Raw genomic sequence first — 60,948 nt, forward strand, 5'->3', positions numbered from 1 at the left:
CGATGACGACAGGGTCCTGGGATTTCTTCTTTCGGTTGTGAGATAAAACATGTTCAACCTCTTGTAGAGAATGATAAACATATGGTAAGTTTTCACCATGAATACAGAGTTTGTTTGGGACATCAAAGGTTCCTGTTGCAATTACAACATTTGGGGTGCAATAACAGAACTCTTCTCTATCTTGGTCACCGTCTCCATGGAAATGATAACCTCTGACCTCCCAGAGGAAGGAGTGGTTTTTGTTTCTACATTTGCATGGCTCCACCTCTCCACTCTCTGAATCCACACCTTTATTGCTATGGTACTTCTTCTGTACCGATGTAACTACATGTTGGTCCCTGAAATATGGCCCCAGTCCTCGTTTTTCCACAAAATCACTGTAGTACTTTCTAACGTCTGCAATTGTTGCTCTACCATTATGAGCATGGTTTTCATCTCTGCAAAATTGGTGAACAATTATTATCATTTAAGCATTTTTTATTGAGTAAAACATTTATAAAGATAACATATATTCAGAGAGCCCGTTTATCTTTTCTGCAGGGAAAAGAAATACTGAAGTTCTAGGAAGTGAAAAGCAAACAAGTGCTTGACCTTGTTTCCTGATAACCTATATTTCTGACTTGGATAACATGTTCACCCACTAAAAATTGGTTTTTGGAAAGAGCAAGCATTTCTATGAGACTGTGTAGTTAGTTTAAAACATTTTTTTATATCAAGGAAGTAAAAATGTTTAGATTTTTTTACTACATGTTTTGGTACTAATTTGGAAAATTGATGGAAAATTGTTCAGCACAGGTTAAGATTATTACATTTGTAATTAGGAATATCTCCAATAATAAAACCCTATGCTTGCCATCAATAACCATAAAACTAAAATGCATTAAGTTTTAAACAAATTTAAAATGGTTACATCTTCCAGACATCAAACCATTGATAACATTTGTCTACCTCAGTCAGTCTGTTCAACATATGTGCAGTTAATCTTTGAAATAAGGGTTCAAAGTTAAAAATCACTTGGCTTGATATATAGAATACCTTGATAAGTTAAAAAAGCCCTTTTATACTGTTACAGAAGCTTTCAGAAATCATTAATATTTCAACCTATGTTGGACCTGCACGGTCATATTTTGATTAAGAAAATTAATAAAATTTTAAAATAATGTTAAAATGATTAAATACAGATAGTGCCTCCACATTATGTATTTTGTCAACTCTTCCAAGTTACTTCAGAAATAAATGTAGATTGCTGAAAATAATATCCATAGAATTACCTGTGGTGCGAATGTTGCCATTCTCTGAAATTCAGAGTGGGGAGCTCCATCCAATTTGCAAAACTCAATGTTTGCATGGCTCCATCCATATTCTAAATGAAAAAGAATTCTCATTTATCAAACATATTGACTTCAAAATAAAATAAAGGCAAATGAAACCAGTGATGATTCTACATTATTTTTCATACAAATAATACAGTTGAACTTTTTTATCTTGAACACTGATATCTCAAATACCAGGGAATAGAAGTGAATTGGCAGTTCCAACAACTTTTTCCTTAAGTTTTTTACCCTTGTTATCTTGAATCCCAGTCCCAACAACTTTTTTTCTATATGTTTTTTACCCTGGTTGTCATGAACCCTTGGATATCTTGACGTTTAATCATGGTCCCATCCAGTTCTAGATAACAAGGTTTGACTGTATATAAACACATATTGACTCTACCTGCCATGCTCCACCAGCTTTGCCTTTCCCCAAAACCAAATGATCTACAGCATGTTCTTTTTCAAACTTCCATTCCAACAGGGATGGGTTGTCTACCCCTAGGTCAGCATCTGGCCTGCGGAGGGCGTCAAACAGAAGAGCCACTGGGTTGGGAGAACGGCCTTCAAGTCCCTCCGACAAGAAGGACAAATCCTGCATATCGTGACATCAGCAAATTAGTACATGAAAATTTAACGATGCTGGAAGAGAGAATATTGAACAAAGGACATTAATAAGAGATTAACACACATAGTTGAGCAATAAAAGAATTGTCTAAATGATATAGAGTATATATTTTACAAAGATATAAAAAATTGATTTTAAGGAGTAGAATACAAGATACAGGTTTCTACAAAAGTTAAAGCCTTTTGTATTTATGACACGTATCATACAATGTATTGACTTATTGACCTGTACATATTGATGGCGCACACACAAACATCCTAGCTCTGAGCCATCAACAATTTATTGACACAAGAATTTCACAATTTACATTTACGGTACATTCTACTGGGAAATAAAAACTAGTAACTTTTCAAGTCTAGATAATTAAGGTCATATCATTTAGCTCAGTTTCCCATCCAATCAACATTTTCAATGCTATTGTATAAAAAAAATTATCAGTGAAAATTATCTTGAACATGCTTGCAGGCTGTGCTTGTGAGAGCTAGTTTGTTGGTAAATACCTATTAGTAAGACATGTTCTGTACTTGAATGCACCCTTTAACACCTTCTCATTCCTTCTCAGTTTGTTACAAGGATATGTCAACAACTTCCCATGCTCCCATCTCTAATATTTTTTTTTAGCCACAAAGCATGTGTTTTCAATGACTTTTTTTATTCAATACCTGCTCTACAATGGATTTCTTTGGGTTCATCTTTTGGAGTTTTTCATTAAGGTACACGTTGGAGTGAGTACCTCCTGCAAAATATGGCCGATACCCTGACAGGAAGACCGACAGACTGATCGCTGAGGGGCCATTTCCTGTTGATTATAAACATGATTAATCAGACACTTTAACATTATGCAATTTATATGATATTTATAAGTAGAATTTGAGTACTTGTCCATGGTGTTAAAAATATTTGATGTTTCGTCTGTGTTGAAAATTTTAAATTTAATGTCTTTTACACAGGTCACATGGGGTTAAAAAAAATGGCTGTTGTATCACATAAAACTAATAAGAATCTATATACTGAATTAAGTCTTACCAACAATGATGACCTCTTTGTAAGTGGAGCAGGCATTAGATGGCATTATGTCTTTGGAATGAGGCCTACACGATGTATATCTTAGCAGCCAACACACTCCATTCTAACACACAGTCCGAGTCCAAATGGAACTAAACAGAAAATTGCAAAAAAAATTTAAAAACCAAACCAAAACATTCAAGTAAATAAGTGGAGCTTAAACCAGGCTTTGTGCAAGTTGCATAAAAGACAATAGTTATAACCCCCCCTCCAAAAATTTTTTAAAGGTACACATGCATTATATAATGAAATAGCTACACAGGTGCAAGAATAAAATATCTGAAAAAAATATCTTATTTCAAAATTTATTTATAATTGCAAAAAATAGAGGTCTCTTAACTACAATATTAAATATTTGTAAAAATTAGATATGCTTCTTAATGCTATTCATTAATCATTGATTTCTTTTTTTCAAAATACCGTAATTTTCTTCAGACAAAATTTCCATTACTATTTGGAAAACATATATTCTGATGAAGTCTCAGACCTGTAACTCACTTGACACTGATGCTGTATCCTTGCACATTCATAAATGATTATAACATGTGCTTCATTGAGCTGATTATACTTGAATGCATATGAATTAAATGACCGGTACTACATGTACAACTTATATATCCCGTTAAGTTATGACATAATCCACCTATCATGGACACAATGCATGGACAACCTTTTAAATATTACAATAAATACCACATTCATCAAGGTACTATTGACATGTTCCAAATTTTGACAGACCACTGGGCAAAATTAGATCACACACACACACATATAAACTGTTTTAAATACCTCGGCCCTAGAACTATGGATATTTTAAATACAGTTATCGTGAGTGCTTGTTCCAAATCTTAACTTCTAATTAATACCATTCTCTGTTTACTTGCAGTTTCAAAATTTCTCCATTTAATTGTGCAAGATTTCAACGTTCTTTATATCGATTGTTAAACGTTTCATAAATCAGGTTACTGGTACATATAAAAATCATTTCTATGCAAACAACACAACAAACAATAGACTAATTAGCTCGATTCATGGGAAAAAAAGAAAAGAGCATTAAGGGCTGTTTTATTTGTAAAAGTACTTAATAACTGTTGTTGAATAGTTAATCATTTCAAATTCAGAGGTTGTATCCATGGATTTTACCAGCTAAACTGGACCAGCTATTTTTAAAACTGAATTCTTTGAAGCTATCTATGGTTGTATTTAGAGAGACAGCCCCCCCCCCCCCTTTTATCCTCTGAATTAAAAGGGCCTTTTGAAAAACATCTTTGGCCTCTTGCACAATATTTTCCTCCAAGGGTTAACAAGATTAGTATGAACCCCCCTCCCAACACCCTTATGAAAGATATCCCCCCTTGCAGAATTTTGGATTGTGTTCATTGAGTAGATGTATATTGATATGTGTACACCCAGCTCCATTGAAAAACCTTAGCCAAAAGCTATCTGCAATCCATTACCTTATTGATTTTAGCAGTATATATATGATGATTCTCGTCCCTGATGAAAATAGTCAACAATCAATTATACATTACACAAGTACTCACACAATTGTTAAAAATTACAAGTGCTACTTTTCTAGCAATGAAAATTTTAAGCAAGTGCATAAATTACATGAAACCCATTTCTGTTTTTAAATCATGAAATGTAGATTCCAGAACAAGTACTAGTAAGCAGAAAATTGGAGAGTTTTAAGACCCCCCCCCCCCTTCCAACAAATCACTTGCCATGCAAAACCAAAAAACAAAACAACAAACAACACACACTTTTATCAATCAGCTTTAGGTTTACCTGTGATCTAACCACTATGAGAAGTTCAATTTGGTATTAAAATGACAGTTCTACAAGTATGTCAGTCATAAAAGTACTGTGACGGAAGGGAGAAAATGCAATGGATCAGAGCAGGATTCGAACTTGGGCACCTCCTTAACTCTAGAAAAGTGCTGTACCAACTGAGGTGTCTGGCTACCAGTCAAGAAACCTCCCTGATTACCTCATTCTTCCCTCCTTCAAATGTTTTGCCCCTGAGGATACCAACCCTGGGCCAAGGCTTAGATCCATTTTTCCACCTGTACCTCAAGGGGCATGACAAAGAACCAATTGTAAAACTAAAAGGAATTAAGGGAGAGAATGTACAGCTCAGGACAAGGATTTGAAAATAAGCCTCCTGTGCTTTAGAAAGTTGCTCTACCAACTGAGCTTTTTGGTCAGTGACTGATCCATATTTCCTTCAACATCTTCATCCCCAGCAGTTTTATTACCTGATCTCCCAGGGCAGAGCAAAGAATCAAATAAACAGAAATAGAAAATGTCTCAGACCAGAGTTCAAATCCAGGCCTCCTGAAATCTAGGCAGGTGTTTTATCAGTTGAACTACACATATTCGGCCAACCAAGAACAAACCCATCTGACTTCCACAATGCTAAACAATACAAATATAATGTATTGCTTTCCTTAAACATGGTACACACTGCATACATGTATTCATCTTCGCTAGCCAAGTGTCCAATTCCTTTACCCATATGAGGGTAAACCTATTGTACACTTGGCTATCGAAAATCAAGATGCATGTATTTTGAACAGAATGCAATTATAAGTATTCGACATAAATTTTCAGTGAACTTTTTTCAGAACACTATACTATTTTTAATTTAAAAACTTGAAAAGATATAATTATTTAGCATTAAAAAAAGGAATTGTATCAATTGCCTTTCATACTGAAAAAAAATAAAGATCTATAGAAGTTATGTAAAAAATTTTGTAATTAGAACATATAGATATTTTTCAAAATACTCTAAGAGAAAGAAAAAAAAAAGCTGTCCCAACAAAATCTGACTTCAAACAAAAATACAAATGCCCCCCTCCCCCCCCCCCCCCCCCTAAAGTTAACTTTGCAGTTTTGTTACTTACAGTTGGAGCAAATCAGTGTTGACCTGAAGGTTTTTTGGAAAGAGTGGGGAAAAAATCTTGAATTTCTTCTCCTTTTAAAGGCATGTACGTTGATATTATATAAAGGTGTTTGTCAATCAATAAGTGGGCCCACCCCCAACACAGGTTGTAACAACAGAGCCTTGACTTGGGGACCTTCGGCCACATGGTCATTCATTCTCGTCATGACTGAGGAATTTCTCAAAACATGACCCATAGTTGCACCTCATCACTTTCTCTCTTTTAAAAAATATGAATTTCTGATCAATGTATGTAATAATATAATTTATATCTCTAGAGCTAACAAGCTTATCAATGTCCCGGCTGGTGGCATAAATGCGGGGCATTTTTAACAGTCGTTTAAAGATCAAATTAATCATGGTTTATTAAATTCTTGGAGTAAAAGTTTTATTCATAGTTTTAAATTCATATTCAGTGTGGGAATATTTTATCAACACCTCATTTGATCTAATTTATTTAAAATTGAAGGGATTTTTTTTTTGTACACATGAAATAAGAAAGTGACTGTGTTTCACTGCTAAGCTATATGTGTAGGTGAATATGACGGCTAATTGTCTTTTGATAATAGAAATACTGAAAAACTAGATATTGTCTAGGTAGGCATTAAATGGAATGTATATTGCTAGAGTCAAAGTTGAAGTTTTTTTAATGAATGCAACCCATGATCTTTCATCTTTGAGAGCATAAAAAATGTAATATGGCAATTGAAATTCAAATATACTGCACTGGTAATGATTAAAAATAATTTTCAGTAAATATACCTTTTAAATTTTTAATATGTTATCTTAAGATAGAAACAAACTTTAACTTCTAATCAGTTTTTACATCTTTTATGATAATTAATTAATAACTTAAATTATTTTCAGCAAGCATAAAAAACACATCAACTTCTTGAAATGCAAACTTAAATTGTGTTGAAAGTAATAAATTTTAAATTCTTTAACTAAATTACATAATCTTTTGTGCAATTCATGCACATATTTATCTCCCACTTTTTGACCTGTCAAAGTTACAATTTTACCCCGCAGATAAGAAAAATACTGCTGAATAATAGAGATATACCCTATAGGAATGGAAAATAGAGCAGTTTGCTGAATCATAGTGACAAACATTTTCTACAAAAGATGGAACTCACTGCACCTCAAGACCAAAAAAGACAGTCATCTATACCTATTTTGAGAAGCATCCGAGGAATGCTAGCTTTAGATGTTTGCCGCATTTTATGTTTAATTGAAGAGTTTTACACTGGATGAATGAAAGCCACCTCCAAAGATGATATTTCTAAAACCTTCATAAAAGAAGAAAAAAGTAAGAAATCCCTCAAGGACCATAATCCTACCTGCATCACAGGGTGCTATTTTACGACTTAACAGGATTTGACACTATTCATGATGACATGTAAAATATTATGATAACTTCTGCTATTGGGTGCTGAGGTGGTCAGTGGTTATCACCAGGGTCACTCAATTCATCTCTTCAGCTTTACTTTTTTTTCAGAAAAAAGTTTGAATTTCACTTTTACACTGAAATTTTTGTTACAGTATTAATGTCACTTAGTGTACTTAAACCCCCCCCCCCCCCCAACGAACAAAATCAGTTTAAATTTCAACAGGTGGTGTTTCGTCGTCAGAGGTACATTTTATTTATCATGTTTGTAGTTAACACTCTTTGTTTACTGCATATTCACAAAATAATTTTAAAGAAACTTTTAAAATTCACAAAAGCAATAGAAATGATATAATTTTACATTCATTGAAATAATTGTCCAGTAAGTACCTACATGTATTCTGTTTTAAAAATATCACTCCCTAAATATTTAGCCTAATAGCCAATATGTGATATATAATGTTATGTCCCAATTTGTAGTCAATTATCTTACCTTCATAAAGTCAATTTGCAGTTTGCATAATTTTTTCTACCTCACAATAAACCTGCTGTACGTTATGCAACGTAAATGAAAAATGAAGTGCGGGGTAAACAAGTCAATTTAAGTGCGTGTGGTGCATAATGGGATGGTGCATTTACATCAAACGTCTTTTTTTTTTAATGTAATGAAGCCTCACTAATATTAGGTCTAAGTATACACCTAATAAAATCTATAGCAGAGTTATCTTTTCGTGAAAGATTAAGACATGACAATATTTAATCTCATTATGTCATACTTTATAATTCATGCACAACCGTGAAGTTCCAACAATGATTTTAATGATATTATAATTCTTCAGTTTGATTTTTTACCTGATTAAGTTAATGAGTTTGATTTTTATTACTATTTAAAGCTTCGCCGGTATACGGGCAGCATCACTCTTCTTGCTCCAAAATACATTTAGGCTACCGTCTTAATGTCATGTGCACAATCTTACCTTTCCGTGATTTAGTTCCTAGTATGAACACGTGTGTGTCGTCCACGCGCGATGGGCACCGAGTGAACACTAAGGTCCCTTTAACACGGCGTGAACTCCTTTGTCCCACATCATGAACTCCTGTAATTAATGTTTGGAGTCATCTGCCCTTTAGGATCTCTTGGGCGCGGATCTACTTATGTCATTTTGATTTTCACTACAACGGCATTTGCAATATTGGGGCGGATCAAGCATCTTTTGCTCTTCATATGATGTGGGGTTGTCCTTGATACACTCAAATAAAGAAATGGATCCATCCATATCAGAAAGCTACCCGTAGACAGGACAAAATGGAAAAAAAAGATATATAAATCATTTTATGCATTGGTTGTAAACATGTTAACACTTTTATTAAAGACTTTTCATTTATAAAACCAATATTGTATACAGAAAATATTAACCGCAAGATGAAGTAAATAAGTACTTCAGAATATATGTAACAGGTGCCATCTTGGTATTTATTGCCATTTTAAAATAATTAAGTGATATTACATATTCAAATGGGTGATATAGTGATATCACTCATTCAAATTGAGTAGGTGCTATCATCTATGCATAGGTGATATCACTCATTTGAGTAGGTGATATTTCGATATTACTTTTTTGACAAAATAAATAGGTGATATCATATAAGAAGATTATTTTCGTAATTTCATTGGCTGAAAAAAGTCACAATTCGTTCTTTTGTGATATAGACGTGGAATATGATATCTCGCAAGCTTGGTCGCTATCACTTTCTGTGTCTTCGGTCAATATCACTTGACATGGGTCCTTATAACCACAAATCGACATACTAAAGTCTATAACAGTATAATATCACATATTATAAGTGATATCACCTATTTGAAATCAGAGACATATCTATTATATGTCTCTGTTGAAATGAATAAGTGATCATGGCCGTAGGAACCGGGGGGAGGGGGGGGGGCAATAATTTTGCCGATATATAGATTACTTTAGAAAACGTTGATACTATATGCTTGTGCCCCCTCAAAAAAAAAGTCTGATGCCCCCCCCTTTTTTTTTTTTTTTTTAAAAAAAAAAGAAAGATTATTTTTATTTATTTATTTATTTTGCTTGTAAAGGAATTTTTGGTAGTTGATAGTGCTCCCTCAACTGAAAATGTATGGCTGTGCCCCAAACTGAAATTGCTTCCTACGGGCCTGATGATATATCACTTACTTGAAAAGCCCCCCCCCCCCTCCGCAGTCCCTGGTGCCAAGATACTGTGGATAGTTACTAATATTCTTCATTTTTTAACACAGATCTAGCACATTTTTTTAATAGCTTAAAATAAGTTTGAAGTTTACCGTGCACACTTTGACTAACAATTTTAAAGTAAAAATTTTCAAAAAAATGTTTTCAAATTGTGACTGAATGATTTTTTTTCCTTCTAAATTTAAACAATTTTAATTGTTGATGTATCTTGTTTTGTTATGAGAATCAAATATATTTTAATCCAGGATAAAGAGAAATTCAGAATTTCTATAATAAAATTAAGCACACCAGTGGCGGATGCAGGAATTTCATAATGGGGGGGGGGGGAGGGAGGGGGTAGAAGGCAGGGACGGAGTCTGGGGCTGCATTGAAGCCCCCAGTGGGTCTAGGGCAAAGCCCTGGTGGGGGGTCCGAGCTGACGAATTCGTAGAAATAAGAGATGCGTTTCCTCGATTTTAGGATAATGGACATATTAGTAGACATACAAAAAAATTCAAATGGGGGGGGGGGGGGGTGCCCGGCGCGCCGGCCCTAGATCCGTCTTTGCACACAACCAAGAAAACAGTCTATGCACCTTTATTTGCAGTAAAAAATATAGCCCTCATGGTCTGGCATTTACAAGTATGATAGTTTTAATTTCAATTTTAATTTGAATTTGAATTTTCTTGGGCAATGAAACTTTGAAAGTAACAAAAATGACCTTAGGGCAAACTTTAAAATAATGTTGATTTGCCCTCTCCCGACTCAGCATGAAAAAACTTGGTCAGTAGGTAGGTGGGAAAATTTTTTTTCCCCACAAAATTTCAACATCAATGATGAATTTTCAAAATTTAAGAAAAAACAATCGTTTCCTTGATGTTAAAAAAAAATTTTTGAGTCAGGCCATTTTTACCCAGTTTGTCAGGAGAGGGCAACCAAACAATTTTTTAAAGATGGCCTAGTCTTTAAACCTGTAACTTGTTATATGAAGCTGTCAAAAATATCTTTCACACAACTGAAGCACTGAAACTGTTGAACACTAACTCAATAAAATTCATGTTCTCAGCTATAGTAGAGAACAACTCTTCATTTTCTTGATCAAAGGGAAAGGGTGGGGTTGGGTGGGATGGGGTGGGAGAGGACAAAGAAAGAAAAAAAATCTCCAACCCCTTTAACTGTATAACTGTTACAGTTAATTAAATTATTTTTTGAACTGCTGCCAATAATTCATTTTTCTTGCAAGTGTCCAAGAGTTGTCCTTCCTGAGGAGAAAAAAAGCTTCACCGACACAGTCCTGTCAATGGGAATTTTTGAAAAGACTAAAGAAAAATAGAAGTAAGGAAGAACCATTCATATATATGAAATTATCCTAGCTTTATTTGAAATGGATGGACATTTACATTCTCTTGGAATATTTATTCATTAACCTTTTGTAACCATGGATACACACATGGTTATACAATATCCAATTACAATGATAGTATAAATCAAACTTCTTGCCAACTTGTATTGGATTAATAAAATTAGATGGGTTCACTCTGCTTCAATTTAATTTTGAAAAGGTCATACGCAGTAAAAAAAACAACAACACAGTCCTGAATTACTACTGGTTATGCTTTTAAGAATAAAGCCTGATTCAAAAGCAAAAATTACATTTTGAATTCATATTCTAATATGAATACATATTTGCTAATTTACAGATATGGACATTAAAAATTATGGCATATGCAAATTTCTTTGTAGATTTAATATGCAAAGCACTTTTCTGTAAAAATATGACAAAAGTAAACAACCGATGAAAATTATTTTGCACAATTCTCTTAGTGCATACAAATATTATAATGCACTGCTCCTTGATACTGATCATTTACCTGTAAAGCATAAGAAAGCATCATGCATAATGATGTTTTAATAATCTCTTGAAATACACAAAACAACATAATTCTTTACATCACAAAAAAAATTAGCTGAAGAGCTATCACTGCTACAAGATTCATTGTAAACATGTGACAATTATCTCGCTTAAGAATCACAGATCCACAGATTTAAATATAAAAAAAAACAAAAAAAAAAACAAAACAAAAAACAAGAAGTCTGTGAGCCAGTGCTCTCTAATAATACTCCCACTCCGATGTGAATACACAAGTTCAGTTATGGACAGACACAGTGATAATTAAAAAAATTGACATCTGATTTGTACAAAAATGAATCCCAACATATAGCATGCCTAAACATAGAGTGTTTTAAAATTTCAAGCATCTGCGATTAGTTGCTGAGAAAACTACCACTCAGATTTGTTATGTATGGTATGGACAGATGCATAAACAGGAAATTGACATCGGATTCATACAAAAATGATTCTCACCATATGGCATGCCTAAACAAAGGTTGTGCTAAAATTTCAAGCATCTGTGATGAGTAGTTGCTGAGAAAACTGCGACCAATATTTGTTATGTATGCTACGAACAGACGCACGGATGAACAGGAAGTTGACATCGGAATTGTAAAAAAATGAATCCCACCATATTGCATGCCTAAACAAAGAGTATGCTAAAATTTCAAGCATCTGGAATGAGTAGTTGCTGAGAAAACTGCGACCAAAATTTGTTACGGACAGACAGACACACAAACGGATGGACAGACAGATACACAAGGGTAAAACAATATACCCCCTTCTCCTTCGGAGCGGGGGTATAAAAAGAATCACAGATCCATGTGACACTCTGCCACAGGTAGTCATGATGGTGGGGGGTGAACAAAATCCTCCTCATTTTCCTCTTCTTTGATCCCTCCACTCATTGCATCATCATATGAGGGGGGTCCATCAGGGGGGTTTGGAAGGTTTTCCAAGTCACTGTGCTGTGATTTAAATTCAAATTCAGTTTTCATAGTGGTGAGGCCTCTGGTTGGGGGAAGAGGAGTCTCCCCCATGCGACTGGGACCCTTCTCATCCTCGTAAGGATAATAAGGGGGTATTATGGGAGTGGCAATTTGCTCACGATCCATGGGGGACTTGACTGTGGGAGGGAGACTGACTCCACTGGTGGTTGCTGGTCTATCAGGCTCTGCTTTCTCTGACGGGGTGGTTCCTTTCCCGGCCCCTTCATTCCACACCAGACTTTCACCAACTTGTAGAACAGTTCCTAGTTTCTGAGCTGCATCCTGCATCTTAAATGAGAAATTGACAAAAATCAAACAAAATTACATAATTTACAAAAACTCTCATTCAACTTTCAATGACTTCATTGTTTGAGTTCTTAATCTCCCCTTCAACGTTTTTCTAACCTCCTGATCCCCTGCATTTGGATTGGTTGTCTTCATGATTCTGTATCTACTCTCAAATTCCTTGTAATTTTTCAGAGCTGCACTTTTGTCACCAGTGTTGTGCAAAAATATTGCAAAGTTGAGACTCATTGCAGGGTCTTTCCTGAAATGTAAGAATTTTGTTGGATAATTTTTTTTAAAGGTATTGCTATTCACAAGTTCATGAAAAAAATAATGTTATTGAATTCAACTCACCATACAGTCAAACCTCCATATCTCAAACTCAAAGGGACCGAGATAAAACTTTGAGATATCCCAGGATTCAAGATATCCAGGGAAAAATACTTAAAGAATAAGGGGTTAGAACTTCCAAATCACCTTGACATATCCATGGTATTCAAGACATCAGTGTTCGATATAAGTGTTTGAAGTTCAACTGTATATATATAATATAATTTTTTTTAAAAAATGCCTTGATCGAAGTGACTTACTGTTCCAGAGTTACAGCCTGTTCATATGCCTTCCTTGCGTTGTCAGGGTCCTCCAAATGAGTCAGGGCAACTGTCCAAATTAATTTAAAAAAATATATAATCTGAACAATACTTCATCAAATTTGCATATGGATAATTACTCTATACACATGTATTTGTAGATTGGTTCAATAAAATAATTTTTATCCCTTTTTAGATAATAAAGCTTGAATCATGTATTAAAAGAATAATTTTGCAATTTCTAAGCAAATTAGGTATTAAAGAAGGCAATTTCAAAGTGCAATGAATTCTTGAATTATTTAAAACATCCAAATACTCAAAAATTCATGTCAGATCAAATAAATAAATTACATGCATTATTAACAAAAATCTGTTGGATTTTTTTTTCATAGATTCATAACTTTATGCATATAATGTTTACCTCCCAGGAGCATAAATAACTGAGCCATTTTGGGACGCAAGTTAATGGCTGCACTCAGGAAGTGGAAAGCAGACGCATACTGCTGCATAGTGAGATGGACCAATCCCAAATTATAAAGAATCTTCCAGTCAAACGGGGCCAGATAGTTAGCACGCTTCAGGCAGCTAATTGCCTGTAATATAAGATATTCATATACATAGTAAAAATTCCAATTTAGCCATATATCAGGGCTGTGTTCAAGATCATAGCAGCTACTTAGCTTTAGGTAGAGCTACCATCGTCAATGATATGCTAGCGACTACGTAGGGATGACAAGTGATAATTCATACAGTGCATTCAATAGACATAGCGGCTAGCCTAGCTGCTAGGTTAGATATCAACCTAGCAGCTACAGTCTTAAATGCAGCTCTGCTTTCTGTTCATTCAAAAAAAAAAAAAACAAACAAACAAAAACAAAAAAACTAGCTTCTGTCATGATAAGAAATACACTATGATGAGTAATTTAAGAAGTTAAACAGTGAAACATTATTTTCCCCATTTTGAACCTTCAAAGTATTCCAATTTTGATTCTTAAAATATTATTTCCTTATACTAAATTTATAGAAGTAACTGATTTGCAATGTTTCATAGCTGAATTTATACTGATTTCAACAGAATCACATAATTATGCTAAAAACTCAACTTGCACAAAAATGAAAACTGGCCCGGTGTTGTAAATATCACAATTTTTCAACTTCAAAAAATCTCTGAATGTAAGTTGAAAAGATTCGTCCTTAATTTTCATAGTACCAATGTAAAGGAAATCTGGTTGCTTAAAAAGCTTACAGCAACATATTTCTTCTTGCCAAAGAAAGCCATCCCAATGTTATTCCACAATGGAGGACTCTCAGGGGTTGCTACTGCTGCAATCCTATATTTGTTCAGTGCAACATCAAAATCACCATGTGTCTGCATCATGCTCCCAGCTGCCATTATGGCCTTGACATGTGAAGGGTCATAGGTCATGGCATTACCAAGATTTTCAAATGCTTTTTGGTACTGACCAACCTGATATGAATAAATGGAAGTAATGGATTTAAAATACTGTGTCTATAAATTATATCATTTTGAAATACTCCTTTAATGAAAGCTAATTGTGTATTTTTCTTTTCCTATGAAAGTATAATCTTTAAAACACAGCATATGTTAGATGAAGTCTGTTAAGTTTTAAAACAAATGGTACCTGCATGTATAGAAGTCCCAATGTTGTCAGCATGTCTGGATTTTCTGGAGAGTACCTACAAGGCAAAAAATCAGACCATCATTTTTTCAGACACTTTTTTAAAATACATACACATGCTATTTCAGATATCTAGACACAACAATCTTAAATATAGATAACAAACAATCTGTGTTTATTAAGCCTAGAAGGAAGACAGAAAAATTTCTGCATTTTATACATTGATATATCTGTTAGGCTAATTATCCAGTATATTGTCAATCTCTTTAAATCGATCATTGTGCAAAGTTTTCCATATTTATTTAGCCTACTGTTTGAACAATGATTAAAAAAAAAACAGCACAATAAATGGATTTTCAAAAAACTGCTTACTCTATATAAATCACAGTTCATTGTTTTGTACTGAAAATACATTAACCAAACAATGCCATATCTTCCTTGAGGGGAGGAATGAAGTACAAAAATATCTGAAATATGTCTGAGGTATAAAATCAATGTTTGCATGGTTTTATCAAAACAAAGGAAAAACTTACTCCACGGCCTGTTTATAAATCTCAATGGCTGCTTCTATATTTCCCTCCATTAGGTGAATCTTCCCCAGCATCACATAAGAAATTTCATGTCTTTTGAAAGATAATGCCTGGCTGAGACAATCTTTTGCCTTTAAAAAAATGAATTACATGTAGTATATTTACACTAAATACATGGTCAATGCCATGAATTTTGTCATAGAATGATATTGGAAGAGAGATAACTCCAAATAAATGAATTCTCTGTTTACAAATTCTTCTTACTCGTATATCATTAATAACTTTTTCTTCTAATATACATGTAGTAATTTACCAGATCAAATATTTTCTGTGCAAAAAAAAAAAAAAATTAATAAATGAACAAGGGTTTTCATTTCTTAAAGGAAAATAAATTGACAATTAGGCTGTAAATGAAAGATTCAGCTTACCATTTTGTAGTCTCTAAGATACATGTAACACACTCCTTGATTATGTGCTATTTCCTGAAATTGTAAGTATGTGTATTCCTCAATGTTGAATTAATTATGTATTTAGATTTGAAAAAACTGTTGACAATTAGGAATGGAAAAACCTACTTCACTGTCACTAATGATATTCAATTTTTTTTTTAAAACTTTGATAAATTTTGAAAATCATTTATACAACATGTTATATTTAGAGTATGAGTTTCCTACTGTATCGGAGATACAGGGCGGGGCTTAAGGCGAGAGCGATAGCTCGAGCCGGGCCCCCCCGTATCTCCGATACAGTAGGAAACGAGTATTCTAAATGACTTGTGACATGACCTTTCTTATGACCTTGCTAATTTACATGTGTATTTGGGTATATATCTCTCAACCAATCAGATGATTTTACAGAAAGTTGATTCAGTACCCCATTTTTAGCAATTGCAACTGAAATGCCGAGTGAGGTGGACGTGCAGGCATCTATCAATTTAAATAATTACAATTATGAGATGCATTATATAATGTGTTTTCCCAAAATTTAATTTATATTTGATTGCTTAGGTTTTTTTTCTTTCTATTTAGCTCTTGTTGATTTTTTTTAAATCTAAGCTACGAATTTAGTGCAAAACATTTTGATACATAAGAATCATATATGGGAATGTATTTGAAGCAAAAATGTTTTGGGGAGGTCGTATTCTGAGAGAAATGTCCGACAATGTCATCAACCGGTCGTCATACATGTGTATACAAAATTCTTGGCTCCAAATTGAAATAAACAGATTTTAAGAAAGGGGGCATATTACCTTCATGTTTGAAACAAAATGTAGAGGAACCAAAGGCAGATCCAGCACTCACTCGCGCGCATCGATGTCCCCCCCCCCCCCTTTTGATTTTTTTTTCTTTTTTTTTTTTTTTTTTTGGCTTTCGTAAATTATGTTTGCTAAACTTGTATACACTTTTAATTTATAAACACGAAACAATCACGCACATATAGTGTCAGGCCTGATTATGAATCTACCCCCCCACGAAACTCCCGACTTTCCAGTTTGGACATTTTTTTTTTTGAAGAAAACCATTTGTGTACTGCCCCCACTCCCTCCTTTCTAAAATTTTTTAATCCGCCACTGGTAACTTTTCGTTGTAAAATTCTATTCTTTATTCATCTCAAATTTTGAATAAATACTAACAGCGCTATCGTGCAATTTGATTGATTCTTTTGTCTATATCATTTAAGATACGGATTCAGTTTTCCATCATCGCTAAAAATAAACCTTACTGTATCGTTGATATTTTTCAGATACAGCACAGTTTCTGCTCATTTGCATGAGAAACGACCATTAAAAGTGTTCTGTATCGCAGTTATTGTACGGCTGACTTCAAAGGAAAACTCGCCAGGTCATGTCACAACTACTTATGTAGTTTCTCAACTGAAGACAAAATTTTATACAATCAATAAAAATTTTCAAATGTGAAATAGAAATTTTAGAAATACCCAATCTCTGTCGCTCAGCTTAGCAGCCTCATTGTATAACTCTACGGCAGCTTTGTGTCGAGCCAAAAGAAATCTGAAGAAATGAATAAAGATCGATATCATGTTTCTTTCTATAATTGCTATAATTTTCGGAAATTCCTCTCACCCTCTCAATCTTTCTCTTAAGGTTACTCAAGAAATAAAATTGCTTCAAATATTGTCCTTGAAATACATACAGACATCGGTTCACAACCATTCTCTCTGTTTTCAATATAATGAAAATTGCTCAAACACTGGATTCTAACCAAGTTTTTATAAATAGCACATTTTTCTTGCAAATTTTCTTGTAAATGTTTGGGTATATGGTGACCAGGTACAATAGACAAATGCACTCTTGATTCCCACGGTCTATGGGTACAGTACAATGTCTCTCACACTGTGTTGTATCCTTGGATGAAAAAATATTCTCTATCACCTGATATATGAGCTCTGTAGTTCGGAAGTCAACTGTGAAAGATTGGTGTCCAATGAGTGGATAGCAAATGGGTTAAAAAGGGGACTTTATAACTATGTCTACAGAATACATGTACTTTATGTTGGTTGGCATAACCTAAACATGTTTTCATTAGCTTTCACCAACTGTCAATATAACCACCCTTCTAATCGCCTACAGAGAGATTTTTATTAAAACTTACAGTGATCGAGCCACCTGTTTAAGGTTGTCAGCACTCTGTGGGTTCAGTAGTGTACAAGTCTGGAATAGCTCTAAGGATTCCTGGATCCTCCCCTCCTGTCTCAGAACCAGTGCTGTTTACCATAAAAAATAAAAAGTCTATCAAAACTTTATCATTTTTTGACTATTTCCCTATAAAAACTTGTGTAGATGTACAAAGTAAACTTTTTTTTCAATTGCGTTAATTTAATAACTATCTTAATGTATATGATGTTGGCAATCTTGCAAAGATGCCATTATACTTTTATTTTCAAGGAGACTTTTTAGCATGTATTTCAATCTGATCATTTCATGATTGCTAGGTTTTTAATTCCAGAGTTTAATGTTAAACCTTTTTTAATTTTTTCTGAAACATACTTCTTTAATGGAACATTGTTCATGTGTACCTTGAGTGTAGACCGCATATTCACACATCCCACCACTTTCAGCTAGGCCTTCCTTGATGATGGATTTACAGATGTCAAACTCTTTTCTTACATAATGGAGGTGTATCAACCAGTTCCTTCTCTCAAATATAGGCAGCTCTGGAGCTGCAATAACATGGGAAGCATTTACATATCACTGATGCACTTTAATTTTTCTAAAGTCAATTTTAAGTCCAATCCTCACTTTTTTTTTTTTAATCAAATGGTTAAATTGTAAAACTAAAAATAATGAAAATGATGGACTAATTCTTTTCCAACATGGTGGCTTAATCATAGCAACAACATACATGAAAAAAATTACATATGAGAATTTTAAAATGCAATTCCCAATGACACAAAACTATATTTTGAATCTCAATCTGATACATTAGGGGTGTGCAAAGTTGAATAATATTTCTATTAGTCATAAATTTTGTCTTCCAAAAAAAGACCTTGCATGACACAGTAACCACAGGCCACAGGAGTTTACTGAAAATTTTAATGTCATTAAGAGCATGCAAAACAAGATTTGAGAGATTAAGAGAGTTGCAGAATTCTTTAATATTATTACTAAACGGTTTCATTGTCGAACATATTATACATTAAGTTAGAATTATCACCCATGCTTGTTTTACTGCATTGCCAATACACCGAATGCATTCTTCCATTAAACTGGATCCATAGAACATTATCATCTTAGCGATAGAACATTTTAACAAAAATAATAAGGAAATTAAGCTTCAGTAAAATAACCTGCACCTTTTTTAGGTTTTGGCTTTGGAGCAGCTGGAATATTGACGACAGGTGGTGGTACTTCTGGGGCACCAGATGGAACATCATTCTGTGAATAGAAATTGTTACTTGTACAAGATCATGACAAAGTGTGGTGAGGGCTTTTCCCGAGACATTGTTAGATTATTCAAACTATTTTATCAATTTTAGTTTATTCAACCTATTTATGACTTTTATTTGATATTTCACGACAAAAATTTGTTTTACGAAAAAAAAAAAAAAATTAAAAAGGTATATTAGGCCTCTAGATTCTACTTTTTTTACACTCAGTCAATGAACACAACAATTTGAACAATGCAATGACACCTTTTGAATATACCTCGGAAACAAGGAAAAAAATCAAACCATATTGGAAAATTTATATATTATTCTTGTGATAAGTCTGCTAAATTTACCTCAACTGGGCCTGTATTCTTTTCTTCAATAGGTGCACTAACTATTTCATCGTCTTTGGGATCCATTTTCAAGATTTTGTTTGAGATAGTTACGTGGAGTTGAAATTAAATGCACCTCGATCCCGATATGTAAAATAGATATTTTAAAATATGGATTATCATCTAGCTTATGGTTCTGAAATTTGGATTGCAGACTACAAATGTGATTTATTATCCTCAGATCATTTCCCATATGAAAAATACAACTCCAGATATGTAAAGACATTCTAGGTGTTCATAGAAAATCATCTAATAATGTTGTTCTATATGAGTTGGGACAATTCCCACTACTTTATTTGTGTTATGAAAATATTTTTGAATTTTATTCAAGATTGAAAAATTTAGAGTCACAGAATGAGAGAAATTTTTACTCTACAACAGAAATTGTCTTTATCCTCATTGGACAGATCACATACTATATATGAACAAAATCTGTGAACAGTTAAAGAACATTTCTAAATCAGATTCTGGAAAATTAACTTTTTATAGTCATACAATAAATTTAAATGAATATAAATTACAGAACTACCTACAGTTACCATTGACGAATTCTGAAAGAACAACCCTAACAAAAACAAAGAATTAGTGCTTACATACTACATATTGAAATGGGGAGATACTCAAAGCTACCTATTCCTAGAGAAAAACGTGTATGTCATTCTTGTAAACTTTTTATTGAAAATGAAAAAAACATTTTGTACTTTATTGTCCTAGTTATGATCAGTATAGATTACAATATTGTGATATATTTAATGTTCAATGTTACATGAAGGAAAACCCTGTTATTGACATTATCAACCCTCCAAGTATTAAAATTACTAGAAGAGTATGTAACTTTCTGAAAGAGTGCTTTGATATTAGAAAAGAACAACTTACTAGATGGTATGTCAAATAAATGAATTGAATTGAAAAAAAGGTACCTATTGAGATTTTTAAAGAATATGACATATAAATAATCAAATCTCATAAAAGGAATAGACTTAGAACTTTTCAAAATATTTAATTTTCTGGAGAAAAAAAATGTTCGTATTTTGACATAGTCTTATACATATTATGGCCTTTTTGTGTTTAAGGGGGACCGATCCTCTGATAAGACAGATAACTTTCAAAGTAAAAAAAAATCCTAATATTACGCATAGTTTATTTTACCAGAGTTGAATAGTTGAGACCTTTGAGTAGTCAAATTCGATCAAACCTGACACGTGATGGAAACATTAATCTATTTTCTTTTGCCTTATTTTTTCAAATTGTTTTATTATATTTTACAAAAAAAAAAAAAAAAACAAAACAAAACAAAAAACAAAAAACAAAAAAAATTAAAAAAACAAAAAACAAAAAAAAGTATAATCCATTATTAGAACTTTACAAATTGAATAGTTGTATCTTTTAATTGACAATTTTGAAATGATTTAATGTATTACTTTAGAGGATCTAGAGGGGGTGGGGTGGGGGGTCCGGATACCCTGGAATTTACAGTGTTATTACATGTATATATAAGTATATACTGAAACAAATATAAAAAAGGAGTTTGGAAACACCCCCACCCTCCCTTCAGAAAACGTGGACCCCACCACCATCACAACGAAATATGTTTATTTTTACGTTTGGGAAAGGAATTTAGGATTTTTTTTTTTTATTTTGGGGCTTGTCAAGAAATTTCTGGATTGGATTTTTTTTTACTGGGGGGGGGGGGGGGGGCTGGAAAAAATTTCTAGATCCGCGCCTGTATTAAGTATCATGTGTAGAATTTTTATTAGCATTACAAAAAATATCTATTTATAAGAGAGATAACTCTTGTTAATGGACATATTATTTTCTTACAAGCACATAAAACATGGTGATATTCTGCCTTAGGAAGCAGCGCTTTATTATGTTTCCTAATATGAATTTAATAGGTATGACACTAAATTTTATTTTTATATACATCTAATATTTTAAATTTTATGTTGTGATAATAAATTATTACTTTTCTATTCTCTGTGTTGAAATTTTTTCATATCATTGTCTGAGATAAAAAAAAAATATGAAAAAAAATAAGCAGCGCTTCATACCTCAAACTATTTTTCATTTAAATCTAATTCTATAGCTCTTAATGAAAATTAATGTTGGGAAGTAAAAAAAAAAAGTGAAATTTAGAACAGAGGGTCATTATTCCTTAATTTGCTTTTGTATTTAGTTGTTTTTTTTTAATTGTTGTTGTGGGTTTTGTTTTGTTTTTTTGTTTGTTTGTTTTTTTTTTTGGGGGGGGGGGGGGGGTTGGGTTGTTTGTTTGATTTTGTTTTTGTTTCTTTTAGGGAGGTGTTTATATTTTGTTTGTTTTGTAGTGTTTGTTTGTGTTTTGACTTTTATATTTGCTGCAAATATCGATAAAATTTATAAGTATAGTGGCGCCTGTGATCTCATAAATCACACGATACATTCATTGCTACACAATGACCCTTTTAATCATTTCTTTTCTTTTAAAAGTCACATGAAAAATCACGAGTTACCGGTATTAAATTTGATCCAAATTCAGAAGCTTACTAAACAATTTCTTTCAAACTTTTACTATCTAAAGTAAAACTTGGCGTACATAAAGTGGGGAGGGGGGGGGGGTTGGTTGGTTGGTTGTATCTATATTTAAGAGTTTAGGAGTAAAAATGTTTGTTTGTTTGGTTTTTTTTTTTAATGAAAGCATACATAGCTAAATTGATAAATCAAATGTGATGTAAGAAAAACTACGATTTAGGTTTGATAAAAAATAATTTTGTCAAGAAAATTACCAATATACGAGTTTGACGAAACTCTTGAACAACTCCAACCTGGCTATAACTTTTGAACAGTTGGTGCTAGGGCTTTCATATATTTCACATGTGTATATTCCTTGTGATAAGACCTTTCTCTTGGTACCAACTTTTTTAACCGTATTTTCTTGACCTTACATTTGAAAACTTTGGCTATAAGCTACAATAAGGGGGCATCAGAAACACATCTTGTTTAGCATTGTTTTGCTTCTGTAACCTATTAGATAGGTAAACTGTATTTTAATTAGTTCATTTTTCTTCCTTTTTCTAATGAGATATGATATCTTAAGCACAATATTCAAAATCACTATATAACCTTTCCAAAGAAGGGTGAATATATTTGTCTGAAAAATTTTTTTCTATCACAATAAACATGAACGTTAATTTGGACTCATTCCCTTTTAAACGAATATTTGTAATTTTCTCCCCCATAGTTTTTATTTTTTTTAATATTTTTTTTTTACTTTGCATAACATAATCGTATACTATAGTGTGTTATACAAGATCTTCTGATTAGTAATACGTACTGAAAACGCTGGATAAGAAAAAAAAAAACAGCAACAAGCAATAAAAAAACACAAATAATCAAATAGACAAACCACACACACATAAAAAGGAAAGAAAAGGTCTTTTAATTTCAAAAGTAATTAAAACATAAGTTAAAAAAATCTACTATTAATTAAATAAGTATTTATATTTTCACCACTTGCGGATCTATATTTCGGTTCGCTGGCACTTTCCCCTAGTGCAACCGAATGTCATAAAGTTTTTACAAGGCAAATCTTTTAATCCTATTTAAAGCTCCATATTCTATTAAGCGTCTTACAAAATCTCCCAAAAGAGGCAAACGTGCTACTGAACATATCTAAATTTTATATACCTCTGCGTAGCCATTTTAATAATTGCAAACATGGAATTAAATGTCCCAGTGCTCCGTGGTTTTTGGGGGTTTACATGGCACTAGCCTCTATAGAATTGTTGAATAGGTAGGTATTGCTAATTGAAAGCTGAGTGTGTTTGATCACGATTTTCAACTCGCCATTGGTTCTGTGTTGTATATTGCGTTCCCTGGTTGACCACTCACGGTTCCACGGACATTGGTCTGCGTTCAGAAAAAAAACCTCGTGGGATTATTACCGTGTAATATAATAATCACTAATTACTGCGTGACATGGAATTAAATCATTATTAGGTGAAATAAACAAATACCGTGAACTGTTTTTTCATGTACGGGTGGATACAGTGATTTTATGCGTTGGATTTTCGATATAAAGGAAGAAAAACAAAACAACAAAAATGGACAACATTCATCCCGAATTATATGTGCTTTGATATAAATGGATGGATACATCAGGGGAAGGAAAAGGAAGAAATGTGTGTTAATGGACAGAAAATATGGGCTTGACCGAAAATGGATATTTCTTAAGTCTTTCGCTTTTCCCAGTCTTAGTACATGCAGGTACTTTTTGTTTTTACTTATAATCGAGTGATCAGTTTTTTTTTTTTTTTGATTTAAGAATTCTTTTCTCTTCTTGAAATTAAAACGAAGCTTACTAATATTCAATCTAACTTTTATTATTTTCTGTTCTTTTGTATACAAATGTATTTACCGTGATTTTGATCTTAGTTTTCCTATTGGGTCTTTCACTAAACTTTAATTCCCATGAATGTATGTTGACGATAATTATTCGAGTGTGAAACCAAAAATAGGGATGTATTTGATTTATTAACTTGTTCTGCAGTGATTATACGACGCCAAACAAATCATGGGTGTTCAAGTGACCTTAATCACTTCGAAATCAAAATACCTTTCACAAACATAACAAAGTTAGCAATGATTTTGAAATTATACAAACACTCGCTTTGGGTTAAAATGGTTTAGAATAGAAATTTTAATGTGTACAAGTTTTGTGATATACGTATTTGCTGAAATCATTTGTGGATAATCCAACGGGTTCTTGCAAGAAATATATATACTGAAAATTAATCCGATAATACATTTTACATGGTGAAGTCATGAAAGTCATAAAGAAATCATATAAAAAAGACAAAAAAGAAGCTTGTTTCAGGAATACGATGTTAACAATGTCTTCAATGTCGTCTGCTTTTTATTTTGAATGTTAACTCTTTCAAAATTCAAAATCATTGCAATTTTCCAGGAATAATCCTCTTAAATTTGAAGCAACAGTATTTAACTTGACATTTCTATTCACGTGGAAACCTGATTGGGGTGTTCATGTTTGACGGTGATTTACAAATTAGTGATCAATTAAAACCCATTCAGCTGGATAAATACTAATAAACAATAACCGAGGAGCCAGTCCGTTGTCGAAATCACAATTACATACGTAATTTTATTTGTAAGTCAAGTGATTTAATTGACTAGTTACGCCTTAATCTTCTGACACATATGCTGTTTGTATTGACGAGTTTATTTGTTCGATTCAATCATGGCAAAAAAAAACTCGCGGACTAGGAATCCGTACGATTGGCTCATGTATATGTTTGTCAGCAATACACAATTTCACTTGCAAATGTTTTCCCTTATTAAGCCTTTATGTAAACAGGGCCATATAAGATCTCCCAAGATTTGTGGTTGGATATGATTTTTATCCAACAAGTTGTGTGTGTGTGTTTGTGTGTGTGTTTGTTTCTCCCCAAGTCTTGGAGAGTTTAACAGATTGACACTGTTTTTGTACATGAAATTTTCACATTATTTTACTTCATAACGGTTACGCAAAAACCATGTGGTGTGTGAAAAAACTGAGTGATATCCACGGGATAAAGGGGTAAACATATGATAAAAATAAATTATTTCAAGGTTTAAAACTGTAGTACTCAAGAATTTGCTATAAATCAGTCACAAATGTAAATATAAGTAATAAGGTATCATTAAATTTTTAAACATTTCTCAGGATGTAAATTATACGGGTTAGTCTACCATAGAACCCTTATGGGATTTCATCACATGACCGACCAGTATTAAATAAATTAAAAAAAAAAGATTCATTATTTCTTAATTAACAAAAAGGAAGTGAAATCAAACCTAAATTAAACAACGAATATTATCTTAGTGGAGATATATACAGCATTTGAATAGAGCATATTTTATTGACAAAGTCAAAAGGATAAGACACAAGCTCTACAACTATACAGTAGTATCTAATATATCATTTAATTTTGAAAGAAAAATTCATTTATAATAAAAGAAAATAATCTCAGTCAGCGAATAATGTAGATTTATTAAAAAGAAATTAACTAAGGTGTCCTTTTTCTGAAATTTTCAATAATGTTTTTCGATCAACTAATGAGATCAAGCCTCGAACCCAATTCCTACGTTCAAATAAAACTCGCAAAATCAAAATGTACTGGCAAGGTGTGTGTGTATTGGGGGGGGGGGGGGGAGGGGGGTAAATTTCATTGTACAGATAGTAAAGTTTTAGTGATTGTATAAACTATTCCGTAGCCTTGAATCAAAAGTATTCGTCTTAGGGTGTTTAATTGGCTAAATTTCTGATTGATAACATCATGAGAAGTGTCTTTTATAAATTCACAAATTTCAAGTGCCAATGAGTACATGACGAATGAGTGAAAAACCGAAGTATAAAGTCGCGTTTATATAGTAATTCCCAATCATCCAAGTTCCTGTATTGCAAAGAATTTTAACCTTGTTAAATAATTTAAAAAAAATGCTAAATTCAAAAGGGGGAGTTTTTGTACTATTGAATACTCACATAGTTTTTGTCTAGAAAGTAGATTATTCAATTGATTAAAAAAAATATCGAGAAAAAAAAAAACCTTTCTTAATGTAGTATAGCCTTCTTAGATACAAATGCACCCAAAAAAAACTGACCTTGTACTTTAATGAAAAGTGACCCCAAAATCTAGCTAGCAGAAAGGATTAATTTAATAATTTCTTCATTGTGTGTTGTTAGAATTTAAAAGGATTCTTTACATTGGCGATAAATTGGTTCAAACCGGACAATAAGTGGATAGAAATATATAGAAGTCCTCTAACAAACTGGAACATTTCCTTCCAAACCAATACATTTGTGTATTAGATTTTTTAGACTTTAAACACTTGAAAAGAGATATTCAGAAATACTGTCGTGGTCAGTGCTATATAATGTGTTACTTTCTGAACTTGACTTTCATGTTAATACGCCCAACTATTTATTTTTATGCAAACACTCAATGAAAATTTGGTTTTATTTTTGTGATCATTTCAAAAGTTATACAGAATTGAAATTGTTGACTTAAGTCTGTTCTCAGTCAAGATGTTTTTTGGGCCATGATAAAATTCAGTTGTGATCAGTGTTCCACAAATGATTCTTCACAATTAAGACAACAAGATTTAGACAACACTAAATAGTGCTATCTATTCCTACTGGGAGAAGTCATTCTGGTTTTATCTCTCTGTAGTTTTCACTGTCACAAAATAGTGTCCAGGCTATATCACCCAAATCCCAGATTTGAGTGGATTCAAACCTTACTATATTGTTGCCCAGAACCAAAATTGATCTCAACTCAAGGCCCTACTTCAAACTTCAAGGTCCGCTATGGTATAACTCTGATACTTTTGATTTGAATGAATTTTTGTTTGTGTGAAATGTAAGTGTATGGGTATGTCATGTCTCAACTCAAAGTCATATTCTACAGGTCAAAGTCACTGGAAAAGTGATATAGTGTCAAGGACATAATTCTGACCCTTAAGAATTCTAACTTAAGCATCTTGTTGTTTATGACCTAAAGGTGTTTCTTGACCTTGATTCAGGATCACAATTAAAGGTCAAGGTCATATATCAATGATCAAGTTCCTATTGTAATGTCCAAGGGGCATTAGTGGGGGAATGGGAAAAACATATAACTTTATCTAGCTAATTGATTATTATGATTTAGAGAGTGTCTTGCGGTGCTGTAGTGCCAAGGACATATTCTCAGTAACTTTGATTTAGATGGATTGTGAATATCTGCCAAACGTTAGAGTGTGTGTGGGTTCAAATTTAGAAGCTTTTCAGACTGGAAAGCAGTAATAGTCCTATTTTTGGATGGTGATGCTGTCCGTTGCCTTGGTAGACACATTATTAAGACACAAAGGCGCTCAACTGCAATATTCCGATACACTGTAACTATTAGTAAGTCAATTTGGTCAATGCGATTTGCCATTGCAAAATGGGTTTCCTTCGATATAATTATTTTAATCTCAAGGAAAATGCAATGATAATCCTCTTATTTTACTTGCAGAACATTTACAGATTAAAACAGAACTACAGATTTGTATTAACAATTAACAAAAGAAATCTGTAGTTTTATTTCTTTAATGATTTGTTACAAAAGTTATGATTTGAAATATAGCCACAATCAGAAAGCGCTTTTTAATACTTTACATAACTTTTTAAAATCCGTCCACGAGTAACCTTTGTTTTTTGCGATTTTTTTTTTTTTTTTTTTTTTTTTTTTTTTTTACAGTTTTATAAACATCTGATATGGGGTAGTTTTGAATAATATCCATTTGTATGACTATGTGCGTTAACAAAAAAAAAAAAAAAAAAAAAAAAAAAAAAAAAATTCAGTCATATCTTTGCATTAATTATGTACAAGTACTAAAAAGACACCAAGGAATCGCATTTATTGGAGGACGATTTTACCACATACTTTTCCTTCTTGTAAAATCATATAAAATTTCATATATGTCATTTGGTTTTTGCTTTATTTTGACTTTTAAATTTCTTTTTTTTTTAAATTTCATATGTCTTTTTCCCCTATTCGTTTGTTTTGTTTATCTGCCCGTCTTTTTTGTTTGTTTCTTTTTATTTGGTTTGGGTTGGTTTCTTTGACATTGATATTCAAAATGAAATTAAAAATCACCATATCATGTATCAAACTAATTAATAACTAACTAATGAGTTAATTTTCATAAAGTGTACATATATATGTATACAACAGGAAATCGGCACACAAAGACCAAATGATAACATAACTAAAATATCTTTAGTCAATATCAACCTTTTGTTATATAGCCATCATATATCCATAGGCTATATAACGCTGATTGTGTTTATTGATTTACATATAGTTTTTTTTTTCTGTGTTTTATAAGTAGGGCAAAGTGGTTTATTTTATTTATATGTTGTTCAAGGTAAATTTATTCATGGATGTTTTAAAATAATTGGCAATATTGTGTGCAAAAACACCAGATGAAAGAGTCGGTACGTTAAAATATACCTGTAACCTGGAAGGTATCTGCATAATACATCTCATACCGACTCATCAGGCTCCAAAATCAATTCGTTATCAAGCTGATTTGCACTCCAGTTCAAAAGTATACGTATTCTGTGTCAATTATTATGGCTGTCCTTGATCACTGTAATTTAATTAGTCGTGGTGTCATGCTGGCAGACATTTAATTCTTTTTGTTCTAATTAGGCGAAAAGTTCATTTATTAGGACGTCAAATTTCGGACAAAGAATAAAGTTTTACAGAGAGAGAGAGAGAGTTTGTTTGTCTTTCAGTAATTCAATTTGAACATATAAGCTAAAATGTGCTCTTTTTCATTTCAGAAGATAACACTTCAAGTGCTGATTACCCTAAAATCTTGACACCTATAATCGTCTCTTTCGGTGCACTTATCCTCGCATTTACCGTCGCTAAACTCGTTGACTGCTGTTGTAAGAAAACGCTCGAGAGAAATGAAAACCTGGAGTCGCTGGATGACAATACTAAGAAGATTTTACGAGCCAGATTGATTGTGATTCAAATGAAGAGGAAGGAAATGGCAAAGGTAGCCCCAACATTGGGATTCTTAAAGCGTTGGTCAACACGGTCTAAAGTATCAAAGAATCTTCAAATCGAGGCAACTCAAAAGGGTTCGAATAAACAAACTGTGATAACTGTAGAAGAAGCAAGCGAAAAGGAAAAAAAGAACAATGCTGCTTTAGGTGGTTTTTTAAAGCAAAACAAAGTCTCAAATGGAATACCAAATTTAACCAATAAGAACCAAAAACAACATAATGTGTATAAACAGAACAAATCTGATTCCTTAAAGGGGAGCAAATCTGAAACGCCAACACCCACTTCTGGAAATGATTCTGCGCGCTCACAAGACAAAGTGGATCTAGTCATACAAAGTTATCCGAGTACTCCTACACCCACTTCCGGAAATAATTCTTCGCTTTCGCAAGTTTCATCACCTAAATCAGTGCCTTCGTCAGAACTTTCGAATCAAACACCAGGGATTTCAAAATCAGATTCTGACCCGAGAAGGCCCTCAGGCAAAAGCGTAACTTTTAATGAAAATGTTGAAGTAAAAACAGAGGATGAAATAGAAAACAAACTTGATTCTGTGAAAGTAGTAAATGAAACTCCAACTACAGACTCTAACAAACCGTCCAACCTGAAAAAGCCATCTTGAAGGGGAAAACATCTTAAAGGCTGACGTCTCTTCAGATTTTCGTTCTGGACAGCATTTACATTGGACGGATTATCAATTGCATTTTGAGGGAAGCAATGATAGTTAAAGTTGTGAATGAAATGAGTTCTATAAGTGCCTTAACTTGGATTTGTCTTTCAAGACAAAATAGTTGTGAAATGTCAATATGATATGACCCTCTTATAAAACATATTGGGGTACATTACCTATCTTTTTTTCAATGTGCTTGCATTTACTCCTTTGTTTTATAAGTGTTTTTTTGACATCATGCTAACATACAACCGTATGTATCCTGTGGGATATTTTCTGTTCCCTGATGGATTATATTGAAATTAACCTCTTTCCTACGGGGTGCATTTTTTTACTGTGAAAAAAAAAAAGATTTTGAAATTGAAAAGATGTATTATTTCATGTTTATAACTAATTGTGCCTTGTTTATACATTCACTGAACACAATGTTTGTTGGCCACTGGGCAAATTGACTGTATTAGGGCATGTGTATAAAGAATTTCCACAGAAAAACCGTCCACCCATCCTGATAACGTCACCATGTTAGATGATACTTCAAGAAATTTTGTTGACATAAAACGATTGTTTTCTGTAAATTTCGAAGGTTTGCGATTTTAAATCTGGAGGCTTCTGAGAGAACAATCAAATGGTAATTATTTCTTATGGAAATATTTCGAAATAATTCCTGGATTATTTTTTAATCCCATGGAGTTATGGAGCATACACTGTAAAAAATGTGTTTACAATTCAAACACTTTTCTAAACACTTTGTTGTCACCTCCTTTTTTATATGTTTAATTCCTAAACATGTAAAATTTCTAAACATGTCTTAGAGAGTGTTTAGAATTTAAACACTTGTGCGCTTAGAAATTAAACATATCTAAACACATAAACACAAGCGTTTAAATTCTAAACACATAACAGCAGAAATGTTTAATGTCTAAACACATCATAAGTATAATTTGTACCTGCAGAAAAACAAAACACTCTCGTAAATTTAGGCACAAAAAGTATATGTTTTTTCAATGCGCATAATTGTCAAAATTTTCAAAATATGTAACCGATATTAATTATTTTCCATCAAGCCACTGAACGTTGGGATATGTATTTAATTATACAATACAATGGACACTGTGCGATGTATATGTACTTAATTTACACAAATAATATAGGAGATAGAACTGAATAGATTTGATTAGTCTCAACAATTCAATCAGAATGACACATCATTTATAACGTACACATAGTTAACAAACTTTTAATCTTCAAATTTATTTAGAAAAAAAAATATTAAGCTGACAATTTAATATCAAAACTTCATTGAATATTTCTAAAAGGCTTTATTCAAGAATTTTTAAATTAAAAATACAAATTGTATATTTATATATATATTTATTATAAACATTTATAATTTGAATCGGCTGCAGAGTTTTCCTCATGTCAATCACAAAAATATCAAATTTTATTAACTTTCAGCATGTCCCAAAGCACCACATATTATAATCTATATCCCATCAATAACTGCCAGAAAGTAACCCATTCCGAATGCACGAGGATAATTGTAAACACTGTCGAATTAACTCGGTAGTCTTCACAAAATGAAGTTTCAAAGTGTTGATTATGGAACAACAAAATTGCACTTGAAGATGAAACCAGGTACTCTGATACGTGTATTCGATCTGGACTACAGTACCTGTAGGAAAGAAAGCCAGATTGTAATAAAAGTACACTATCACTGATATTTTACATTACTTAGAAAAACAAAAATGTTCAATTTTTAGTGAAACTATACTGATATAAATATAGATGTTTTTAAGGACATTCAATATTACATGTATTTCCTCTCCTGCAAGTCTATGAACGAATTCAAGATATCCCAAGTCAACTTTATTTACGTTGCTCATCGTGGTTAATTAATGCAAAGGAAAAAAAACAAACCTTTAATGTATTGCAGTAATAAGATGCCCTTTCACGTATTTCACTATTTCGTCATGGTTATCCCTTGTCATAACTCTCATTGATACATCACCTTAGCTTGTTGTGTTTTCTTTGTTTAGATAGCCGCTCAAATTAACGTTCAAATATATGTGTCATTTCCGGGAAGATAACTCTGCACTTTACAGTAAAACGTGTTTAATTTCTAAACGCGTTTAGAATTAAAACATGTTAAGACATAAGTGTTTAGTTGTTAAACACAATGCTATACACGTTTAGATCTAAACATGTAATAGAAGTGTTAATTTCCTAAACACAATTTTTACAGTGTAACTGACACAATCATCTTAAAAACTGTTGGAAAAAAGGATTATCAAAAAGATCAATGGTTGATGAGTTTTGAAATTGCAGTTAACAATAATCTGTGTCTGGAATCTCTTTAACAGAAGCATTCCAATTACTTTAATAGAATTACTGAATTTTTTAATTTTAATTTTTTTATTGGTTAAATATATGTATTCCGTCCTAGTGTCTAACGTTGTTTTCATAATTTTATGTTACCAATGTTTTGCCGATTATTACGTTGATAATAAAAATACAATGATATAGCAATGAAATAGTTCTTTATGCCTTGTTAGAAAGAATAGGCAACTCGAGAAATAATGCCGAATGATATAAATTGAATTCATATTTTATCAATTTTTCCCCGGGCTTGTTGACTTCAAAATTCTTTTTGAAGTACATGATTGTATATCTTATTAAATGAATATACAATCAGCCATGTAAACTCGTCAGGGAGAATAGGCCTATTGAACAGTTGAAACATTCGTTACCACCAAGAATAGTATTTCAGTAGATACATACATTTACAAGGACTAAATGAAATAATTTCGCCGATATGAGGAACCTAGGCGAGTTACTCATCTTTTCACTTGTTTCAGATGTTGTAAAAGAGGCGCAAGATAGATTGTAGTTCGATTTTTAACACATGTAATTGCTTTTACTAGCAAAGTGCACGTGTTAAATATAGACATAGCCCCCTTTTGTCGAAGATGTATAGATAAAAGGGAAGGTATAGAAATTTTAAAGATATAGCATGTGTTTATTCCTTTCATGTTTTAACTCTAGCTTTTCTTCTATAATTTCGCTCGGTTAATAGCACGGAGATTACAGAAGGTTCACTAAATAAAAGGTACTTCAGATGATGTCGCTAAAATAAGTTCTTACTATTTGATTAATTGTATTTCCCTCAGAGGAAATTGTTTGAAAAAAAGTTTGTTTTACTGATCAACTGTTAAAATTTGGGATTACATTAAATATTTTAATTACTTAAAATTAAACAACTTTCCATGCCACATAAGATTAAAAGTTTAATGGCTTCGATCTGAATACGAGTCATTGTCGTAGAGTTATTCAGTAACTGAGTATTCCTTGATAATCCCAAAATTTTTGTTTATAGCACATTTTATTAAAAAAAAAGCAATATTGGCTATTATTATTATTTTTTTTTATAAATAAAATTGATTCTTTAAAGAACAAGGCGAGCGAAATGCCTAGAGTGCGACAAACATGAAGGTGAAAAACTAATCTCAATTATAACAAAATTTTCTCTGATATTTCATCTAACATTAAAGTTTACTTTATGTAAAAATTTCCACAATTTGCTAAAAGATTGAAATTACTTGCCTATAAAATAGCACACAAGCACTAAAGAGTGCAAAAGGATCATCTTTTTACACTATAACAATTTTTAACAATATGTCGATATGAGTGGGTCTTCGCTCCATTTTTTTTTTTTTTTTTGTTTTGAAAGTTTGAGCAAAAATATACATTGAATAAAATAAAATTAAAATAAACATGGAACAAAGACCCACTATACCTTAAAAATACACTTTTATGACACAGCATTCGCATTTTTCCGAGAAATACTTGAAGTCCATTTAGTCAAGGGTCATATCACAAACGTGATTTAATCAGCGATATAATCTTAAAGGAAAATGATACTCAGGAATTTTATTGCTAGGGTTCGAACACCACCAATACCACATAATTTTTTTTTTGAATAACAGAATAATCTTTGCCGATAAATGTTTTCCTCAGGTATTCTGCACGCCTTGTTCACCCATTTCCCTTGCAAGCTTCAGCATAGACTATCGAAATCACATGGCATAATCACGCCAAGAATTTTCGGTCCACTCTTTTTAGCAACAAGATGCCTAAAGTGTAATAGCTTTGATTTCTTCTCTTTCCTAAGAAGCCCGTTTCTAAGTGATGTTTGTTGCATGCATTTCTTTCTAATCGTAGACTCAATATCCAAACGTATTTAAAAAAAAATATTTCATTTATTTTACAGATACTCTTTATTTTAATTTAAATTTTTTCAATACTTCACATGATGCTTTTGAATTGTCAAATAAACTTATGAAGATGTTCACGTAGAGTCACATTTACAGATAAATCTAAATTCAATATTTTGATAAAGGAAGACATACTTTTATCATCTACCATGTAAGTAAGGTTGTGTGCTGCAGATGACATGAGTGAAAAGTCTTGAATGCAGGTAGGAGGATTGATATTTCTTGTTTTATGAAGAATTTCAATATTTGATGTACAGTTAATTTGTTCTGGACAGAATCAGACCATTTCGGAGCAAAATGGCTTTCAAACGGAAGCCAGTTAATATTGTGACGATGTAGAGAACTACCTTAAAGTAGCTACTATATTGCCACTGCTTAACGAGTGAATACATTTCCATTAGTGTTCATTTCGGAATTGCTTTGATTGATTTTCAGAGGGGATGGGAGTGGGGTAATCTGGGTTTGTGTAAATAAGCTTCTCTACCTCCCTCCATAGATTCTGGGTGTTATACTCACAAATCAGAATTTCCTTTATTTCACCAAAAATATTACTCAACTGAGATTAAAAAAACATAAAACATCAACAAAACAAAGCAAACTTAAGCAAAGCAAAAGACTCAGTGCATTTCGACAGAGTTGAATTTTTGCGTCATTCTCTGAATGATATCCTATACCCTTGTAACTTCTTTTACCGCCTTCATCTAATCTGACATTTTATCTTTTTCTCTCGATCAATGGCAAATTTTTCATTTTCCTAAACCTCTGTTTGGAGAACACTATATCAGTATTATTTTACTTGAACTGATTTTTTTTCTATTGAGAATAAAACAAGTAAACAGATCTACTCTATGATTTATTAATGAGTACTAGACTTATTATTCTGTTGATTAGCCCATTTCTCTTGCTTTTGGGCAACATAGTTTCATCTATAAGTTTATCTTGTTTCATATTGTACTTCTATAGATCCTTTACAATGTTGTATTATACTCAGGTGACCATTAACGCCCTTGGGCCTCTTGTATAGGAAAAATCAGTAGACGTATTATTATCTTTTCTAAAACATTTGTATCATCACAACTATACAAGTATATTCATACAGAAGAATTGGTATCTATGGTTTGACGCTTTTTAACAAAAGATACACAGAATATTAGTAATAGAGGGTGTTCTTGATGACCCATGCAGCTGTTTAAAATTTTGCTCCTTTTGCCGCCGGAGTCTATAAAGGGGCTCTGAAGCCTATACTACTCGTACTATAGCTGCTAGGGCTCTCTGTCAGAATATATTGAATCACCGCATTTTTTTGTTGTTGTTTATGTTTGATTAAGCGTACTTAGTACAATGAATCCGATGTATGAACTTGTAGGCAGTTCGTTTTGAAGATGTTTAATATTTTCCAAGCTCTTTGGGCATTGCTTTTGCATTTCCTGAACAAGTTTATCAACCGATTCCGCAAAGATTCCGATACGATTTCGTACAATGAGACAACGTTCGAAGAGGCAAACACAGTTCAAACCTCTGAAATATAGAGTATTGCAATATAACTGAAAAAAAGAAGAAAGAATGGGACAGAGAAAGTTAATACAAGCATATATGGGCTTAGACATTTTGAATACAGATATATTATTATGAAATGGTCTTTGTCTACTTTCTTTGATTTGTCTGGCATTAGTTTTTATCTTAAATTGCCAAAAGTTTTGCCTTTTTTTTGCAACTGGACTAATGGCAATTTAACAATCCGTAAGCACTATGGCCACTTCATCTTGCTCGTGAATCACTCCAAATGATGACTGGCCATCTCTCAACTTATCAATTGCATGCTCTCTTTTTCAGGTGCACGTCCAAATGCACGTGTGTGTTTACATATCACTTTATGATCTAGTAGCTCGATCTTCATTAGTTTGTAAACAGACTCTTAACCTTATCGAAGTTTATCACTTAACCATCTAAATGATTGATGGAAAGCTAACTGGCGTATTTTTCTAAGTAACTTGTAAAATTAACTAAAATCATTTCTAGGAGACCTTTATTCTGAAAATGAATTAAAGTAGCAGTAAAGATGTATAGAGCGAAAGTACATTCTTTTTCAGGTTAAATTGCTTGATCTTGCAGCGAGAGATGTCAATTTCCCTAAGCATAAATTATGCTAGATGAATACTCTCAATTTCATAGAAGATTAATTTCATGCTGTGCGACCACACACAGGAAATCGAAGGATTTCTGTTGGTTCAATGCAAAGTAGCTATGAGTTCAATACAGATCCTTCAAATTGATGTCTCGCCACTTTGATTTTTACGAAAGCCGGATAAGCTCATTTTTGACAAGATTAAAAAAAAAATAACTCGTTATAACGAGATAGTTATCTCGTTATAACGAGTTAGTATCTCGTTATAACGAGTTAGCTATCTCGTTATAACGAGTTAGTATCTCGTTATAACGAGATAATTATCTCGTTATAACGAGTTAGTTATCTCGTTATAACGAATTAATTATCTCGTTATAACGAGTTAGTATCTCGTTATAACGAGTTAGTTATCTCGTTATAACGAGTTAGTATCTCGTTATAACGAGATAATTATCTCGTTATAACGAGTTAGTTATCTCGTTATAATGAGTTAGTTATCTCGTTATTACGAGAAAATTATCTCGTTATAACGAGTTAGTTATCTCGTTATAACGAGATAGTTTTCTCGTCATTTCGAGATTTAATAGCAATATAGGAATAAAAATGGCTGTAGTTTTTAATGCCGTTGAATTTTTAGCTAGTAAATATCAGTCAAATTCAGCTTGAACAATTGATAAATGGTTGAAAATTTAATATTTGCTCTGGGGTTTACTTATGATTAAATCTTGAACTATCTCGCTGTCAATAATCATATTTTGGAAAAGTATAGCAACTCAAAGGAGAACATATTTACACATTAATTCGTGAACGCCTCCTCAAATTGATGCATTAGGACGCGATATTTTTCTTAAAATGATACTGCCAAACATTCTTGCTTCAAATTTGGCAATTTATTTATTACAACTATTTCTGATGAATGACACTATTTCGACATGTTTTGGACGACTTTTACACTTTCATATATCAATTTCTATACCGCTAAAATTAAATATCAGAGAAACAGTGCAACATATCGTTTATGCAACATATAATATATACGATTACAGTGTGATACATATGTTACTTTTGAGATTCAGAAATGTTTTGAAGAAGGGGGGTGGTGAGACATCAGCAGTTAGATCATAGGCGTAGTAATACCACTTTTGAAAAGGGGGCGGTCAAGAGTATCTTTGTGCCCCTTTCTCCATATTTTCTTTACCTGAGTAAATATCTCCCGAAAATAATGGTGAATACTCGTAGTTGGAATATCAAATCTTTTTTTTCTTTTTGCTTGTCAAATATTTTACTTGGTTTACCCCCCCCCCCCCCTTGAACTTTGGGACTAAGCTTATGCAGATTCTCCACGATGATGAGGAATGATGAAGCAAAAATGATATTACATCCTACTAAGTAATAAGACGTTAGATCTGATCTGCTGATATTGACATTTTATCTCTAATATTCTGTCATGATTCACTGTTTATATTTTTTGCGGGGGGGGGGGGTCCAGGCTGTGGAGATTCTTTGGAGACCTATTTGAGATTCACGTCTATTTGGCGGATCCTGTGTTACCACATAGTGACAAAACATCAAACCAGAGTTTAAAAAAGCAAAAAAAAAAAAAAAAAAAGTTTACAGAGTTCACAAAGCCAGTTCACTTTTTTAATCTTTTTACTTAGAATTGATCAACGAATAGGCCTAATGCTACATATGTTCATGTATATTATTAATACAACATTGAAGCAATGTCGTTATTTTTTTTTTCCTCATCACAATATTTATTATGTATACTTTGCAAGCATATAATTTTTATTTCAAAAAGAGATTGATGATTTTTTTTTGGGGGGGGGGGTAATAAATAGAGGATATTCAATGTTTTGTAGTTGATATGGAATTTATTACACGAGTGGGACAGGATTTTTTTTATATTTTCATGAGTGCAAAGCACGAGTGAAAATATCAAATATCAAAAATCCTGTCTCACGATACAATACACATTTCTAGGCATAATTTATGCTTGAAATACACCTTAATTAATGCGTGTCATATTGTATACTTTAGATATTAAACTTTCATTCTATACCCAAAAAGGATCACATGTCAACTGTTTTTACTAATGTTGACCTTCACCTTTTATTGTGGCTTCCGTAGAATAAAGAGCTCCAAAAGTTGTTTTTTTTTTATTCTACAACATTGATAATAACGCAAAAAATACATATTGTACATAATGTACATGAGATTTCATGCCAAATTGGTAAATTAAAATGTTTCTTTCTTTTAATACACAAAAGAAATATACATGTATAAATTATTAAGTGATAAGTACATTATTAGTTCTTGATATTCATCATATTTATTTTGGAGGGGAAGGAGGGATTGATGATAAAAACAACGTGAATTTAGTTTTTTGTCAGACATTGAATTTGATCTTGCCCCTTTAAGACGATAAAATTGAACTGGTATTCCTTGTTAACAGGCAAGGAATTATCAAAATATGATCGTTAAAGCCTAACAAATGGTTTCATATCCACATGATTTAATTGGAATATATAAAATAATGGGATTATTCCTACGCATTTTTAATTGCGACAAATATTACGCAAAAATTATCATGAATTTAACAAAGTCAAGACAGCTTGAACGGGGCAGTTAAATCAGCCAGAGTATATCATTTTTTCTGATCTCCTTGTACAAGTTGACAAAATTTTGACTTTATATACATTCCATTTGAAGATGTCACTAATTCTATTTTTGCAATTTTAAGGTATAACACAACAACATGAAGCGGTCACAAGTTTACGTATATTTGTCTTTGGTCTTTCCAATAAACAATACTAATCAAAGGAATAACACAAAAAACTAGTATGCTGTTGTTCCATAAAATCTTTATCATGCACACTTCAAACAAATCTGATCGACTCGCTTCTGTATATTTCCTATAAATAATGGTCTATTCTTTACTTAGATATATCAACCCTTTAGATCAATTTTTATCTCGTTATAACGAGATAATTATCCCGTTATAACGAGATAACTAACTCGTTAAAACGAGATAACTAACTCATTATAACGAGATAACTAACTCGTTATAACGAGTTAACTAACTCGTTATAACGAGATAATTAACTCGTTATAACGAGATACTAACTCGTTATTACGAGATACTAACTCGTTATTACGAGATAATTATCTCGTTATAACGAGTTAAATATTATTTTTGTCTTGTCAAAAATGAGCCTATCCGGCTTTCGTAGATTTTAACCCTTCACATTTAGAATCCATTTTCATATATTTATTTATTATTTGCGATTTTGTGTTATATTGTAAATGTGTGTATTTACAGGAACATTTATAAACGTATGTCCCTGGTATTTATCAGATAGAAATACTCAAAACATATTTTTTTTTTAACTGGGTCGATCTTTACTGAACAACCTGATTGGATGGGGATAAAATATCAAAATTGCGGGTCAAAATTTGTCATTATTTACATATATTGGATTTATTTCTTATTCAGTTAACAAGTCAACTACTACTACCATTTCTTTGGACAAGCACTTGTTTCTATAATATTTTTTTTAAACCCATAGTATAAAGATAACACAAGGGTATCTAACTCCGAATTACATGGAGAACCCCCTCTCCAGAATTCCAGTCATTTACACTTTCAGAAAATGCAATTACCATTCTCTTCTACAATAATTTATCTACGCAAGGTTCACATATGGCATGCTTGTCTTTATTTTCTTTTATCTCCGTAAACAGCTATAGCGTCAAAACTCTGCTCGCCGACTTGAAAATTCGTCTCTCGTAATTTAAATGTACTTACTATATAATCTCGGACAGAGAGCAAAATTTAAAAAATAATTGGTTTAAAAATTCAATTCTAATGTTTGAATATTGCAGTGAATAAATAAATTTGCTTATGTTTCATTTCTTATATTATAAAAAAAAAAAAAAACCATCACGATATTTTCCCTGTAATTTCAGAGACAGATTTTGAGCCAATCAAATTCTAGGAACATATTCCGCCAGAGATTAGTACATATAGCACTTTTGACGCTATTTACGGAGATTATATTAAAAAAATAATAATAAAGACAAGTATGCCATATATTGTTGTGTAGATATAAAATTATCGTAGAAGAGAATGGAAATAAACAGTTTGCCAATGCATTGTTCTAAGATAGTGTAAATGTATACAATTCAGGGGAAGAGGTACTCCATGTAATAGATACCTTGTGTTATTATTATACTATGGTTTGAAAAAAAATATTACAGAAACAAGTGTCTGTCCTTTGGACTAAATGCCCTCTCTTCACCAATTAATAATTTAATACATAAAAAACAGAAAAGATCATACAGTACATTGACTTTTCTTCGCTTTATGAGTTATCAACAAGAAAACAAAGGCGATCGGCTATCGCCTGTGTTGAGAATTGACAGTGTCAAGCACCTCTGCCAAATCTTATTTGTACAAGAATTAACGTTTGAGTTCCCCCTTCAAAGTCGGTTGAAACAATGGAACCCGTCATTGGCTGTCTCCGTAAATCCCCGATGAGCTTGAAACTACGAAGACAGCCGAGCGTCTGGTGTTTTAGCAACTTTTAATGAAGTTCAAAACGCTGCACACTAAAGAGTTCTAAATCCGTGGTAGTTTTGAGCAATAAATGTGAACTGCCCTTTATGTAAGATAGAATAAATAGAAATATACAATAAATGACACAATTTGAACTAGAATAAAGTATACTTAATATTAGAATAGTTTAAGATAAAGTAATTGAGAACATTTGAATGTACAGTGCATATTGCAAATGTAAGTAAACGACATTGATTAATGTTCACTGATATTTCATTGTCTTTCGAACATTTTTTGGGGGTAAATAGGCAGGTACCCTATGTTGAAAATGAAATAGATAAACTCAATATGTACATCTTTATATCATACAATTTTCTCAATGTCCATAAAACATTTTCATTAGTGTTTTGAGCTTCCTTTTAAAACTACAATGTGCAGTGTATATTGGTTTTCAAGACTCGGTATTCAGGGCTTTCACACCACATTTTGAATTGGGCCGGGGCCATAAAAATTGGGAAAATAAGAGACCTTTTGAGGAATTTTGGGATAATCACTATACATTAAAAAATCCTTTTATATTAGGTTTCGTGTGATTGTTATCAACTAAGTTTCTTTTTTGAGAATACAGGATAATATGACTAGCAAGAAAATCAACTACATGTACATTATATGTTTTTTTTTAATTTTGTGGGAAACGACTTTTGGGAAAATCAACATATTCAGTGGGGAAAAAAGGTACCTTTATGAATTGGGAATAGGGCCTTTGAATTGCCACAACTATAGAGAATCGACAGCCGTTGTCTCTTCAAGAAGCAAATGAATGAATGAAAATAAGTGAACAGATAAAAAAGAAGAGAGATTAAGAATTTCATAAAATTCAAGAATCCGTTGATAGTAGTGAGAAGATATTAATTACTTATGCGCGCTTTGTTGTATGAAATCTGTTATTGACAAACGGCAGGCCGGTGGCGATAGGGCGATAAATTGTGATAACGCCCCGGGAGTCAGATAAACCCTAAGTGAGCACCTCTGGGGGTCTTAAGATAGCCCAGAAATACTGACAATTTGATTACCCAATTAATCCTCGATGCCGTTACCAGAAGGATGTGAAAGGGATACTTTAGATGCCGAAAAGGACAGTTCGGGTGTTTAAAGACTAGTTAATAGGAAATCGTAAATTGTAAATTTCGACCGAACCTATAAACTTTTCCACGTTCTTCCTTGAGAAAAATATCGCTTTTTAGGTGAATGGAGACTAAAACATGTTTATTTACTGTTTAATCGTCCTTGAACTATATCAATAACTGCTCTGGTCTTTCTTAATTCAAAAGATTTGTTAAAACTGCATTTGGAAATAAAAACATACCGAAAATCAACCATTTCAAAAACTTCCATGCATTCACGTAAGAGTAAAAATGCAACACTATTCAATGTATTAAAAAACGAGTTGAATTTATCGTATTTACTTGTTCGAAGTAAACGTTCCTTCTTTATCTAAAAAAAGAAATTAAGAGCTACTCTTTAGCTGACACTTGAAATAGAGGGGTAAATAAGTATATAAGCCGTCTGTCGTGTTCTTCTGACCATCCCTCCCATCTTCGAATTAATGAGTCAAAAGCCTCAGCTGAGTTTATTTTCATATATAATAAAGTTGTCTTTCTATGAGAATGCTTCCCGTTGAGCGCGAGAATTATCGAGAGCATCCTGTGGATAAAATAGAGTCCGCATGCACTCACCAGGGGGCGTAACTGAACCTCGTCAGTTGAGAAACCTTGGATCACCCCTGCTGCTGGACCATTAATCTTTGTCTGGAACTTAGAGAGGAATGATAGTTGGATTTACAGAGTCATAATATTTGGAACAGTTTTCTGAGGATAAAGTAAGTATTTCACTTATATATGTCATCAATTTTCTTTGAATTTAAATTGTCAAAACAAACATTTTTCGATGTAGAAAATGTTGTTATTTTCGAGACAAAGAAATTTGAGAATTCAGAAATTCGTATCAGCGATCTTGCTGCACTAGTATAACTTCATCGATGTTTGCTTTTGACTTTGATTTAAGTTTAAGGTACGATGATCAAAGCAAAAAAAGAGATTTTGCATCTGTCATTCAAAATAAAGAAAAGAATATATCAATTTTAGTATACAAATATTCTATTAATAAGCATGTTGACCTTAAATCGAATCTACTAAGGACTTTATAATAAGTATATTTTCTTGATAAAATGCGACAACAAAGAGTGCCACCCAGTCTTCAGCACCTTCTCTAGAGAATGCTAGTTTGTATATTCTGTATACCGATGCACGTGCATGGGGTCATAACAACAGATAATTCACGATGCCAGACCCAAGATAATTAGTGCGGGAGTAAACTAATCTGGAACGAATTAACCTATCGCATTTACAATCGGGAAAACCTCTCTAATGGCATGACATAATGCGATGTCCGGTGCATCGGGTGTTGTATTCCATGCATCTTTCTTGTACGAACTCTTCTCTGAGGGGAAGTTAAAAAAGGCCACTCTGAACATCGTAACACAAACCCAGATCTGATTCACCTGATTGCTTTCTTATCTTCTTCCTGGCCACTTATCTGGACATGTAGAAAAACATATCGATGACCATGCTGTTTGTTCTTTTTATTTATATCAGCCATTCTGTTACCAGACCGGCCTTAATCTTCCTTTCCATCTCTTGATTTAAGTCGTTGATTGATTGGAGCGCTGTGTTCCAGCAGGACCAATGGAATACGTCAAATTCCTGCTTTTATTTAACCAGAATCCATTCAAATCGTTTGGCCAAAGAAGCAAGTTTGTAAATTGATTTTGCTTTAAAGCAACCAAAAAAAAAAAAAAAAAAAAAAAAAACAACAACAACAACAACAAAACAAACAAACAAACAAAAGATTGCACAAGCAAATACTTTTACACAAAAACCGGAGATATTTTTTCTATAGTAATAGTACTTTCAACAATCAAAGATTCTTGATGTCCAAAAAATGATATCAGAAAATTCTATGTTGAAAGAAAACGTGGAATTAAGATTTTGCGCCAGATTAATTGAAGTTTACATTTCGTGACTACTCTAAACACTACAAAGTACATTCTGTAAATTTGATAATAGCAAAAGTCTGGCGTCTTTTGTTAATACGATTATGTATTTGTCTTCGTCAATAGATAATTGCAAGCCTTCACTACGCATCCGTTATAATTCTATCTGATAAAGCGTCACTCTTGTACGCAGAAATAAAACTCCCTCCCAAGTTGAGGTGATGCGAGCCTTCCGCCATCGCAGGGGCCCAGGATGTGTCAAAAATTTTATAGAGAAAGTGCACCACACCAAAAATTGATTTTTGGCAAGTACTCTTACACGTGCAAGATTCAGCTTTTATCTCGTTTTAAAACTTGCCAAAGTGTAGGAATTCTCATGAAACAAGTGATCCGTGATCTCATTGTACATTTGAAACCATCCTCCAAATATCAATCTTTGTGAGAAAACGCGCTTCAACATTCTAGAATTGAATTTAAAGCATTTGTAAACTTGTAATTCGTAGAAAACACGAGTATGTGTTCAAGTTATCATGCTCCTAATTACTGAAGCGCACTTTAAAATTGTAATAGAAAAGGCAACACACAGATCCGGAGCAGGGATTTTGAAAGCGGGGATGCCAATGCAACCGTGGGAGGGGGTCTAACTTAATTGACCCCCGCTTTAGCGAAAGCGAGGGGACATTAAATCTCATTCGTCTGTCAGTCTGTCACAAAAACTTTAACTTTGGTAATAACTTTTGAATGAGAAGAGATAGGGCTTTCACATTTCAATGTACATTACCTGTGACAAGACCTTTCTAAATATACTTTGATTTTTGACCCCGTGACCTTGACCTATAAGTTTGGCCTACTTTTAATTTTTAAAAATAATTTTAAATTGGTCATAATTTTGGAATGAGAAAGGATTGGGCTTTCATATCAAACATTAATATTACCTGTGAAAATAACTTTCTAAATGTACTATGACTTTTGTTCCCCTTAAACTTTTGACCTTGAAGTTTGACCCACTTATAAAAAAATTAATCTTTGCTTATAACTTTTGATTAAGAAGAGACAGGGCTTTCATATTTGACCTTAGCATTACCTATGACATGATTCTTTCAAATATTCTATAGATTTTTTTACCCCGTGACCATGACCTTGAAGTTTGACCTACTTTTAAAAAAAATTAATATTCCTTTAAATTGGTTATAAAATTTGAATGAGAAAAAGTATATTTTATATATTTTACATGTACATTGCTTGTGATAAGACCTTTCCAAATGTACAATGGTTTTTGACCTTGAAGTTTAAACTACTTTTTTAAAAATTTAATCTTTGCTTCTAACTTTTGATTAAGAAGAGACAGAGCTTTTATATTTGACATGTAAATTACCTGTGGCAAGACCTTTCCAAACGCATACTATGATTTTTGACCCCTTGACCTTAAAGCTTGACCAAGACAGTTACTATAAGCCATAAATAATGGCATCCCATCCACTAAGTCACCGAAAGCGGGGTACCACAATTCTTTGAATTTGCTTGTTTTTTTTCTTCTTCCATATTTTGTGTAAAAAGAGGAAGGCTTTACCAACCATGCCCCTTCCTTGCGTTTTATAGACATAATACAAAATTGCCAAAGATAACTTCATTAAAAAATATAATAAACTGTTGATAAGACTTAATAATGTTTCTTCATGAACCGTGGAAAGAAACATTATTTGATAAATTAGTTACTTTTTCTGCAAATACAGGTAAACACAACAAATTTTTTTTTCTTTACATGAAAACGCAAAATACAACTTCAGTTTCTTTAAACCTTATGATCTATACCCATGTATTCCTCAGCTTCACAATATAAAAAGTTAATATCTAGAAAATAGGGGAAAAAAGGTTACACAGTTTTATACTTGAAGATTGAAATTTGTATCTTAAGTTTTGCATGTACATATGTATTTGTTGTTAAATTTTGGAGCTAAATTGTTCTTCATTCGATGAAGCAAAGTAAAACAATAAAATTCACTTTTCCCACATGAGATGTGGAATAAAAGTTTCAATTTTACATATTTTATTAAGAGTTTGGTTCAATCGTTCTTTATTCAAATGAGCCATGTCAAATAACAAATTTATCGCTTTTTCTACACGAAATGTGAGGGAAGCTATTTTGTTCGCATGTATTTCGCTATCTTGATTGATAAATAGAAATATTTTTTCACCCTACAAAAAAAGCTCGTTCATCAAATTGTCTTATTCTTTTTTCTTTTTTTTAACTTCTAGATATATATCCAGGTGCAATTTCTTGTGGATAATTTATTTCATAGCAAAGTTTTTTGTTTTAAAAATAGTTGGTATCAAAAGCGCTTTCAACGATTCTTTAGAAGTTTGTTTTCATTGACGAATGGATGTCATGATTCTTTCATTTATTGTCAGTATTGCCGTACCAGTTTTTGTTTCGTTTTGTCATAAAAAAAATTCCAAAAATTAATTCTACTCGAAAATTCATTACAACTATCGTTTCCAAATCTTAAGATACAGATAACATTGGATAATCTTGATCATACTTGAACCGTGCGCTGATAACAAATTAATGCATCGGTTTAATAGAATGCTTTACCAGAAGGATTTTTTTTGGTTTTAATGCCATTGCGAAAAATAAAAAACACGTGTAAGAATGAAGTATAACTTGTAATGAATCGAATTAACAAGACAGGTTACTATATAGCTTTGGATGCTTATCGTTTTCATCTAGGCGTTATGTGAATCTAGATAAACGAGCATCGCTGGCACAGAGATCTTCATTCGCTAGGACCGAATCCAACGAGCCCATATTTCAGCCTCACTTCGTGTCGTCATAACCAAAAGTGCAGAAGAAAGAATATACATCTCTTCTCCGAGATTATAAATAAACAAAATATTAATGTGTGTCATTTTTCTTTTTTTTCTCACAGAACTTCTATCGGATTAACCATTAATTTTCACGGAGAAGGTGTTTTTTGGACGTCGAGTTTGTATTTATTCCTCTGAACCATGGAACTGAGATAAGAATTTAGATGTTGTGATAATTATAAGAAGAGGAAACGGGGGTGATAAAAGAGATTTAATGAAACATCTCATTTGAAAAATCGCTGACACTTTTGACGTGAGAAAGGAAAAATAATTAAGTGAAAACAAAAATTAAATATCATTTTGAGAATGGAAAGTCTTTTTAAAGGTAAGAAATTATTTTAATATTAAAATTTTCCATTTTATAATTTTTATCTTAATTGAAGTGAAATATTGTTACAAAGGCAACAATTGGCAACCCAAAGAAAATTATGTAAGGGAAAAATTGCTTTAATAACGAGCAGAAAGAAATAATCATTACTTTGGACAAAAACCAAAACAGTTGGGCACAAAAAGAAAATGAACCAATGACTTCTCAACACAATGTCTGTTGTAAATGGATATATTTCTGATAACAACAAGAAAAGTTATATGTTGTCAACGACTAGCAACTCGTCAAATAAACGATCCCACTCTCTCACCTAATGCAAAACAGATAGATGCAGCAAAAATAAATAACGACCATTAACATGACAATCGTTATATATACCACCCATGTGCCACGGCCTGTACCGCTACTATACATTCTCTCTCTCTCTCTCTCTCTCTCTCTCTCTCTCTCTCTCTCTCTGCCAGATCAGTATTTATCTTTGTTTTAACAAAACTTAAAAAAACTATTGTAACAAAATTTCAGTTGAAAAAAAAGCCAGTTGTATACAAGACAAGTGAATCCCCCTCTCTCTTTCTTTCTCTCTCTCTGCGTGTCAGGGGGATAGTTTATGGTGTTTCATTGTATTTTTCAATTTTCAAACACTTCGCTGCTGTTTAATTTCAAGTTAGAATTATAGCTCCCAGTGAAAATCCGTGTCTCCGCAAGTAATCTACACAAATCCCATAAAACCTGGCACCACCCTCACTATTTGACGTAACTTTTAATGAAAAAAGAAGTTAACTGCGTCCGCTAAAACTATGGTAAATGTTTTCTTTCATTTTTCTTTTCTCACCAGTTCTGATATGTATTGTTTCTTTCTAGTTTAAGGAGTCATTCATTTTCAAGCTAAGATATCAGGAAAATAATTTGTGACATGAATTTAATAGTGATTAAATACTTACTCTACCACGAAGAGATTTCGCCACAGAAACCTTAATTTTATTATTTTAGTTAAGACCCCAAGTTGCTTTCTGTGAGCATTTAACATGCTTGTGATCAATTCAATAGTTACATGTTAAAGTTTTAAAGTTCAAATCGAAGTCTCAACTTTTAGGGACCCTTCCTCGTTAGTTCTTTGCATAGGTATTGATAAGCAATGCGCAGTAGAAATGATTTTGGCTTTTGAAATAAACATTACTATGCTACAACTTGTACAAATACTTTGCTTTTTGACTCAAGATTACCAATATCTTGAAAAGACTAATGACATTGTAACTGATATTTCTCATACAATCCAGACAGCTGTATTGTGCCTTGTAATACTATGATTCATTGTTTCACCAGCAATTTCAAGTACTCTCTCATCTCAAGAGCATGCATGATCTGCCAAGTGTTCTGGCACGAGACTGACATAAAGTGTGAAAACTGTCTTTTGCCACCCTAGCAAAACATACTGATATCATAGTCACATTCCGTGCAAAATGGTGATCCGAAGTGCAATAAAAAATGCAAAACCGGAAGACGAAATATGATAGGTCCGCAGAAATTGACATTGATGATAGGTCCGCACTTCAGGAGAACGACTGAGTTTTATCAGTGGTTCTGGTCCTAATCAAATGCACGAGCCAGAACCCAAGTTGGCAGATTATGGAGGCTTAGGATAACCGCTGAAAATTCGTCGTATCATTAGCAGTGGGTTAACCTTTGATCTTGGGGGCTCGGTAATTGTTTCTACTTGTACCTTAATATGATGGTGTGTCTTCTGTTCTTTTGGGATCCAATCTAAGCACTGGATAGTGCATTTAATGACATTTTCAATCTCTCTATTCATATTGTTACTTAATGCCACACTCTACAACATTTATTTGTGTTGACATTTTGTATTTGACAACAAATATCCATGGCGACAATATCTGAATGTGAAAAAAAGATCTAAAATTCTAGAGGAATCTCTTACACACCTTTCATATTTTTTTTTTCGAAAAGGGTATTAGTATCATTTGCAACGTGTTTGATCATACAATGTTGATTCAAGTTAGGGATCGGTTTAAGAGAAAGAAAATTTTCGTTAAGATATAGACCATCCTTAGAATAATTTTTCTCTCAATGATGCATACCTTCAATTAACTTCCCCGTCTTTTAATGGCGCTCTCACTTTCATTTCAATGTTGAGGTTATGTTGATTATATGTTCGGGGCAGCAGACTTGACGAGTTTTGTTCTTACTTATCTTTTGGAAATCTTTATTGCCAATGAATTTTATCTCTAGTGTTTTACATTACGGGTTCTCGGTTGTGCATGTAACACACAACTTTGCAAAGGTCGCCTATGGTGGCAAATTTTGCAAAATTATCTCCTGGCGCTTGTCTGATATCAAACGCTTTGTTAGCAAGACGGTTCCTTTCACAAAAAAAAAATCAAAACCAGTTGTGCTCTTTAAGATACTTGAAAAATTAATCACGAAATTTGTTCTTGCTGAATGTTGAACAGAGTTTGAAACGACTTTTTACGTTTCATGTTTGCTAATTTGGACAAAAGAGAGCTTTCAAACCGATATCAATTAAGCAATGCTTATTATGCAAAGTATTTTTTCGCTTGAACATGCTTTTTATGAATGGTGATTAGAAATATAAAAAAACATGCTCAAATTCTCTGTATATTATCGCTTTCGAAACGTCTTATTATCTACAGAACCATGTACAAATTTTAGTTCATTAAGTGAAGATACTAAAAGACTCAATATGGACTCGCCTCATGTATAGATAAAGATTCAAGTGTCAAATCTGATTTGGTTCAGTTCCGTTCTATTTTACAAAAAATGCGGCAAACATTCACAACAATTTTTGAATTTCTTTTTGATCAGGTGACCAAAACTGAAAAGAATCTGTAATTTAATCTATATACGGTACTTATGTGAATCACGTCGCTTAAGTCATTTTTGTGATACGGATTTACAGTAAAAGAAAACAAAATTGTTGATTTCAGAAACATTGCGAAGAGATAGCTTAATTGTTTTCCTTGCACGCGCAGGACCATCTTAAGACCATTGCCTTCTAAACAATATTGCACTACGATCTTTAAGGTCTATTTATTCTCATCCAAGCTTAGACAAACAGTTCCTTTCAGCAAGCTTAGGAGCAGAGTACCATTTAATTGTTTAAATCTGTAATAGCCGTTTGCTGTATGTGTTTCTGATAGCTTCAGTTTTGACATGTACAAAATAAAACAAACGAAAACAATCAAGCGTAAGCAAGTCAAGATTTTATCCCCAATTAAACGTCCAATCATTGATGTAAAAGGCCTTGAAAACTAAATTGCTGAAATTTGAAAAACGTTGTTCAGCAAGAATTGTAAAAACTTTCTTGAAATCTGCGCACGTGAAACAAATAAGCCTTAATATGTTATGGAGCTAGGTATGATGCAGCTTTTATGAGCAGAAGTTGATTACAAACTAGTAATTTACATAGACATCTTCATAACCCTCCGAACACAAAACAACAGCCGACCTCCATAGTTGTAATGTACATTCATTTCCCGTTGCGTCACTAGCTGCTATACGACAAGGCTCTTGTGACAGCTTCCTTAGCTCCTGCTTGACGTTTAGTGGGAGGATCGCTATATTTTTACCTTGAACACAGAAAGTAATCAGATTTTGCACGTGTAAAACAGATATCTTATGCCATTCATGCCAAAAAGAAAAAAAAATCGACGGTGCAATTTCGAGGAACCCATCTTTGTGTTAATCCACAGAGGCTATTCGAATACCTTCATTCCAGGGATATATGCCATTCCTGGGTTGTCCAAGGTTGTCATGGCGAATATATCCCTTTCTTTCTTTTTTTCAAGCTTAAGATACATACTGACTAGATGAACAGTACACATGGGGAATTAATTAGTATCAGGAAGCAAGAAACAAATAGGCAACATTTTGTTCAAAGAATAACACGAGGTGCTCGTAACTTTAGTTTGTTGCAAGTGCACGATAAACACATTTTACACACAGAAGACTGACTTGAAAAGGTTATAATAACGATTCATTGTTTGCCAATTTCTTATAAAAACTATCATTATTTAGGTAGTTGTTTTTGAATCAAAACCTGCTCATATTCACATCTGCTTTATTCAACAGGTTTTTCATTCGCCATGTTTTGGTTGGTGTATTCGATTTGGATTCTGAAAAGTTGTTACGCTAATAAAACAGGTAAGTAAAAATCAAAAACAGATTGTCATAAAACTTTGTTTGCTACAGGTTTAAATTTCGTTTTTTTTAAAATGTCAGACGAGGCCTGCTTCGTTTTCTATTTTTTTCCTACAAAGAATGCAGGCGATTATTTAAAGGCACGTGCATATCACAAAAAACTTCCTTACTATGCTACAAATTCTTTTCTCAAACTTACGGTAATACCGGACAAAGATTTAAGCAGTGTGATCTGTTTAATTGTATTTACACATTCTTCTGAATTGTATATAATTTATAAGAGGACGATGTAGATAAGAAGATATAGTCTATCACTTCAAAGCATGCACGGCCGAATTTCTATAATGTATGTCCAAACTGGGTGATGGTGGGGGATCGTAGCACTCAGAGATCGCCACGTGCTTGGCGTTCTTTTGGTCTTCAAAGTGATTTTATCTGCAAGTTCGGAATTGGATCCATGTCTTCACATGGCGGAGTAATCGCCCCTGATTGATCCAGACACTCTGACATTTAGACATGGCAAAAGATGTTTAGGGCAAAAGGAGGCTTGTCCCTTTTCTCTCATCAAAAATCTTTAAATCTGGGAAGCTAAAACTCTTCCTTCTCAGTCTCTATTACTTTAAGCATCAAACATCTGTTGTTCCAAGACGTTACTCATCGGAAAGCGTACAAAAAAAATGACAGTGACTGATAAAGACAATTTATTGAATCTCACACTGGTTGAATGATTGAGCGTATGATAATACATAAATAAAAGAGCGTCTTTCGTCTTATATTTTTTTTTCTACCATATACCTTTTATAAAACCATTCAAGTCTAAAAACAGTACTAATTATTCATACCTTTAATGAATTCAAAATAATTTTAAAGGAAAAAAATATATAACATTCGTTCCTGTTTTTCTTCAAAGTGCATATTGCGTGTGAAAAGGAAAATTTTGCCTCTAGGCGTGAAAAAAAAAATTGGTAAGTTTAGCTGGAGCTACGCATTTTATTTACCTACAAAATGTGAAAAACAATATGATAAATAGCGCAATTGATTTAAAGTGCCAGTAATTTTTATCAACGCTTTTAAAGATTTAAGAAAATAAGGGTCAGTAGTTTGTCCCATCTGGAAATTCGGAAGCAAGATAGTAAATTGCGAAGGCGATCATCACACGCGCGTCTTTTATCGTACAAATGTCGGGTTAAATCAATTCGTAAATACTGGAAGATACGTGGTATCCGAGGGAAAATAAATATATCCTTTATCTTCATCGTGTAAGAAATGAGTCGGTGTACGATTCTGTTCATTCATCTAAAAAGCTTTTGTCTTGTAATGTGTTTGCTTTTGTTATTGTGATGAGGTCATTGAATCTGGATTATAGAATCAATGCAAAAATAATCTGAATTATTATTTTACTAGAAACTTCAGTCTAAGCACTTTGTCTAAGATCAATGAAACTTATGAAAGTGGAATATTAGCCAATAATATGAATTTGATGAAAAAATCGTTTTGACTAAGCAATGTAGTCTTTTTAGTATCATATGGTTTAAAGATTGCAAGTTTCATTCAACTTTCAACAAGTTCCCTAAACATATAATTTTTCATGTCCTATTAAAATAAAAAGTATAAGTTTTTAAAACTTGTTTTTTTTTCTTTTGATTTTTCTGTGCTACTTGCCTGCCTGTATATTTTCTGCTGGTCATCTTCAAACAAAATATGGTTTAAATTAAAATAAAAACTTTCACTTCTTAAACAAAATTTAAACCATGCCTATTTGTTTTATATGATTACAGATGCGCCAAATTCCCTGACTTATAATCACCAGCACCTCTTGGGCAACAAAATAGATCATGCTTGTACCAATTTTACTTTTGGTTCTATGGAATTCTACAGTCCAAATTTCCCAGAAAAGTATCCCAACAGTTTAGAGTGTGTCAGAGCTATAGAAGGTGAGGAAATGTATTTCGTAATCATTGTACAGGTATATACTTCTATGTACCCTTTTACTAGAATGTGCAAAGCTTAAAGCTTATAAAAAATTTTCCACGATAATGAATTTATCATGCAAAAATAACCCTCATCTTCTTCATACTGTTCAAAATGATATGACAGTCTATCAACAAGAATATATCATAAAAATGGATTAAACATGTTAAAAAGGTTCTTTTGAACAAGCTCTTTTGGGAGGCTTTTTCACGTAAAAGCCTTATGCTTTTTGTTTGTTTCTGCACTGATTTCTACTCTTTGACATGGTCTGATCGTTCCTAATTTGTCAGTAATTATTGACTTTGTCGTATTCACGAAAAAGTGTTTTTGAACAAACGCACTCTGGTGAAAATCGGCAGTCATGAATTCGAACGCATTGTTCAGTCGTGTGGCTTACAAATAATTCATCGTTATAGAAGAAATAACAAACCGTTATGTGCTATTTAATATGCTAGTTATTTTCCAAAGTAGATTCCCCATAAGTTTAGATCATTTTCCTAAGACGTACTAATGGCATCGCTTGATTTCTAGTGTTTCATCTTGCGTCCGTCATCTTGTTCCAATTTTGTACCTCTCTTGTAAGGAGAGTTCACCTGTTCGAAAACGATTATTTGGACAAGTGCTGGTAGATGCTTCTACACACTTATCTGTCAGTCTCTGACGATTAACACTAATTTGTTGAGTTATGGCAAGAAGAGGAAAGTTGTTAGATCAAATGATGTATGTAAGCTTAAAAAATACTGCGGAATAATAGCTATTACGGTTCACGCTATGTGAAGAGTCACTCAATATGTTATCTTAAAAAGCATTGATATTTTATTAACAAAGTTAAAAAAAAGGCGTGAACTCTCTTTGAAGTAGAAATTATGGCAGTTCACACCGAACACTTTCCATTATCATTTATATTCTTACATTTATTCCATCTTTTATACTTAAAATGTGAGAAAAGTTCACCACACAAACGCGCAAATAATTACTTTTCAAATCGAGAATTGGTAAGTTTTAAACAAATGAGCATCTTCTGTGATTAAACTTGAAGACATTGATAATTTTGAAGGAGGAAAAACCCAGTGGAAAGATAAAAGACAAGGAGATTTCTGAAATTCACTTCGTTGTACTTTCGAAAGTGCTGATTCAACAATGGCAAAGGTTTTTCGTTCTTTCTGATCGGGACCAAAAAAAAACTTTTATATCAATCATTAGAAGAACATTCAAGATCAGTAAAGAATGTGTTTTGTACATCATCACGGAGTCACAAAGAGATAGCTGTTAATCCCATCAAAAGAATTAACGATTATAGTTCTCCCTGGTCGGCTGTTTCTGCAGGAAGCCCCAGGTATCGCCTTGCTCTGCCATCTTGCCATCAATAAACACCAGGCAATGTTGATTTAATTGCAGAGTAAAATGTCATTATCGATGCGATTCACTTCTTAAGTAAACTTTGATCCACAAAGGTGTCAATTGCTCTTCTAAGCATTTCTTCGTCTGTGATGTTTCTGTAGAAAACTTTTATCCAGATGTGCATTTTTAAAAGGTACGCATAGAGTTCGAAAAAAAAATGCATTTACCTTTTGGTTTGATTTTCAGATTTTTACTAAAATTATACGGTGTTTAAAATGCTTTTTCTTTTTGACGGCAAAGTAAATGGTACAGACACGAGACGCAATAATACGTCTTTGTCGTCTGCTAGTGACATCATTCACAAAGAAAGCATCAAGTCTGAAAGTTTTTAGTAAACAGATAAAAGAAACTGCATCTAAACAAAAAATGTTTTGTGCATTTTAGAAATCATAATCTAATTTCGTTGCGAATTAACATTAATAATTCAACTCTTGAAGTCTTAAAGTTTGACTTCTATATTTTTCAAACCTTTGTACTTGAACAAAAATTAAAAGGCTTATAAAGTTATTAGATGTTGCTTAATTCATTCCCCATTTTTTCTGATATTTTGGGGGCTTAATTGGCTCAATCGGGGCTGCCTGTGTCAAATTAAAATAGCGAGGAGTAATACGAAAATGTGTCTCGCCTCGCGGTGTTCTATAAAAATGCCTCCAGTTCGATCTCTTCCCTGTGGGAGAAATGTATAAAATGTATCTGTTCATTCGGGGTTCTATTAGAAAAAATAATTACTTTCCAGCAATACTGCACGCAAGTGCCCGCCTTCTACAATCCATTCTAACGGGGGAAAAATTCAACTGCAAAAGTTTAAAACATTTGCATTTGTAGAAAATTGAAAACATTTCCTGAATATAATCATTCATTATTATCATGAAAAACATTTGTAAACATATTTCGGTAATTGTTTACAGCAGATCGCTCGTTTTGCGTGCTTTATTTCAGGAAACCCTTGAAAAGCAAATTTTCATGTGAAGGATAATATTGCACGATGACAAATCGATATTTGGCAAACTTGACCCTTTAACTTTCTGAAGATACTTTTCCAAAACAATTTAAGAACAAAGAACAGTGCATTCATCGTAAATTAAAGGGTCAAATATGCTTGATCTATTGGAGTTGAGGAGTTTGGATCTAGCAGCTTGTTACTAGTATGCAGATCAAGTGTCTTGATTGTGTTTGTTAACTCTTTACATAGGAAGTTATTTCTTATTAATTAGAACCGAATATATGTAATTGATCTATGTGGACTACTCTCCCAGACCTGTCCTTTTTATAACTCATTACTAGTCCAGAGGTAGCCCCGTCTACTCCTAAAATATCTCTTGGGTGTGTTCATCCATTCTATAGTGAGTCCCAATAAGTTTGAGGAAACTCATTAGAAAAATAGTTCCGTTCCGTCTATGCGGCCGTACGTGTACATGCTTTCTGTATGTGAAGTAAGTTTGCAAAGGGATTAACTCAACAGTTTTCCTCAAATTGCATCAACTTGTATAATATTTCAAACATAACAGAACCATATGTAATTTCAAACGACTGAATCATTTTCTTATCTCTTGAATAAATACGTCTTTCTAATTACACTTTCTGACACTGGCTTCTACTTTGCGAGTCAGACAGAAGTCCACCTGTCGCTAAATAGCTTTTTAAGCTTCCTACGAATTAAATTGCAAGATTAGGTAACCATTCATCATGCCTTCTGAAAGCTGCAACTAACGATGCTATGCACGTGTTGGAACCACAGTTTACCTAAAATATCAGAAACAGAGAGTCCGTAGTCTATTTTTTTCTGAAAGGAAGTTTTATTAGTCTTTTTTTGGAGTTGAAAAATTCTTGTCTTTTTTCTATATATAGTATGAAAAATTATGCAAAGTTCTGACCTTCTGAAAAGAAAAAAATAAACATAATAGCATTTGATATCACTTTTCCCATTACAAATAATAAATTCATCTAGATCTTGAACATATTTAACAAATAAGTCTGTGTTACTTGAAAATTCATTACTGGATCGAGTAAGCTTAACTCTTCTTCTTCAAACTATTGAATCAAAGAAGTTGTCAAGAACGAACGATTGTTTATAGACAAGCTGCAACAATTCTTAAGTTTTGAATTATTTGCAATGTACATGCATTTCTCTTCTCAAGTCTTGATATATTTAATTTCCTATTTGTGTAATGCTTTGTAGCACAACCAGGATTTGAAATTCAGCTCGACTTCCGAGAAAAATTTGACATGGAATCCGGTCAAAATAAGGAATGCTCATATGATTTCTTGGAGGTTCGAGACGGACCATTCGGGTACTCCAAGTTGTTCGGAAGGTTTTGCGGGAACCGATTTCCGCCACTACTTATTTCCAGCGGGAGGTACTTGTGGCTAAGATTCAAGAGCGACAAGGCTGCAAATTATGGTGGATTTAAAGGAATATATAGTTTCATCAAGAAAGAGGGTAGGATTTTGAGTCTCAAAACGTTGAATTTTTCATAAGTATTTTATATCTTGGAATCGACTTATCCTATTTTTGCTTTGTATTTTATTGCAGACTACAAACCTGATTTGGAGGCCTTGAGTGTATGTCGAATGCCTATTAGCAGTATGCACGGATTTTTGTCGTCTGCGGATATGACGCCATTGTTGAATGGCAACGTAGATTGTACATGGGAAATACAGGCGCCACCGCGGAGCAAGGTATACTTCTGCACGCTGTGCATATAGCGCATTGGACTTTCCATCATTTTTATTCTACCTCAAATATGGCCGTCAATATTTTCGATATACTGTAGAATATCCCGAAAATAGATACATGATTTTGTTGCTTTTGGAAAGTATTTACTGTATGTCATTAAATATGTCATGCATATCAATTTGTTCATTTCAGATTTTCCTGTCAAATTTCAAAGTGGCTTGGCGCGTACAACTATCTTCTCCTTGTGACTCGACAAGAATCGAAATTTACGAGACATCCACCACTCGAAGCGCTCTTAAAGGATCATATTGTATGGGCTCTATTCCAGATATTATAATCGACAGCAGTGTGGCATTCATAAGAGTATTTTCCCCTGCTTTGTCAATCAAACCGGAAATGACGTTTTACTACACTATTCTAAGGGAGGCAAATAGGCCAACATTTATAACGGGTCCAATTGGTAGGCAATTTAGGCATAAAAAATCAGCTTGTAATCAGAAAAATAAACATTTATATTCATAGAGCCATCATCATTGAAATAGACTTCATTTCAAATACCTTTGATACTGTTGACAAGACACACTAGGATAATATCTTAAGCATTAATTTTCCAGATTCCTCAAACAAGAATGAGTTGGTGTGTTCTTCATCTGAATTCATGTGTGACAAAAGTTGTCTTAGCAGATCTCTGTTGTGCAATGGCATAAAAAATTGTCCATCAGCACAAGACGAGAATAAATGTGCTGGAAAAGAAGATGGTATGTAAAAAACATAAATTAAAAAAAAGAAATACTTTCCTCACTTTACCTTGTTGATAAATAGAAAAGACATAGAAAACTTTCAATTCATCTGTGTCTGCTTTAAAAATTTACTTCAAAGTTTATCGCAGCAATTGACATATGTCTCACGGCTTCCTTGTTAGAACCAAAAATATGCCGAATTTTAGTGCAAAAAGTTCACTGTTGTAGTTTATCAGTTGAAAAGGTACGACTGAAATGCGGTCGGTCTGAGGATGCACAATGACAAGAAAATTTAAAATTCTTTTCTTTGATAATTTAAAAATACGAGAAAACGTTAATTGTACACACCGAGCAAATAAGTTCAATTTAAAATTTTTCCTTAAGTTAGTATTTAAGGTATAAATTATTCAAAATTTATTCATATTACCAAATCTCCACGTAAAATAATGGTACCCGAGTGGGCACAACTGCAGGCAGCATCAGATCTTTTTTTTCATTGTCTTGCATGTAAGAATAATTCAGGTTGATAAATATTTACCTACTTACACGCGCGATCTATTCCGGCCATCTTTCTGTTGATTAGATCTGACACATCATAAACTGAGCGATAGTATACAAAAGCCAGACCGCTGGCAGATGGCGGTAAACGGAAACTAGGCATAATGTTCTTGGGTCCCACAGACCAATTGCAATTTTATACAATTTTCTTTTAATTTTGTCTTAGGTGATATGTATATCATATGGTTTTAGTCTTTGTTTGAATTGTTAAATTGTTTATAAAACAATCAACGCCGTGTTGGTGTGTGTTGGGGAATAACATTACAAAACTAAAAGCAGCTTTGTTATATTTTAAGATTGGAATTCAAAGGAATGGGTTCAGTTTCGATCCACATAATGGGTGATAGCTATTGAATAAATAGATTTTTCTCTGATAATGATGATGATCTCTTTGATGTTTTAAGAAATGATTAAACAAGCACCCGAAAAAAATAATCTGATTTATCCTTTGTTATTTTATATTGCAGAATCTGAGGTGCCTCTGTACATCATAGGAGCCGGTATCCTAGGTGGGGTTATAATCACAGCTATTATCATTGCAATATGTGTTTCGTGGCGTTGCAAGAAAAACCGGAAGCGGAAGGAAAGAGAACTTGCGAAGCATCACGAAAAACTCAAAGAAAGCACAATAGAAATGTCTAGCAACAGTACAACCACCACACTTGGAAGCAAAAAGAGTGTTCCTCCCGTTGGTTATTTTTCCCTCCCGCGTCCCCATGGCGGCAAAAATTATAAAGACCACAGGAACAGTTTGACAAATTCACAGCCCTCCGAGGGTGAATATCCGGATCAGTCTTCAGATCCGGGAACTTATAAAAAGTTCACTGTACTCGATCCGTACATGGAGGACGAAACAAGTCCCCCACCTTCCCCATACACCCAAAGTACGTGCCTAACGACCATAATAGAGAGACATGATATGCCCCCACAAACTGAGCTAGACGGTAGTTACGGGTGGACGGGGTACGGATGGAAACAAACTCCTCCTACACTCACCGAAAATCTGGCCAAACTGGCACGCTATAACATGCCCCAACACGAACATCAACATCAACAAAAAATGTATAAATACAACCCAGAAAATAAAATGTATATGGACCCAAAGTACGAAATGTACCAAGAGCAAAAAATGCAAATGCACAAAGATAATAAAATGAAATACAGTACACCAGTTGACAAACAATCGTCATTACATGACGACCAGACTCACTTTAAAATGAAAATTCAGGATCCTGATATAACACGTGACCTGGAAGTGACGTAATCGGGATATTCTAGTTCATTGGGAGCATCTATTCATATGCAAAACACAACATTAAGATTGATTCATTGTGAATATGTAGAGAAAGTGAATGTGCCTTCATTCATATGTAAATATTATCATCGTGTAAATATATTTTCTACTTGTTCATGTCATTGGCTTGGTGTTTTTGTGGTATGTAAGTAGTTTTGTACTGATATTTGGAATAAAAATACCCAAAAGAGATTATTGTTCCTCAGTCAAATTCATTTGACCTGCAAGATTCACAATAGCCATGATAACAAAAGTTAATATTCTCCCTCATATTAAACACTGTTATAGCCGACTGTATCATTGCTGTTTATATTATCGTTATATTTATTTTTATATATATTTATATATGCATGAATATTATAATATACTGTTCAGCGCCAGATGCATTATAATCCCTCGTAAATACACTTGTACAACCGTAGGTAATAGCAAGACTTCAAAATCGAACAAGAAAAGATATATATTAGTAAATGTACATGACCAATTGATAAGAATGGAATGCAACGAATATATATACTCTTTATTTTGAATTTTGAATTTACCGGGTGGGAGTAAATACAAAATTTAGAACATGACAAATGTTCTAAATTTTGTATTTACTCCCACCCGGTAAAATCAAAATTTAGAACATGACACATGCCAGAAAAAATAAACCGTGCTGCGGCACTTTTACTTTAAAATTCCATTTGTTTACAATCAGGTACGTTCAGCACCGAATGAAAATCTCTAACCGAAGTGAAAATTTTTATCTGTATCTCCTATATATCTCAAAGAAGCCTAAGTCCTGATATGATATTTTTATCATCTTTATTTCACTTGTCAAATACATGACAAGTCTTCTTTCATAATGATCAATCATGTGCCCTGTAGCATTTTCTTCGCACAACTTTGGATGTCCAAAATGTCTGCGCCCATGAACATGTGAATATGGTTAT

The 60,948-nt window shown here is 33.0% G+C and overlaps 3 protein-coding genes across 6 annotated transcripts in view; 1 reads left to right on the forward strand and 2 right to left on the reverse strand.

Moving 5' to 3' along the window:
• LOC133175407 (oxidative stress-induced growth inhibitor 1-like) overlaps positions 1-8,335 on the reverse strand; it is a 10,069-nt gene extending 1,734 nt beyond the window's left edge. Inside the window, exons 1-6 of one of the 2 annotated variants that reach the window (XM_061310513.1) lie at positions 8,315-8,335; positions 2,968-3,098; positions 2,604-2,740; positions 1,717-1,908; positions 1,272-1,363; positions 1-437 (exon numbers count right to left, since the gene is read on the reverse strand). The exon at positions 1-437 is cut by the window's left edge and continues 1,734 nt beyond it. In XM_061310513.1, coding sequence (XP_061166497.1) covers positions 1-437; positions 1,272-1,363; positions 1,717-1,908; positions 2,604-2,740; positions 2,968-3,013 — 904 coding nt within the window. In that variant the 5' untranslated portion in view covers positions 3,014-3,098; positions 8,315-8,335. Of the gene's footprint in view, positions 438-1,271; positions 1,364-1,716; positions 1,956-2,603; positions 2,741-2,967; positions 3,099-8,314 lie in introns of those variants that run through there. The other variant, XM_061310514.1, reaches the window with a different exon arrangement.
• A 2,572-nt stretch (positions 8,336-10,907) lies between these two features.
• LOC133175554 (Bardet-Biedl syndrome 4 protein-like) lies at positions 10,908-19,782 on the reverse strand. Its single transcript, XM_061310675.1, has 13 exons — positions 19,717-19,782; positions 19,289-19,370; positions 18,512-18,655; positions 18,088-18,199; positions 17,414-17,486; positions 15,904-15,957; positions 15,479-15,606; positions 14,949-15,003; positions 14,552-14,773; positions 13,727-13,898; positions 13,306-13,375; positions 12,836-12,977; positions 10,908-12,718 (listed from the first exon to the last, which is right to left on the reverse strand). The coding sequence occupies exons 1-13, from the start codon at positions 19,780-19,782 to the stop codon at positions 12,287-12,289; spliced, it is 1,752 nt and encodes a 583-aa protein (XP_061166659.1). The 3' UTR covers positions 10,908-12,286.
• Positions 19,783-42,509: 22,727 nt separating this feature from the next.
• LOC133175403 (neuropilin and tolloid-like protein 1) lies at positions 42,510-60,205 on the forward strand. Of its 3 annotated transcripts, XM_061310508.1 has the most exons (9): positions 42,510-42,830; positions 46,931-47,193; positions 51,304-51,375; positions 53,151-53,306; positions 56,924-57,184; positions 57,278-57,423; positions 57,614-57,881; positions 58,036-58,179; positions 59,187-60,205. In XM_061310508.1, exons 2-9 carry the CDS (start codon positions 47,175-47,177, stop codon positions 59,981-59,983), a joined length of 1,863 nt encoding a protein of 620 aa, XP_061166492.1. In that variant the 5' UTR covers positions 42,510-42,830; positions 46,931-47,174; the 3' UTR covers positions 59,984-60,205. The 3 variants fall into 3 exon arrangements, with proteins under 3 accessions (XP_061166492.1, XP_061166490.1, XP_061166493.1); XM_061310506.1 differs by lacking the exon at positions 42,510-42,830 and having other exon boundaries at positions 46,788-47,193; XM_061310509.1 differs by lacking the exons at positions 42,510-42,830; positions 46,931-47,193 and adding an exon at positions 48,836-48,896.
• The last annotated feature ends 743 nt before the right edge of the window (positions 60,206-60,948 follow it).

This window comes from Saccostrea echinata, unplaced genomic scaffold, assembly GCF_033153115.1.
Source record: "Saccostrea echinata isolate AGI-Se365-2 ecotype Australia unplaced genomic scaffold, CSIRO_AGI_Sech_v1 ptg000062l, whole genome shotgun sequence".
Classification (NCBI taxonomy): Eukaryota; Metazoa; Mollusca; class Bivalvia; order Ostreida; family Ostreidae; genus Saccostrea; species Saccostrea echinata.

Coding starts and splice junctions, on each gene's coding strand:
- LOC133175554 (XM_061310675.1), bottom strand. CDS start 19,782: ATGGATCCCAAAGACGATGAAATAGTTAGTGCACCTATTGAAGAAAAG. Junction 14,774..14,948: donor TGGGACTTCTATACATGCAG/GTACCATTTGTT, acceptor TATTCATATCAG/GTTGGTCAGTACCAAAAAGC. Junction 13,899..14,551: donor GCAAGAAGAAATATGTTGCT/GTAAGCTTTTTA, acceptor CTTATATTACAG/GCAATTAGCTGCCTGAAGCG.
- LOC133175403 (XM_061310508.1), top strand. Junction 57,185..57,277: donor TAGTTTCATCAAGAAAGAGG/GTAGGATTTTGA, acceptor ATTTTATTGCAG/ACTACAAACCTGATTTGGAG. Junction 58,180..59,186: donor ATGTGCTGGAAAAGAAGATG/GTATGTAAAAAA, acceptor TTTATATTGCAG/AATCTGAGGTGCCTCTGTAC.